At 43.4% G+C, this 65,050-nt stretch overlaps 4 protein-coding genes across 5 annotated transcripts; 3 read left to right on the top strand and 1 right to left on the bottom strand.

Annotated features, from left to right (window-relative positions):
• Window positions 1-5,147: 5,147 nt before the first annotated feature.
• Window positions 5,148-14,959, bottom strand: LOC124649730 (O-fucosyltransferase 13-like). The gene is made up of 11 exons (XM_047189319.1): window positions 14,834-14,959; window positions 13,540-13,600; window positions 12,289-12,490; window positions 12,110-12,201; window positions 11,940-12,007; window positions 11,590-11,678; window positions 11,265-11,486; window positions 9,587-10,321; window positions 9,357-9,435; window positions 6,532-6,676; window positions 5,148-5,773 (listed from the first exon to the last, which is right to left on the bottom strand). Exons 1-11 carry the CDS (start codon window positions 14,957-14,959, stop codon window positions 5,148-5,150), a joined length of 2,445 nt encoding a protein of 814 aa, XP_047045275.1.
• Window positions 14,958-19,212, top strand: LOC124707546 (OVARIAN TUMOR DOMAIN-containing deubiquitinating enzyme 1-like). Its single transcript, XM_047239241.1, has 8 exons — window positions 14,958-15,158; window positions 16,016-16,081; window positions 16,194-16,277; window positions 16,362-16,484; window positions 17,053-17,105; window positions 17,273-17,322; window positions 17,402-17,502; window positions 18,665-19,212. The coding sequence occupies exons 1-8, from the start codon at window positions 14,958-14,960 to the stop codon at window positions 18,935-18,937; spliced, it is 951 nt and encodes a 316-aa protein (XP_047095197.1). The 3' UTR covers window positions 18,938-19,212.
• Window positions 19,213-30,367: 11,155 nt separating this feature from the next.
• On the top strand, window positions 30,368-40,360 carry LOC124707394 (ADP-ribosylation factor GTPase-activating protein AGD3-like). Of its 2 annotated transcripts, none has more exons than XM_047239144.1 (19): window positions 30,368-30,497; window positions 31,445-31,521; window positions 31,813-31,913; window positions 32,365-32,435; window positions 33,011-33,073; window positions 33,159-33,203; window positions 33,639-33,704; window positions 33,795-33,842; window positions 33,941-34,036; window positions 34,119-34,160; window positions 35,405-35,620; window positions 35,716-35,847; window positions 35,966-36,187; window positions 36,273-36,359; window positions 36,449-36,772; window positions 37,886-38,025; window positions 38,106-38,199; window positions 38,952-39,445; window positions 39,583-40,360. In XM_047239144.1, the coding sequence occupies exons 1-19, from the start codon at window positions 30,453-30,455 to the stop codon at window positions 39,695-39,697; spliced, it is 2,478 nt and encodes an 825-aa protein (XP_047095100.1). In that variant the 5' UTR covers window positions 30,368-30,452; the 3' UTR covers window positions 39,698-40,360. The 2 variants fall into 2 exon arrangements, with proteins under 2 accessions (XP_047095100.1, XP_047095036.1); XM_047239080.1 differs by having other exon boundaries at window positions 36,440-36,772.
• Window positions 40,361-52,426: 12,066 nt separating this feature from the next.
• LOC124679077 (transcription factor bHLH137) lies at window positions 52,427-54,543 on the top strand. Its single transcript, XM_047214907.1, has 8 exons — window positions 52,427-52,802; window positions 52,942-53,082; window positions 53,170-53,235; window positions 53,347-53,415; window positions 53,524-53,607; window positions 53,718-53,861; window positions 53,981-54,115; window positions 54,268-54,543. Exons 1-7 carry the CDS (start codon window positions 52,521-52,523, stop codon window positions 54,071-54,073), a joined length of 879 nt encoding a protein of 292 aa, XP_047070863.1. The 5' UTR covers window positions 52,427-52,520; the 3' UTR covers window positions 54,074-54,115; window positions 54,268-54,543.
• The last annotated feature ends 10,507 nt before the right edge of the window (window positions 54,544-65,050 follow it).

Raw genomic sequence — 65,050 nt, 5'->3', positions numbered from 1 at the left:
GCATCCCCTTCTTCAACGACAACATTATCAGGTTCCTCCCCCGAAACTATATTTTTATTCGGCCACATCTTATGTACTTTGCTTGGAGCGTCGGTTTGTTTTTGTTTTTTGTTTTGTTTGAATAAAATGGATCCTAGCATTCACTTTATGGGAGAGAGACACGCTCCGCTCGTTGCATATGGACAAATATGTCCTTAGGCTCTACTCATAGTATTCATGGCGAAGTTTCTTCTTCGTTAAATTGTTATATGGTTGGAATTGGAAAATGCTACATGTAGTAAATTGCTATAATGTCTTGGATAATGTGATACTTGGCAATTGTTGTGCTCATGTTTAAGCTCTTGCATCATATACTTTGCACCCATTAATGAAGAAATACTTAGAGCTTGCTAATTTGGTTTGCATATTTGGTTTCTCTAGAGTCTAGATAACATCTAGTATTGAGTTTTGAACAACAAGGAAGACGGTATGGAGTCTTATAATGTTTACCATATGACTTTTATGTGAGTTTTGCTGTACCGTTCATCCTTGTGTTTATTTCAAATAACCTTGCTAGCCTAAACCTTGTATCGAGAGGGAATACTTCTCATACATCCAAAATACTTGAGCCAACCACTATGCCATTTGTGTCCACCATACCTACCTACTACATGGTATTTATCCGCCATTCCAAAGTAAATTGCTTGAGTGCTACCTTTAAAATTCCATCATTCACCTTTGCAATATATAGCTCATGGGACAAATAGCTTAAAAACTATTGTGGTATTGAATATGTACTTATGCACTTTATCTCTTATTAAGTTGCTTGTTGAGCGATAACCATGTTTCTGGGGACGCCATCAACTATTCTTTGTTGAATATCATGTGAGTTGCTATGCATGTCCGTCTTGTCTGAAGCAAGAGAGATCTACCACCTTCATGGTTGGAGCATGCATATTGTTAGAGAAGAACTTTGGGCCGCTAACTAAAGCCATGATTCATGGTGGAAGTTTCAGCTTTGGACATATATCCTCAATCTCATATGAGAATAATAATTGTTGCCACATGCTTATGCATTAAAGAGGAGTCCATTATCTCGTTGTCCATGTTGTCCCGGTATGGATGTCTAAGTTGAGAATAATCAAAAGCGAGAAATCCAAAATGCGAGCTTTCTCCTTAGACCTTTGTACAGAGCGGCATGGAGGTACCCCATTGTGACACTTGGTCAAAACATGTGCATTCCAAAGATCCGGTAGTCCAAGTTAATTAGGACAAGGTGCGGGCACTATTAGTATACTATGCATGAGACTTGCAACTTGTAAGATATAATGTACATAACTCATATGCTTTATTACTACCGTTCACAAAATTGTTTCATGTTTTCAAAATAAAAGCTCTAGCACAAATATAGCAATCGATGCTTTCCTCTTTGAAGGACCATTCTTTTTACTTTTATGTTGAGTCAGCTTCACCTATCTCTCTCCACCTCAAGAAGCAAACACTTGTGTGAACTCGTGCATTGATTCTTACATACTTGCATATTGTACTTGTTATATTACTCTATGTTGACTATTATCCATGAGATATACATGTTACAAGTTGAAAGCAACCGCTGAAACTTAATCTTCCTTTGTGTTGCTTCAATGCCTTTACTTTGATTTATTGCTTTATGAGTTAACTCTTATGCAAGACTTATTAATGCTTGTCTTGAAGTACTATTCATGAAAAGTCTTTGCTATATGATTCACCTGTTTACTCATGTCATCACCATTGTTTTGATCGCTGCATCCACTACATATGTTTACAAATAGTATGATCAAGGTTATGATGGCATATCACTTCGTAAATTATCTTTGTTATCGTTTTACCTCGCTCGGGACGAGCGTAACTAAGCTTGGGGATGCTTGATACGTCTCCGACGTATCGATAATTTCTTATGTTCTATGCCATATTATTGATGATACCTACATGTTTTATGCACACTTTATGTCATATTCGTGCATTTTCTCGGAACTAACCTATTAACAAGATGCCGAAGTGCCGCTCTCGTTTTCTCGCTCGTTTTTGGTTTCGTAAATCCTAGTAACGAAATATTCTCGAATTGGACGAAACGAAGACCCAGTGGCCCTATTTTTCCACCGGAGCTTCCGTAAGACCGAAGAACACACGAAGTGGGGCCACGAGGTGGCCAAGCTATGGGCGGCGCGGCCCAAGCCCCGGCCGCGCCGACCTATAGTGTGGGCCCCTCGTTAGCCCCCCGACTCGCCCTTCCGCCTACTTAAAGCCTCCGTCGCGAAACCCCCGATGCGAAAAACCACGATACGGAAAACCCATCGAGACGCCGCCGGCGCCGATCCCATCTCGGGGATTCTCGGAGATCTCCTCCGGCACCCTCGCCGGAGAGGGGATTCATCTCCCGGAGGACTCTACACCGCCATGGTCGCTCCGGAGTGATGAGTGAGTAGTTCACCCCCGGACTATGGGTCCATAGCAGTAGCTAGATGGTTGTCTTCTCCTCATTGTGCTTCATTGTTGGATCTTGTGAGCTGCCTAACATGATCAAGATCATCTATCCGTAATTCTATATGTTGTGTTTGTCGGGATCCGATGGATAGAGAATACCATGTCATGTTAATTATCAAGTTATTATACATGTGTTGTTTATGATCTTGCATGCTCTCCGTTTCTAGTAGAGGCTCTGGCCAAGTTTTTACTTTTAACTCCAAGAGGGAGTATTTATGCTCGATAGTGGGTTCATGCCCGCATTGACACCTGGGGAGTGACGTAAACCCCTAAGGTTGTGTTGTGTTGTTGCCACTAGGGATAAAACATTGGCGCTATGTCCGAGGATGTAGTTGTTGATTACATTACGCACCATACTTAATGCAATTATCTCGTTGTTAGCAACTTAATACCGGAGGGGGTTCGGATGATAACCCGAAGGTGGACTTTTTAGGCATAGATGCAGCTTGGATGGCGGTCTATGTACTTTGTCGTAATGCCCAATTAAATCTCACTATACTTATCATGTCATGTATGTGCATTGTTATGCCCTCTCTATTTGTCAATTGCCCGACTGTAATTTGTTCACCCAACATGCTTTTATCTTATGGGAGAGACACCTCTAGTGAACTCGTGGACCCCGGTCCATTCTTTAATACCGAAATACAAATCTGCTGCAATACTTGTTTTACTATTTTCTCTCGCAAACAATCATCTTCCACACAATACGGTTAATCCTTTGTTACAAGCAAGCCGGTGAGATTGACAACCTTACTCGTTTCGTTGGGGCAAAGTACTTTGGTTGTGTTGTGCAGGTTCCACGTTGGCGCCGAATCTCTCGGTGTTGCGCCGCACTACATCCCGCCGCCATCAACCTTCAACGTGCTTCTTGGCTCCTCCTGGTTCGATAAACCTTGGTTTCTTTCTGAGGGAAAACTTGCTGCTGTGCGCATCATACCTTCCTCTTGGGGTTGCCCAACGAACGTGTGAAATACACGCCATCAAGGATCACTTGTGTTCACAGAGTGTTAATACTTTGATTCGGTACTCTATTAAAAGGAGTACCTTAATTACCAGTAGTTTCCCTTGAGGCCCCGCTGCAACGGGCTGGTAGGACAAAAGATGTCGTGCAAGTGTCTCGCTGTGAGCACCCAGGGCTAAATAGGAACACACGCCTATGGTTATCTTATACTAGGATGCGGGAGTGGTGTTTTGGAACATGGGAGCATATGCTCCCTCTATTTTGAAATGCATCTTACACATATTTTGAATTTCAGAAAAAATGAAAAAAAAACCGCATGTAATTCTTCTCGTGCTACGTGCTTACAAAGTTGTTTCATAAAAAATTGACTTATCATGTGACGTGTGTAAAAAGACAAAACTTAGTGCTAAAAATAATGCTTTTCACAAGATAAGTTTTCTCTTTTTTATATAGACTACAAAAAATATTATTTTTTCGCGAAACTTGACGAACAAACATATATTATGAAGATGTACATGTAAAAAGTTTTGTCAAATTTTTTCAATATTTCAAAATATGATTTTTTGGGTGCATACGCACCCGGGAGCCGAATTGAATTTTCGGATGCTTATATCATTTTTACTTGCAATGCCTATGTCTTTCTTGCTATTATATGGATTATCTCATTTATACATCATCCGTTCATTCATTCTTGTGTGTACAATATTTTAATCCCGCTGTCTACTGCAATCATCGCTACTGCTGTTTTTATTTCATTACTGCTGTTACTCCACTAGTACCACTGCTATAAAACTGTTACTACTGATAAACTGTTGCGAGTAAGTCTATTTTCAGGTGCAGGTGAATTGACAGCTCGTCTGTTAAAGCTTATAAATATTCTTTGGCTCCCCTTGTATCGAATCAATAAATTTGGGTTACTTCCGTCGAAGACTGTTGCGACCCCCTATACTTATGAGTCATCAGCGGCCCACTCGCGCGCCACGCGCTCGTCCCGCTCAGCGATGCGCAGCGCTCCCACGGCGGCGACGCTCCTCTCCTCCGTGACGATGTACGAAGACAACGCGAGATCCTCGGTCTACTAGCGTGTCCACACAGTCGTCGAAATTCAACGACGAACGCGCTCGTCTCGTAGGTGCTAAGGCCGATGCGCTCGTCGCCGGTACGTCTCCGCGTAATACATGGTCACGTACGGACACCGCGGTACCTCGAGCTTACCGCGAGCTCGACTCGCGGAACCACGAGCTCAACCCACGACGAGGCATGGCGGCGGTGGAAGCGGTGAGCGGTGCGGCGCTAAGAAAAGCGGTGGGGAATGTTCTGGCGGTTGACGACACGTGCAAGAGCTGGCTTTTAAGAGGCGCTTGAGGCGGCGCGGGAGATTTGACGCCCAAGATGTAGCGCAGGTTTTTTTTTAGCGCGCAATTTTACCGCGCCCGGTGGAGCATGCCGCGGGTCCACCCTAAATGGACAGTTTTTTTTAGCGCGGGACTGTTAGAGATGCTCTAGTTAGCTAGGCTAGCAAGTAGAGTTTGACCAGAATCCTAACCTATACATATATACAGTACAATGACATCATGCAGCGTACCCGCGACGTACTGTCTATCATTTTGGTGAAAAAGAAGGAGAAGAAAAAAAACTTGTTTTCCTTCCACGTACACGATGATCAGAGCTAGTTAGTCAGCGGTTACGGGCCTGCACTTCCCTCGCCTTGTGACCGATCCTCCTGCGGAGGCGGCGGCGACCCCGAGTGGCGCACCGGCGTCGAGGACGACGACTGCCCTGGCGTTAACCTGCCAGCCGCAACAGCCCGCAGGTCCACGTCGCCGCTCTGCAGTATGTGCGCGTACTGAAGGAGGTCCGGGAACTCCTCCCGAGCTGCCGCCGGGGTGTTGCTCTGCGGATGGACGACCACCATGGGTGGCCGCTGCTGCGGGGGCAGCGTCAACGGCAATGCCGCGCCTCGTGCCGGCCCGGGCTGTGCACGTACCAACTGTCCGGTGGTATGGCGGGGTGGTGTGCCGGCGTGTACAGCTACACCACCGGCCCTGGGGAAGTTGAGCTTGGCCTTGGCACCCTTGAAGCGGAGCGCAGCGGCGTCGTAGGCACGGGCGGCGTCCTGGGCCGTGTCGAAGGTGCCCAGCCACACCCGCGCTGCCTTCACGGGGTCGCGGATCTCCGCCGCCCACTTGCCCCACGGCCGCTGGCGCACGCCGCGGTACCGTGGACGCTCGACGGCAATCTGCTGATGCTGCTCGGACGATGTAGACGAAGTCGACGCCCCGTCCTGAGGACCGCTGTGTTGGCGCGCCACTGCATCCATTCATCCAACGATAAGCACGTAAATACGTTGACAGACCAATTTGAAGATCAAACAGAACAGAATTGGCATGTATGGTAGTATTAGAATCGTTGTGAAGTATATTATATGTTCACAGGGTTTGTATTTTCTTAAGTCTTGGTTCAGAGAAAATTGCAACTCGATCGATGTTTATTTTTCTAGCACAAAAGTGCAACCCGAACCAGTATTAATTCTTTAAACAGTGGTTACACTTTTCTTTTAGATTAATAAATTCACAGCAAATCCAATTTCCATATTATATGTTTTTGGTATTATAGATGTTTATATATTTATATATTTTTATTGAACTTTACAAAGTTAATGAAGTATAAAACAGGAAGAGAACAACACTTAAAAGATGATGATGAAGCACTGGTACGCCTATCATTCTATGGCCAAGCTGGAGGACGATTGTAAGATGGTCCAGCCACGTAGGCTGACACATGGTCAGCGCGGACGTAAACATTTGGGATAGTTCCAGAGTTCCAAAGTCTAATCTTCTCCAAAACAAGACTCGACACGTGGCTTCTGTACGTAGGAAATCTCATTTCCACTCCCTTCTTTCCGCCTTATCTAGAGTCGTCTACACAGAATCACATAGTACTGGTACGGATCTCGTGTAGAAGGAGATGGAGAGATCGAAGTAGCTCGCAAGAATAATCTAGATCAGCACGCAAAGATTCCATGGACACCAAAAGAGAAAAGCAGCATGCACACACGTATCTAATACCTGCTTGCTGCCCGGACACGGTTGCACCACCGGTGATGGTCGCCGGCCGCCCGGAGCTGATGACGTGCGTGAGCGCCGCCACCATGACGGCGAACTCATAATCCGCGTAGCTCGTCGTCGCTTGCGCCGCCGCTTCACGGATGACCTCCGGCACGCCATGGTCGTCACCTCGTGGTCGCCCTGGCGGCGGCGACGAAAGAGGAGGAGAAGATGGGCCTCTCTTCTCGCGACGATTTCCCGGAGCCGGAGGAGGGCGAGCGCTTCCGCTGCCGCTCGGATGATCCACGCTTGCTGCCTTGTCAGTTGTCACCGGCGTGTGCGCGCGTCGCCGCCCGAAGAAAGGACAAGTTCCGGTCGATGGATATGGGCCGATGTGTCCTTGGCCTAGTAGCTGCTTACTTATGGTGGTGGACAAGAGAGGAAAGACTAGCTGAGCTATAGGAGCAAGAGAGACGATAAGGATGGGACTGACCTGCTTAAGTGAGTGGGGTACTTCTTCGTGAAGCTTCTTCGATCGGCCTTTATAACCAGCCACCTCGACCTCATAGGATATTGACATACAAGGGCATGCTTAGTTCCTAACTCATTTTTTACCACGATTCCCAATGTTAAACCACGCTAATTATGTGAACTCACAATGTTACTGCCTTGCCGCGCTGCTCATGTTGAATATTTTGACAACATGTGATTGTGGACCGAACTGATGTCCTGGTGAGTTACTTCTGTTCGTGAATGCTTCAATGATTGCCACTATTGACCACTTTATCCGTGCTTATCGCCTTCGTGGCTCCGACCAGGAATGCGCCGATGATTGTCGCCGTTGGTTAAATTTCATGGTTTTCGCCTTTCCACACTGATGAGCTCGCACACACAACAAGAATACAGTGATTTTCGACGTTGATAGAGAAAAATGGCAGTGACTACCTCGGAGATTCTGCATTTGGTAGTCTTGCAAGTATACTACTCTCCTAAGTCCAGTTGTTAACTGAACTGCAAAGTCTTACAAATCACGATGATGAGCCTATAGGAAGTACACGTGCATATGTAGTCGGTTTGCGTGGATACAACGTACCAAGACACTCCATATGGCCCATGGGTGCGCCATGGGGTCTTGGCGCCATTCACATCACTTCAATTGTATGCGTGGACATCATTACTTCCATGCATACAATACTACATGAGGAACGAAATACTCCGCATATAATACCGTAGCTCATTTCGAATTTCTTCACTTCATATGCATATGCTATCAGCTATTATTAGCTAGCTAACTTAGCTCAATTGACCTTGACACCTTTGTTTCCATCAAAATGATTACTGCAATTTGCTCAACTAACACTCCATTAAACGCTCTAGACTTGTTGTATTTCCTTGTTAAGTAGTTTTCTGATTGGAGCAGAGAGACGATTTCGTTAGAGCCTGTGCACAAAAACAAATTCAGAAAGCAACTGCTTTTGACAACATGCAATAAAAAAGTACACAGGAAACTACGAGGAAGTTTCAGCAAGTCTATCTAGGCAAAGTCGTCGACTTGGAGTACAAGACGTTCACACCAGGTCTAGATATCTAATGACTTTCCCTCTTCTGTCCAAAGCCAGAACATATAAAGTACTACCACTGTCCCTTTTAAGATGTTATAGTCAACATTGCAGAAAAAGAACTTGCGGCCACTAGTAGTATGAGCAATATGCTGAAACTAAAATTTTCATCAAACTACTTGCATCTGTCTACAGTATGAAAATGTAAATTTTTCATGAAACTACTTGCATCAAACTAAAATTTTCAGCTACTGTCAATAACTTGTGAAAATGTAAAATTATGGTGAAGGTGGTAATACATTAGACCATATCAATGCACACAACAACAAGTGGAGACCGGAGAAGGAAGGGACACAATACATCTCAAATGTATTCAGTAATCTCCCTCCCAAAGGATAAAGGGAATAGCACGATTCATGCATTGTGACTAACTGAACAAAGAAGGGCTATACTTCCATCTACATCTTTAACTGCCTAACTGAAAAAAAAGGGCAACTGAACTGCCAATTGTCATGTACCCTCCATTCCAGTGGCAGTCTAAAATGCCCACATGTTCAGCACCAAATAATGTAAGCTTACTGGCCATGACGTCAAATATTAAACCACTAGTCACACAGATTACTAACTCAAACGTGGAGCAAAGACGCATATGGCCCATGCAACTGGAAGTCTTGTTTAATGTTTCAATAGCCAGTGGGTGATTGATGCACACACTAGGTACATAATGCGCCATGCCTTCCATTTGGGGGTTTCTTGTTAAACATTGTTCGCATCGACTTAGAGACGATCGACATCTGATTCTCCTTCTAGAAAAAAAATGATCTGGGCATCGAGAACCAAACACCTCCCTAGCTAAAGAACTGAATAAGCAATTAAGCACATAGACATCATGATGCACAATAAGCATCAAGCCTTCTTTAGGTTCTGGACCCCAACTCTACAACCAACTATGTTAATATGATGTACTTCCTAGCAGTGGATGAAATAAATAACAAATCACAACACCACTCGACAGTAGTTAATTTCTGAGCACTGCCGAAATTTTCAAACATTGTACAACATATTTAGCCCTGAATTTTTTTCCCTTGTTGGTTATCCATGAACAAAATTTTCAACTTATCTAAACCCCTCAAATTTTAAGAACTGGGGCCTTTGCTATCCAGTTGTAAAAGGATATTTCAGAGTGATTCTCTAGGTCAACTATTTCTTACATGATCCTCTAAGCAGTCTACGACTAAACTCAAAGGAAGTGTGCGTGTACATGTATGTGCTACCAATTGAACTCACCGAAAAAAGTATCCATGATGCATCCCTGTATGAGTGACAGTAGCGCTTTGAACCAAGACACTCGTCAGCTTGCGAAGTCCTGGATAAAGAATAGTTCTTCCAAAGCCTGGGCATTACTCTCATTGCAGTAGCAACTCAATGAGAACGTGATGCATTAGTTGCTACTGATCCAAAGGTGGCCTTCGTGTTATATGGGCTCAGATGTGCTACAACTTGAACTCACAGGCTACAACTTGAACTCACAGAAGCAATGCTCGGGCAGAGCTGATCCCCTCCCCATGATATAGTCTCGTCGATGAGCATCCCACATGGCATTAGCTAGTTGGTCCTCTGCCAGTCCAGCAGCCGTGTAGTTTGCAAAGGCCCTCCTACTCAATATCAAAGTCTTCTGTAACCCTTGCACTGTTCTCATTGCAGTTACCATCTTATCCATATTTCCAAAGAACGTGGCAACGTAAGCGTCACTGTTGACTGAAACATAGTAGTCGAGAGCAGCTTTTGTATTGCCATGCATCCTCTCAAAATCTTCATGGGTCAGGAGAGACGATTTAGTATACATATTTTTGTAGACCGAAGTGAAGCCATCTAGTTCCATTAGCCCATCGCCAGCAGCTAAATAAATGTTTGTATGTGTAGGAATTCCTAGTGCTTGGAGGATAAAGGCTGTTTCACTTGGTGTTAGAGGGCACTTTCCACGGTTCCTCCACAGACGAGCAGCATCACCAATCAGTACATTCTTATCTTGCCCACGTGCAGCTTCAATTGCTTCCATTGATTTGGAGGAAAGGCCACTGTATTCACATCGACTGTAGGCAACCATATCTGGTTCAAATCTAAGGTGAAGGGATAAGAAAGGTTTTGGTATGGCTTCAAGAAGCTCAATAGCTTTGGCTTCCACCTTCTTGTTCAGCCGGAGTGCATTGTAGCAACCTTGGCAGTAAGAAGCTTTCGCATATGATGGATATCTGAAAAAAAAAAAAACCATATACATCACTATGGGAAAGTGGCCCGCAGTTAAATCATTGAGATATCTGAAAAAAAAATACATGTATAATCCACAAGCTATCAGTATTAGGTAAGCTGAAGTGGTTGCAGTTAGTAAAGAAGTCATGCACCCAACAAATCAGGAACGTGGAGTCTTCATTACATGCATTGAATCTTTAGTTAAACAAAATTATCTCACGAGAACGTATATCAGTTTATTTATTCCAATTATATTAGAACAAGATCAGTGCAATTGTTCAAAGATATTGGGGTGGGGCCGCAATGGCAGGGGCTACAAAGCTATGAAGATAACTTTCACATTATTGTGTACAATTGGGGATAGCAAGCCCACCAATTTCGAAGGTTGATACATATATTCACAGTCAGTATTTGCAATGAGCAACAGAAATACAGATACAAAGAAACAATTGACATGGTCACATCAGACATCTAAATACGTAAATACGGCCAAATACATATGGTTTTCAACGCTGCTTGATGGTAGTACATTGTACATCTCACGTATGCTATTTAAGAATTTTGCAGTCAATGATAAAACAAACCAGCTTCATATAATGAACTCCTACTAATGAAATATAGATATATTGTACTCTTATTACTTGAATATATATTTTTGAAAAGGGTTACTGCAAGACATGTACTTATGAGTTATAATATGAAATATGTGCCTTCCAATTACATAAAAGAATTTAAGTCCTTCACTAGTTCATTGCCAGCCTTATTATCATATACATTGTTTACATTATCCTAAGATCCTCAATAGCAGATATGAGTCAAGGAATTTGACGTGAACAATCAACACAATAATTTGGGAAAGAAACTACTTGAAAGCATGACAACAATAATTTGGCATGATGTAAACAGACAGCATATTTCAGGTATCAACTAGATGAGGGGCAATACCTATCTTTTCTTTGGCTCACGGCAGGTGTCAGAGAAATATAGCGATGCTCCAAAAGAGCCGGGAGCACTGTTTCGACATAATCAAAATGCCCTTTCCGTTTTCGGCAATCAACGTTAACGGGCTCTTTCAGTGATATCTCCTCAGGCATCTCCTTCACCACTTCCACATAACCTCTGGTCTGCTCAATGAAGTAATCAACGTCAAACACATCTGCAAAACCACTGACACATCGTTTCAATAAGCACTGGATCACTCTTCCAAACAGAAGCGGACCACATAGCAACAATTAGTAGAGGCATTCGTTTCCTCGAGTGACTCTAGTACCTAGACTCATTCCAGTATGCAGCAACCTGGAACTTGGGCAGAACCATGGTCGCGTTCAGAAGACGCGCAACCGCAATCCCATCGCATAGCTGCAGAACAATTGCGCCACAGTAATTACAACCGAGGAAATAACATAGTCAGTTGATAGTGTGTACAGCATTCCATACCATGCTACCTATATACTCCTATTTCCTAAAGCTAAATCATATATGAATCCTGCTTATCCACTACACTAGCCTATGCACATCAGTGCATGGCCCAATGATCCAAGTGTAACAGTGCATAAGAAACGGGAATCTTATGCTGCTCAAGGAGGATACAAATCTTAACCGAGGTTTGTTAACACATACGTCGCGCCGCAGCTGGTTGAGCCCGCCGTAGCAATCTATCCGGATGTACCCGTTCCTCGTCGGCAGTGCTGCAGAAGGACAAGCCAATCAGTCACCACCAGTTCACCACAACTCAAGCAAATCCTAGACCCTGACCCCAGAATAGAATGGGAAAGCCCGCGAGGCCTCACCGGGCACTGCCGTCCGCCACCACCCGCACGGCCGCCACTCCGCCACCCGCCGCTGCGCCCATATGAGCCGCGACCCCAGGGGCGAACGCTCCCTGCAGGAAACCCAATGCGGGGGAATCTGTAACTTCCCGGAAGAGTCCAGAAGAGCCTGGTGTGGAAGGTCGGGGAGCGGCGTGTACCTGGAGGCGGGTAGGGCGAAGAAGGACGGGGAGGAGCGCGGGGAGGCGAGGAGGAAGAAGAGGGCGGGGGCGAGGAAGAGAGCCGGGAGAAGGAGGCGTATGTGGTGGCGCGCCCAGCACGACGCCGCCGTCGACCACATGGCCACCGCCGCCGAGGAGAACTGGATCTGATCGCCGGCGCCGTCACCGCCGTCCTCCCGGGCTACGGGATGGGAAGTAGTAGTACTTCGGTCAGAGGGTGGGTCTCACAATTAAATCTGGGCCCATTTGTCGGATTTTGACAGAAATAACCTTTTGGCGAACAAAAGTCTCTATGCCAAAACTATTTCACTGCACTAACTCATGTGAAAGGTGCCACACATCCAGGCCGATGTGGCGCGCCGTTGACCAGCCGATGTGGCAGGGCGTGTGGCGTCGTTCCCATCGACGTCACACATTCTGTTATGTGGGGCCTGAGCCGCCCAGCCCGACCACGCACTCACTCCCCCACCCAAATCTTCTTCCTCCTCCTCCGACCAGCCATCCCATCTCTCTCCCCCACCCAAATCTCTCTTAAATCTTGGTGGTTTTGTTGGATCTGTCTGTGGAGTTCGTTCCCAACCCGTTCATTAGGGTAATCTCCTCTGTTCCCCTTGTTTTCATCCAATGAATTGATGGATTTGGTTGGATCTAGATGCGAAACCCTGGATGTGAAACCCTAACTTGGTTTGGCATGTGAAGTCAATTTTTTTGGAATCTTAGGTTTGTTCAAGTAGGACGAGTGTTAGGGGTAGCCGGGTAGGTTGTATGGGTAGAAACCCTAGTTTGATTTGTTTCGACTATGGCTAACTATTGAACACATATATGTATGTGTTGTTCACATTATGCTAGGGATGGACACAATTGTTCATATTCATCACGTGGACAAGAATGCTTTCTTGAAGGGAAACCTAGAGCCGGACCCAAACGAGGTTGACTTGGTGTTTGACCGTAGCCCTAGCTTTGACGAGGTGGTAGCACAAGCGAGGATTGAATTGAATTGGAATGAGCCAAATGATGGTGTTTAGCTAGAGGGAAGACATAATGTGGGATTTGGAATGCACATCCTGAAGAGTATGGGTCATCTCTTCGGACCTCAAGTGGAAGGTGTGCGTCTTCGGCCTCCACCGGTCGACAAGCATGGTGATTTCCGCGGCGCTCATGTTTGACGGCTCCCGACTTACAAGCGAGATGAACGGGAGAAAATCGGTAGGCTCAATGTGCTCCATGTACGCTCGTCATACGGCATGTCACGCATTTTACCATGGTAACGAATCTTAAAGGGCTCAAGAACCTACAAGCACATACAAACACATAATATTATGCCATATCCAATGGAATAAAACAAGTAGTGCTAACAAAAAAAATATTAGTACCTTCCCTAGGTCCGCGATATGATAGGCCGGTGTTGCCTGTCATAGTAATCATCTAGGAGGCACACCATTCTACATTTTTTCACAAATACAAACAATAAGAACTACCATACTATCACCATACATATTTTAAATTTGGGTTTTCCTAATAAATATGAGGCATACACACATACATTACAATATGAACTTCAACAAATACATGAGAATATATCTAGGCATTTCTATCACCATATATATATATAAGTCATCACACATAATTAATACATCACACATACATGAGAATTCATATCCAAATCTAGGGTTCATGAGAACAAGTGATTGAAAAAAATAAACAATCACATGTAGAGTCTCATATCTAGTGTTCCATGTCTAAAGCAATTTCAAATCCACAAAAAATAAACAATAATATCTAGAATTTCACATCTAGGGTTCATGTCTAAATCTAACAAAATCTATGAAATTAGTGGATGAATCGAAGGGAATCGAAGGAAAATATCTTGAGGAATGAATGGGGATCAATTTGGCTGGCCAGATCTGTCGAATCCGTGGAGGAGGTGGTGGGGGGGGGGGGGCGGAGGAGAGGCGACCGCCGCCGACGGTTCCAGGCAACCAGAGAAGAAAGAAGAGAGAAGAAAAAAAAGGCTTGGGTTGGGGCGGGCTTGAGCGCCAGACATAACAGAATGTGTGGCGCCCTTCCGAACGGCGCCACATTCAAAGTGCGCCGCCACACGTTCTGCCACGTCAGCTGGTCAATGACGCGCAGCGTCGATCACGCCACGTCGGCCTGAATTTGTGGTGCCGTTCGCATAAACATCATACATGGATCCAAAAGATATCACACAAAAGGATTAATTCAGTGAAATAGTTGACCATAGGGTGCTTTTCTTTGCCTAGAGAGTTAAAATCGCTCCATTTGTCACGGATAGTTATCCAGATCGAGAGGTGGCGTGTAGAAAATGGCAGCGGTGGTGGTCCAGCAGGAGCAGCATTTACTAACTTCCAGAGCATGACAGCTGGGTCCCCAACGTCTGGCCCACATGCCAGAGTCACTTACATCACCTGGGCCGAGATCTCGTCTCGCACTGCCCGCAGAAGCGAAAGGTCTCCTCCGTCCGCACCCCGAATCGAAGCCGTCGTCTCGTCTCGTCTCGAACTCCGTCCACAACCCCGCACGCGAAGCTGGCGAGGGAGGCGGCCGACGCGAGCGCCCGCAAGCGCAAGGCGGCGGACGGCGGCGGCGGCGACACCGGCGCGGCCCCGGCCCCCGAGGACGCGGCCATGGGCGACGCGCCCCCGCCGGGCCCCGCGCTGCTCGCCGATGCGGGAGGAGGGGAGGGGTCGGGCTCGGGCTCGGACCCCAACCCGGACCCCGTGTCGGTGGAGCTCTCCATGGGCGGGGACTACTACCACGCCTGCTGCGGCGGCCCCGACCCCGACCCCAAGCCCGAGGGACCCCAGGTGCCGTACGTCGGGAACAAGGTCAGGCACATCTCGACTCCTCTCCCGCTCTCGCTCCGCAATCGCGATATATTTGTTCACGTTCCCGGGATGGATCGTCGCGCTTAGTGCCGCTAACCCGGTGCCCATTTGTGGGCGACAGCCTTCGGGATTCGATCCTATTTCGATCCAGTAGTATGTCAATGTTGCTAGTGGTAACTGCTGTACTGGGATTTCGGTGGGTGTTAGCCAGTTGTCGTTTGAAATGGGCAAGGTAGCATAAGGGATTGGAATTTGGGTTCACAGGGAGCAATTCGTGTCCTGTTCTAGGATAATTAGGGGTTATCATTGGCTGGCTCAGGCGCTCAGCTCTTTGTTTGAACTTCTGGTCTACGATGAAGGAGTTTGCCATCCCCACTTGTCCATGTAAGGATAGCCTATGAAAAGCTAGGGACAATTCATCACTGGAAATGGAGCACACATTTTGTTTGTCATTTAATGAGATGAAATTATCTTGGAAGTTTGGCTGAGTCTACAACTGCGGTTTCTCTACAATGTGCTGTTACACTTGAATTTTGAACTTTAAAAATGAAATGATTATCCATATGAGAAGCTGGGGAGCGACATCCATGATTCCACACAGATCCTAAATGAAATAAGATACTGAGATTGATCTCTTATTCCCTTTATTTGGCTCAATTAGTTGGGTGTCTCAAGTGCATTTGGCGGTACTTGTGAATTCTATTTTCCCACTGGGAAATGGTAACACACTGTTATGACTATCACTATATTTGCAGTTTAGTAAGTAACTTCGTACTCCTGCTTTTACTTTGCCATCCATACTAATCACTGATGTGCCTTATCAATTTATATGACTGGGCATCTTATTGATCTTGCAGGAACCGCTCTCCGCCTTAGCAGCAGAGTTCCAGTCTGGCAGCCCCATTTTACAGGAGAAAATAAAGGTTGTTGTTGGTTTGTTAATTCTAATACACGATAACTATAATTTATGTTGATCCTGTGTGTCATTTTGTGGCCCTTCAGTTTGTTCTTATGTTTTACTCGCTTAACCTTCAGTTGCTTGGTGAACAATATGATGCTTTAAGACGGACACGAGGAGACGGGAACTGCTTTTATCGAAGCTTTATGTTCTCATACCTGGTACTTTTCAAGTACTTTTTGTTGTTGTTTTTCTCGCGAAGTATGTCTATTCATAATTTGACAATCTTACGGGTTGCTTGCTAGGAACATATCCTGGAGACACAAGATAGAGCTGAGGTTGAGCGCATCCAAAAAAACATTGAGCAGTGCAATAAGACACTACAAGGTCTTGGATACATTGAGTTTACTTATGAGGATTTCTTCGCTGTAAGTAAATGCTTATTTGTTTTTTTGCTTCTCTCCCGAGTTCTCCTTTTCTATATTGCCGCGGTTCCAAATTGTCTACTAGACTTCCTTTGACTAGTTTGTAGATCTCTCTCGGTTACAATTTCTTATATGTATCTCTGGGAACTTGCTTAGATGCCTCATTGGTAACCGGGGACTTGTGTTCTTGCTGAAAAGCGTCTAACCGGTGCGCATTGTTGACTATTAACATGGTTGTAATTATACTGCATACCCTTTCTCAATCCCTTGATGAAATGCATTGGTTTGTTGCTCTCTGTGGGTAAAATTGTCTGAGATATGAACAAGTTGTCTTAGATTATTCTTATTCTTATTCTGTTTATGGTTATGTTTTGGGAGTTCTGCTATTGTTATTGAAATGCATAAAAATAATGGGTAGTAAAGCTGCTCGCCCAGAAGAACTTCAACCTTGCTGAGTATGAATATATGAAATGTTTATTTGCTTTGTTAAATGCTCCTTGAGATGTCATAATCTGCTGCTCGCCCAGAAGAACTTTAGCCTTGCTGATTTTTCCTCCCTCATTATCCTCAGATATTCATTGAGCAGCTGCAAAATGTTCTGCAGGGACACGATTTTTCTATGGGGTAAATATTCTAGCGTTCTATTTGTCTCCTTGTAATGCGCAATTGCATATGAACAGAAGAAAACTCTTGATTGAAATGGGATTCCTTAACTGTTTGAATAGTATGGCATGGCCGTTATCAGATTTTTTCTTTTGTAGTGAATCTATTTTGTTTTCTTGTATCTCTAGGCCTGAAGAACTTCTTGAAAAATCCAGGGAGCAAACGATTTCCGATTATGGTTTGTACAACCAGATATATATATATGATATGTCTTTCTTGACTGTGCTGTCATTATCATCTAATTATGTCTACCTTAGTTGTCATGTTCTTTAGGTTTGTTACCTCTGGTGAAATTCAAAGGAGGGCTGAGTTCTTTGAACCATTTATCTCAGGCTTGACAAATTCGACAGTGGCTCAGGTTAGCATATTAGTTTTGTCCTTATATTTCTTTGTAACACACAGAACAAAGACATTCTACAGGGAATCATTTATATACCTCCTGTCCTTAAATAGTACACCCTCTTGTTCGCAGTGCACGTCTATTTTACTAGCAGTTATCAGTCTATTTTCTGGCAGTTATCATTCTACGTTGCATATCAATTGTGGAAATCAAGAGTGCTATTCTCACAATACCCGCACTCTCTGATGCCGAATGTTGTGAAACAGGTTGACTGATGAGACTGTAGTATGCCATTTAATAGGTCTACTAATTATTTGTTGGATTTGGTACCTCCTTGATGTGCGTGTGGCCAGTATTCCTACAGGGCCAGTTTCCTTTAGGCCCCACTTGGAGTAGGTGTAAAATTAGTGTGGTTACTGGTTTATAGTACTACCTCCATCCACAAAAGGATGTCTCAACTTTGTCTAAATTTCTGGTGGCCACACTAATTTTACACCTATTCCAAGCAGCCCCTTAGAAAGATTATGTAAAGCCAAAACTAGATGTAATTCGAGTAGGAGCATAATTAGCAGCTCTGTAAGAAATAGAGTATTCTTCAAGGGATAGGGCTCTTTGATTCTGAGGAACTTCATAGAAATTCCAGAGGATGCTGTGGCTTATGAAAAAATTCTACGTAGCTTGTTTGAATTTGTAGGATTGGAAAAAAGGGTGCACCCAGCGCTGAAAGCTCCCACACATTGTGGGGTCTGGGGAAGGGAATTTCTTGGCAGCCTTTCCCTTGCTTTTTATGCAAAGAGGCTGATTTGACCCAGGACCTCCAGGACACAAGTGAAGGTGGTCTACCACTACGCCAGGCCTGCCCTTCAATTTGTAGGACTGGAAACAATAGGATTTTTTTCTATGGATTACTTGCATGTTATTTCTAAGGAAAAATTACATTGAGTCCAACCTCATGGAAATTTTCCTTTGTTTCTGTGACAACTATGGGAACCATCCTAAGTAAACATGTTAGGACATGAAATGACTTATTTACCTGTCTTTCTGGTGGAGCAATCGATGCATGCTTTAACTTTTTTCTGTTGACAAAATTTTCTGGTGTTATTTTCATCCTTGACCTGGTAACCCATTTCCATAGATATGCAGCCGAGGGACTGACCCTGATTTAAAATTTGCTTTGCAGTTCTGCAAGGCTTCTGTGGAGCCAATGGGCGAGGAAAGTGATCATGTGCACATTATTGCTCTGTCAGATGCATTAGGGGTGCCAATCCGTGTGATGTACCTAGACAGAAGCTCTTGTGATCCTGCCAACCTAAGCGTGAACCACCACGATTTCGTCCCTGCTGCCAATTCCTCTGAGGGTGATGACGCAATGACATCAGCTCCTGCTGATGAGAAACCTTACATTACTCTCCTGTACCGGCCTGGTCACTACGATATCCTCTACCCAAAATGATCACTGTCTGATGGAACAAGGTTGGTTTCTGTCATGAATTCGGACTGAGAAAGCGCTGTCCAGAACTGTGTAGTCGTGTTGATCGTGCATGCTGCCGAAGGCGGCCTTATAAGAGGGATCCTGTGTGTTCTTAGGAAGCTTTCGGGAACATGTTTTTACTTGCCACTGCCCTCTTATCTCAAATTTGTAGTTCTCATTGCTGCAAGTGTACTCTGGTACAACGACCTAACATTGCGATTCGACTTTTGAGAATATCATGTGGACATCATGACTAATCGTGGTTCTTTTTCCCTGGATTATTTACTTCACAGTAGCAGTCTGTTTCTTCTATTGAAAACTGTTGACATGATTCTTGAGGTGTGCTTCTTTTTCCTCAATTGTTTTTACTTCTCTGCATTGGAATGCTCAATGGTAGCGCCATGTTTCTTTTATTTGGAGCTCTTGAGATGATTCTTGATGTGAATGGCATGCCGAAGCCGTCAAACTTTTTAATTTTTTATTTGGTCCTATCCTGAGGAAGATCTGTAGTTTGCAAGATATCCTGCTGCAACAGTTGCAGTCACTCCGCCTCCATTTTAGTACGTTCTCTACACCCAGTCTAGATTCAAACGAGAGATGGTAGGCCAGGTCAGTTTAGGAATTGGAATGTTAGCTCGGTGCCTGTGTCTCCTCTTTTTTTTTTTTTCTGTAATTGGTCTGTTACTAACATCTGTTTCACGGTATAGTCTTCTGTTTTTATTTTATTCTGACCTGATAGGCTTTCTGTTTCTGGTTCGCGGACTGCCATTTTATCCAAACTCTACATTTCAATTAAACCGAAACCTGAGAACCATAGACTTTGGTGATTGGGGGAAGAAGTACCACTCCTACACTAGGCATAGCCTGATGCATGATAAGTGAAGTTCTAGGTCAAAAGCCTTTTCTGGTGGAGAAACAGAGCAAAGTGGAAACAGATTTGCATTTAGTGGCGGTGAAGTATGATATTGGTACCAATCAAGTCAATCAAAGGCATGATGCGGTTGGAGAGGAAAAGGTTGACAAGCCGGCCGAGTTGACTCACTAGAGCTATGCAGGTTGGTCTATCGGTCGGGGGCTGAAACTGAAAGCCATCATGTTTCTTGCACACAACTTGTTACAAATGGTTGGCAACTGAACAAAGTTATTAACAATAGACACTCTGTTTTTATCAAGGGGAACACACCGTGGTTAGTGACAGTGACACGAACAGGATATCATATGTGTCGATTAATCCAATGCTATAGTACTAACCAGTCGCTCTCTCATTTCCTGCACACCAGCCGCCAGGGGGGTCAAAGAAATAATCTCTTCCCATGTATGCCGGCTCTACCTTTTTGTTCCCATGCAAAGGGGTGACTGACCGGTTGTTGCTTGGTGTCTCTCATCTAACGTCAAGAACACACGAAACCCTTAACTTCGTGGATGAGACAATCTTTCATGTGAAGGGATCAGCCCCTGATCCTGCGGAGGTTAGGAGGTCGTCTTAGGGCATGTACAATGGTTCCGACGAAAGGTGTCTGTTCAGTCGCTCCACGTCAGGTATAGACGACCCAACAGACAACGTACACAACAGTGAATTTATTTGGTTGGGTGTAACCACCAGACTTTCACGAGAAAGAGGGGATTCATTTTTCCTAGCGTGAGATCCAACCGACTCCTACTTGCCGCGAACTGATACAACGGGAATTCAGCAGTCTGTAAGCAGCGTATTTTCCGGCTGCAGATCGACTGCAATCTTACCGACGGGCTCAGTTCGTTTCTCCTTTTCTCTCTCCCCACGTCATCAAAGTTCTTGCGTGGCCAGCGTTACAGACTGGTGACTGGATATCATTGTACATGCCCTTATGATCGTTGCGGCATATGGGGAAATGGTCAGTTGCCAGTTTTTCTGCTTAATTCTGCTGGCATCTTGCACTAGTGCTAGAAGCTATCAGTTAGGTTTATTTTTTTGAGAATATAAGCAGCTGTCAGGTAGTGATAGCATCATGAGGCGTATCCTTCTGTCATGCACGGTGGGCTGAAGAATCTCTCAAAGGGCCGGCCGGGCGCACAAGGCGGCACGACAGAAAGCCGAAACTCGAGGTGGAGCGTCTCCTGGCCATGGCCCCTTCTCTGTTAGAAAAGGTTTTCATCATCTGTACTGTTTCTTCGTCTGTAGTTTGCTCTTTTCCAGTTTCCGCTATAGAAAAAAACTGGGACTGCACGTCTTCCGTAAGCTTTTGCGTTGGACTGGAGCGCAGGTGCCATGATCGTTGTTCCATCGGTGGAGTGGCACGACCGCTCTCGGTGAGAGTTACGGCCGGTTTGCAGGAGATCAGAAAGAGATTGTGTGTACCCGTAGTCGCTCGTGGTCGGTGATGCCCATCAAGATCTCAACTGGTTTCCTTAGGGCATCTCCAACGGGGCGACCCATCCCGCGCCCGCGCGTCCGGATGGGTCGATCCGGACAAAATGCCGGCCCAACGCGGCGACGCACCGCAAAAGCGGACGGCCACGGCGTTCGGGAACGACGCAAACCCGGCCCAAATATTGGCTAGGTTTGCGTGGCCGCGGATGGCACGCGCCGTCCGCTCGCGTCCGGCGTCCGTCGCCTCGTTTCCTTTGGGCCCACCCGGCGGTGACCCGGGAGGGTATTAAATGGGGACCGGAGGGGATCCGGAACTCCACCCGGGTCCCCACTCCACTCCGCGTAAACCGCCGCCATGGCCCCGAAGCGCGGTTTCGCTCCCCGAGCCCACGACGACGAGGCGAGCAGCGGCCGCCGGCCTCCGCCGGCGCTGCGGCCATCGGCAGCAAACCGAGGCGGCCTCCACATCGGAGAGGCCGCCCGCGGCGGCGCGGCATTGCCGCAACCGCCGCCGCCGCCGCTCGGAGCCGAAGCCCGAGTCCCCGGAGGAGGACCCGGACATCCGCGCCGCCAAGCTCATCTCGGCGGCGGAGGAGGAGGCCAACCGGCCGGACCTTCGAGATGCCATCCGTACCTCCGAGCCTGGAGGAAGCGGCGCGGGCCGGGCGGAGGAGGAAGCGGAGCTCGGGTGCTCTACGCCCGAGCCCGTCGGGCGCGACGGACGAGGACGAGCGGCGCGGCGGGAGGAGGCCAGGCGCCGCGCCGACGACGGAGCGCCGCGAGGAGCGCCGCGGCGGAGAGGCCGGCGTCGCGCGGAGGAGCGGCGCCGCCAGAGGCCGGCGCCGCGCCCGGCGAGAGAGCGCGCGCGCCTCGGGGAGGAGGCGCCGCTATCCGCGCCGCCGCTACCTCGGGTCGCTCCGGACCCCCACTCGGCCCGGGAGGAGGCCCCGTGGTCTCCGTGGCCGGAGTCCCCGGCGCGGTCGAGCCACAACGCGTGCTCGCCGCCGGGGACGTCGTCGACGACGACGACGACGCCGACTTTGCCCACAGGGGCTAGGCGGCGCACCGGCGGCCACCGCGCCGCCGACCAAACCCTACTAGGGGGTTTTTAGTTTAAATTTAAAAGCCATATAGGGCTTCTTTTGTCAGTTATTTGCCCAAAATAGGGCTATGTATAAATTTTGCCCAAAATAGGGCATATGTTTATGAAATATCGTTTAAAATTTCCGTGTTTCGTTTCTTTTCGTATTTGTCCGATTATGCGGTGCGTCCGCGCGTTGGGCGCAGCGCGCGACCCAAACGGACACGCGGACGTGGGCCGCTGTCCGCGCGTCCGCTCGGCCACGCAAACGGCCCAAAACGGACGCGCTGGGCCATCCGTTTGGGTCGCCCGGTTGGAGATGCCCTTAGCGTCTGGAGAAATGCATCAATGCTTTGTCTCCATCAAAATATCGTGCGAGCTCGAGACCTCCTTGGCGCGTGCACCGCGTGTCACCGTGTTTAATTTGCCCAACAGGGGGATTGGCCACGGTACCACGGTCACTAACTCACTATTACTCCCTAGCTCCATCATCATCAAATAGGTAAACGTTTAGGATCAAACTTTAACTATGAAAGCGTGTATATCTATGTTTCCAATGCATTTCAAAGTTGCGAAATTGCTTCTCTCTTATAGCACGGAAATCAAACTCAATAATATTTAGCACATGTCATCTTTATTTTCTACATGCGCTTAGCTTATTGGAGGTGCAAGAATTAAGCAGGAGATATGTTGATTTGCATCTTTCCAATGTAATTATATTTTCACTTAATAATCTCTCTTGAAAAGCTTGCATGTCCACTTATTATTTGTGGACGGAGGGACTAGACGCTAGAGTACGGGCCAATCATCGTTTGTTTCTGGGTAAAATAGAAACTTTATTATTCCGTTCATCTTAGTATTAAGTATTAACAAAAAAAATCTAAATTTTGGCAAATCCAAGACAAGTTCCATGGGACGAAAGAAGTAGATCGAATGGGTTATACATAGATCAAGATCCAGCATCCAGGCGACATCTTCAGTACCGGAGCCTAACCAGAATTGTGTTCGGGGCTCTACCCGAGGCAAATTAGCTAAGTTGTGTGGCTAACAACAAAATGACTAAGTTTCACTTTTACTTAGACACAAACTTAATATTGCGAAGGTATTGGTTTAATCCTTAAACAAAGTGCAGAAGATGTGATATATTCCTTGTAGTTGTGAGCAGTCCGATTCAACAATGATCGGCAGCTTGCTATGATGGAGTGTAAGCTTCTGGTCACCCTGCGTTCAGCCTGCGGTACACTATCACGTCCATACAAGAGATACCATGAGGACAGAAGCGGAACACCATCATGGTCACGTAAGACCACTCCAGTGCCAGACTGCCAGCAGATTGGTCCTCAAGACTGAAGGACCCATCAATCGACAGCTTAATCCAACCAGTCGGTGGCTTATTCCAAGGCTTGAACGGCATGGCCACTCGTTTTCCGAGGCCTAGAGTATTCCTAGCAAACACCGTTTGTTGCTTTTCCATTGATTAGGCTCTCCATAGAAATGTCTTCTACATAACCGGTCAACTTTAGATAACCACATAAAAATCACCGTGACCCAAAATAGGGGGTACAACCTTGTCATGAGTAGCCTCTTTGCGAGCGTACCAAGCTTGCCATGTAACCACTGGAGTAGCATCAACCATATGAATGGGGAGGTGGCCAACAAAAGACTAGAACCGAAGACCAGAAGACACACCTAAGTTTGTGTCCGAAGGGAGGCTCCAAGACCCTCTCATACACTCCCACAAGTTATTAGCATATGGGCAACACCAAAGGGCATGAGACACATTCTTCTTCTCAGCACCATATATGTTGCAATAGCATGTAACTCGCAAGTTTCTTCTGCGTTTGTTCTCTTTTGTTGTCAATCAATTTACTGCAGCCTTCCAAGCAAACATTTTACCTTGGGAGGAGCCCAAGATTGCCAAATCTTTTCTAACACGGATGATCACCGTTAGGTTGATTGCTAGAGGCTGTAAATTCATGTTGCTTTGGAAATTCACCGAGGCCCAACTTGTATGCAGTGTGTACTGAAAAAACTCCCAATTTTGCTGGCTACTAGGCCAACACATCCTCCTCCAAACGGCGAGAAGGTTTAGTTCGCAAGATTTGTTTTGCATCAACCAGCCAGAAATAGGTGTGGATCAGATCAAACTTCCAATTCCCCTAGTTATTTAACAATTATAAGACTCATCAGACCCGCCAATTCCTTCTTTATGATTAGATGCGTAAATGTACTATTGGAGGAAATAAAGAAACAATCATCTAGCCCTAAATACTTAATATTATGTTTCTAAAAGAAGCATGTTATCCTTAAGCGCTCTATGTGTACTTTCTAACATGGAAATCCGTTTAACTAATGAAAATACGTACAAAAAAATACAATTCGATCTCCCAACAACCTGTTTGAGACCAGTAAAAGAGAAAACATATCAAGATCATATCTTTGCCTGGGGCATATTCTGCTTGAGCTAGATAATGAAAATCGTGTCCACGTCAAGTTACACCATCTTTCTTTGTTCCGCTCGCTTGGTGAATTGTTTACGAATTGCTCCCACATACTTCATTATAGGGAAACCTCACTTAGGAATATCATCACATGTTCATCCTCGCCAAATGGACTACAAGTTCAAGAAAATGATCTCTTCGAGATAGCTCACCTTGAACTTATGCTTCTCAACCTTGTGTCATTTCTTCTTTCTTCATGGCGATGATGTTTCGAGGGTACACATGAGAGCTGATTGAATCTTATTTTTCATGACATAGGGCTCAATTCTTCCATGAACAATCTTCAGACACTCAATGAATAACACATATTGGTCATCACTTAATCTTCTTCACTGTCTTCTTCCAACCTTGAATCCAACATTTGGTCCAAGCATTGCATGTGGACAAACCCTTCAAGTATAAACCAATGAAAAAATTAGTCCATAATAATTATCATTAATCATCAAACTCACATGTGGGGCTCCGTGCTCTTTCAGAAAATCCTTTAACAAAGAGGGGAAGCTCAGATACCAATTGAAAGGATCAAATAGGCAGATTAATGGGGGTCGAGGTTAGTAGGCCATTATAATTTTAATTTTTTCTCAACGATTTAGCGAATGATAAGAATATAGCTTCTTTGTGTACGTGGCTAGGTGAGAGCAACTTATATGGCTAGATATAAATAGCTTACAAGATCAACAAGGCAACAAGCTAGTAACAAGTAAAGGTACGGTTGGCAGATAATGGCACGATGGAGGCAAGGATGCATCCCAAAGTTCACACCATTGGAGGTGCTAATGCTAATCTCCGTTGCAGAGGTGGAGAGACAATTCTCATTGCTCACCTTATTATCATCAAGCCATCCCTCCGAGGGCAACACCCCGATCCACTATTGGTGCCTTTGAAGGCAACAACTGAAGCCTTACAAAATGTTTAGGACCTCTCCAAAACTTAATTGGAGACTCATTAACTTGCCCGAATGATGGGGATATGCCTAAGGGGGTGTACCATCAGTCTCACTCGCCGCAGGAGAGATGGCCCAGGAAGAGATCCAGTCGACCATGGCGACTAGGCCTAAAACCCTGGTGCGACTGGGCCTAAACCTCACGAATGGCGACTGCGCCGGAGGCCCAAGCGACTGAAGACTTAGTTTACTTGAGCTCGAGATAATAGATCCCGGGTTTACAACAACTGATATGATTCAGATTTATCCTCATGTAACCCTAGATCGAGGGTTCCTATATTGATACGTCCCAAACGTATCTATAATTTCTTATGTTCCATGCTACTTTTATGATGATACTCACATGTTTTATACACATTATATGTCATTATTATGCATTTTCCGGCACTAACCTATTGACGAGATGCCGAAGAGCCGCTTGTTGTTTTCTCGCTGTTTTTGGTTTCGAAATCCTAGTAAGGAAATATTCTCGGAATTGGACGAAATCAACGCCCAGGGTCCTATTTTTCCACGAAGCTTCCAGAAGTCCGAAGAGGAAACGAAGTGGGGCCACGAGGTGGCGACACACTAGGGCGGCGCGGCCCAAGCCCTGGCCGCGCCGGCCTAGCGTGTGGGCCCCTCGTGACGCCCCTCGACCTGCCCTTCCGCCTACTTAAAGCTTCGTCGCGAAACCCCCCAGTACCGAGAGCCACGATACGGAAAACCTTCCAGAGACGCCGCCGCCGCCAATCCCATCTCGGGGGATTCAGGAGATCGCCTCCGCACCCCGCGCCGGAGAGGGGAATCATCTCCCGGAGGTCTCTTCATCGCCATGATCGCCTCCGGATCGATGTGTGAGTAGTCCACCCCTGGACTATGGGTCCATAGCAGTAGCTAGATGGTTGTCTTCTCCTCATTGTGCTATCATGTTAGATCTTGTGAGCTGCCTATCATGATCAAGATCATCTATTTGTAATCCTTTATGTTGTGTTTGTTGGGATCCGATGAATATTGAATACTATGTCAAGTTGATTATCAATCTATCATATATGTTATTTATGTTCTTGCATGCTCTCGGTTGCTAGTAGAGGCTCTGGCCAAGTTGATACTTGTGACTCCAAGAGGGGGTATTTATGCTTGATAGTGGGTTCATGCCTCCATTAAATGCAGGACGAGTGACAGTAAAGTTCTAAGGTTGTGGATGTGCTGTTGCCACTAGGGATAAAACATCGATGCTTTGTCTAAGGATATTTGTGTTGATTACATTACGCACCATACTTAATGCAATTGTCTCGTTGTTTACAACTTAATACCGGAAGGGGTTCGGATGATAACCCGAAAGTGGACTTTTTAGTCATAGATGCATGCTCGGATAGCGGTCTATGTACTTTGTCGTAATGCCCTGATTAAATCTCATAGTACTCATCATGATATATGTATGTGCATTGTTATGCCTTCTTTATTTGTCAATTGCCCAACTGTAATTTGTTCACCCAACATCTGTTATTCTTATGGGAGAGACACCACTAGTGAACTGTGGACCCCGGTCCTATTCTTTACATCTGAAATACAATCCATCGCAATCTGTTCTTTATCGTTCTTCGCAAACAATCATCATCATCCACACTATACATTTAATCCTTTGTTTACAAGCAAGCCGGTGAGATTGACAACCTCACCGTTACGTTGGGGCAAAGTATTTTGATTGTGTTGTGCGGGTTCCACGTTGGCGCCGGAATCCCCGGTGTTGCGCCGCACTACACTCCGCCACCATCAACCTTCAACGTGCTTCTTGACTCCTACTGGTTCGATAAACCTTGGTTTCTTACTGAGGGAAAACTTACTGCTGTGCGCATCACACCTTCCTCTTGGGGTTCCCAACGGACGTGTGTCAACTGCACGCATCATATATAAACCCCCGAGTTAGGCCCTAGATGACACACAATCCGAGATCGCATCTCACCTCCATAGCTCTCGGTGCTCCGCCGACTGAGCCCCCCCCCATTGTAATCTCCACCGAGTAATAGATCTAGCAGGACGTAGGCCTTTTACTCTCCGGAGGAGCTGAACCTGGGTAAAACCTTGCATCTTGTGCACCTCGCTCCGCAGATGGCTTCGTCACCTTGCCCCCGCATCAACGAAGTGCTGCACCCTGTAGCACCTGTCGTGGTCATATCCACAACACTGAATCCCTTCTCTGGTATGGATAGTCTTTGTTAAAAATCCTTCCACCCGGGTATCTACACACCCTAACAAGATCCACAAAGAAAAAAATGTGAAATCAATTTTACTTAAATGAAAGTATAGATTTAGATATGCTCTATACTTTCCTAAAAGATCAATAAGATATGAGCATTGCAACAATAGAGGGGAGAGAATGGATTCGTTAGCTTCCTATTGGGGAAGAAGGTGCTTGCATTCAGTGGCTCCGAAAAATCCAACCTTCAATATCACTTTTCTGATTCTTATGTTCTAGGGTGCCCTAGATATTTCCCTAGGCAAGAGGTGCAGAGCTACCTCTGGCCCAACAGAGAGTTCTGCAACACGACGCTAATTGTGGCCACCCTTCTCTTGGGGATTGAAGTTGTCATGGGAGGGCCGAAAGCTCCAAATTCCGGAGGTTCCAAGGTAACTTTTGGGGGCTACCTCTGGGGCATCAAAGAGCTGCACATCAAGTACACAACCTTATGTTGCGACATTCTTGAAGAGAAGGTTCTGAAACCCATAAATAGGTTTTGGGGTCGCGTAGAAGCTACGGGCCTACAAGGCCATGCTTTTAGAGCAACGATCAAGGGTAGGCTCTCTTTCCATGTGAAGGTTTATGCATGAAAATTTGAGTTTGTTTACAGATTTTGACTCTACATGTACAATCCGAAACAAACCCTCTATGAAAGTACGGTTTTCCTAGCCTCAATTAAATAAAATTACCGAGATATTGTATCCTCTTATCTTTCGCTTTCAGGGGTTCTCCAACCATCTAAGGTTTCATCTAGATGTGTCTAGGCACTTTCATGTAGCTCAAGCACATGGATAGTCTGCTAATCATCACGATAACCACTTAGGGAGGGAGTTTCTCTTTCAACATTCTTTCCTATCAATGTTAGGGTGGCACAACCAAGTTCTTGTTTGCGGGTTTGGTATTTTCTCCCTTAACTAATGAACGTTGTGTGGTGCTTTGAGAACCTTCATCGTGCTTTTTCGAAGCATGTCACGTCTTTTTTCCCTCTCTACATGAGTCACACGGGATCTAGCTTTCTCGATGGAGAGGGGGCGACAAGGAATGGAATATTTTCCTTCAACGATATTCATTTGGGGGCGTGTTGCATGGGCCATTTTTCGCGCTCGCGGGGGCAGGATGTGGGAAGCATGCCGCATCCAAAACGAGCTCTGAGCCATGTTTCCACTTTGTTCGAAAGCATGTGAAAGCTTTTTTTTAGCTCATCAGAGACCCATGCACTAGTCTGTTTGGTTGCATACACACAGAGTTTTAGCCTCATAGCTTGTTCACATGGTGATATTACCTTTGACCCATGCCAATCCACCCTAAGCAGCTGTCCACGAAGCTATGCACAAGGCTTACCATAATGGCGCGTGAAAAAAACCACCATGATGCCGCCACCGACGGTGGTTGCGCTGCTTACGTGTAAGACAATGCTCAATATGATAACCGAAGCTTGAGACGTGGTACAACAAGATCAGCGACGATGCTGCCTACACCTAAGGATAATAGTGTAGACCACCGTTACCCAACCACCTCTACTGAAACCACTCTAGTAAGGTAAGGTAATAGCAGGCTTAAGTTTCATGTGTCTCTGCTCTACAAACAGAATTATTTAATATTCAATATTTTCTAGGAATGATACGCCAATTTCAAAAGTTTTCAGAAATGTGACTAGGTCGGTTAGCTGACCAATGGCTACCTGCCAGCCGATCGGCAACCTGACATCCGACGAGGACTGCTGTCTAACCGACGGCCTTATCGCCAATAATCACCAAGCCGATCGGCGGGCTACCTGCCGGCCGATCGGCAGCCTAGTATCCGACAGGGACTGCTATCTGACCAACGGCTTTATCGCCGATAATCACCAGGCCGATCGGGGGCTAGACAGCCGACCTAGTCACATTTCTGAAAACTTTTGAAATCGTGTATCATTCCTGGAAAATATTAAATAATTTTTATTATTAAAAAAATGCCAAACAGAAGAGAGAGAAAAATTAAAAAAGGATAAAATTTAAAAGGAAAAACGCACCGTTAATTCCATGGCTGGCTACACTCACTCCCTTCCTATTCCCTCCCTTCTCGCCGAGCCACCCGACCAATTCCCTTCCCTTCCTCTGCCCCCCTTCCCCTCCCTCCCTCTCTCCCCGCCCAAATCGCCGCCATTTCGCTAATCCCGGCGACTCTCGCGGCGCCCCTCTCCTCCTCCTCTTCCCTCACCAACCCCCCGGGCGGCGACACGGCGGCGGCTCCGGGCGCGCGGTGGCCAGGCGTTGCGCGGCGACGAGGAGGTGGGCGTCAGTGACGGCGAGGCAGAGCTCCGGAGGCCAGGGTTCGAGGCTGCGGCATTGGCGGCGTGGATGAGGAGCTAGCTAGGAGGTGCGCGCGCGGACGGTGGCGGCGGTTGCATGCAGGCAGGCCGGCAGCCATGTATTTCGCCAGGCTCGATGACTCGCCCATGTTCCGGACGCAGGTGAGCGCCCGCCCGCGGATCTAAGTTTCTGCCTTCCCAATGTCTGTACCGTCGCAAGACACTGTTTTTTTCTGCGTGCCGGCATTGACGCATGTCGCTGATTTCAATATGCGCGAGCATCTGTGTGTGGTGTGGTTCTTAAATAATTTCGTGGGGACGTGGGTCTTTAACATCATTCTGGTGGTCATGGGACAAGCAATTTTGTTTTTGTTTTTGTGTCGAACTTTTCATGGTCGCTTCTCAGTTTTTCATTTCTCGTGTAGTGAATGGGTCGCCCGCCTTATTAATTTTTTAGAGGAAACGGTGTCCTTTGTATTGAGGTGCAGATTATTCTTCTCAGAAGGCAAAAGCTTTGCCCTTTCGTATTCAGGTTGAGATTGATCAGTACAGATGGCTCTATTATCGCGCGGAATGTGATTTTTGTCGACCTTGAGTACCTGACATGGCGATGTTATTGCTGGAGCTGCGGCTTTTTATGTAGCCAAATGTGTTTCGTAATTGGTCTCATCCCTATATGAGCTTCACCTGTAGTACATGTTTTTTTTGTTTAATTCCAGGCGTGCAGTCTATGTCAAACCAGATGCTAGTTCGACATATACCACTTCCTATTGTAGAATTGTTTGAAGCCATTTCAAGAATAAACTGATCTCCCATTTAGTTAATGGATTAAGGAACATCCATATACTTCGGATATGCCATTAAAGAGATGCTACGATTCTTTAAAGAATGTGCCGATTTGACTGTCCTCCAGTTCGACAGATATTTGTAGTAGAAAGTGCTTATATGTTTTTCATTGGGTCCAGGTGTTTCATATGAAAGGTAGAATGCCTCAATCAATGCCCTAATGAATGTTTCAGTGGTCACATCTGTGAACGAAACCTTGTTTCTTTTTTACATCCTTCGATTCATGACTAACTTCTTACCTTTTCTCGACCTTTGATAAACAGATACAATCACTTGAAGAAAGTTCTGAAATTCTGAGAGAGAGGTGTTTGAAGTTTCATAAAGGTTGCCGAAAGTACACGTGAGTGTTCATTTGCAGATCATTTATTTTTCTTTTGTTCAATCTACCTGACACATAATATGGTTGAACACTTGAACTGTAATTCACCACATTACACACTGCTATCTTAACCCATTACACCCGCAGTATGTGCTGGCTTTAGATAAATTAATATACACATCCTTCTTGGCGCTTCGGTCTGTACAGTTTTGCACCTTCTTTGTGTTCCTTTTGCAATACAAAAATGACTTGCACTTTGGTGCGTGTCCGAGAGAAAGAAAATATAATGTACACAGCCTTGTTCTGTTTCAGTGAAGGACTAGGGGAAGCATATGATGGAGACATTGCATTTGCAAGCTCACTTGAAACATTTGGAGGAGGCCACAATGACCCAATCAGTGTGGCTTTTGGTGGTTAGTGAGATTTCTCCCTCGATATGTTTAATCATTGTTCATGGAGGTTTTTTTATTTTATCAATTTTTTTCTTAATTCTGAAAGATATGTTTGTATGAGTGATTTTTTTTCTCTACTTGCATACTCGCTTATGTTTTGTTTCTGTATTGCCTTTTGAGTTTCTTCATATGCTCTCAGTTCCTTGGCATGCCATCTTTTTTTTTATCCATCTGATAGTTCTTTTCTTTACTTTACTGAAGTCGTGGTTTGAATGTTGGAAATGTTTTGAACTTTACAAAGAAAAAATGCCAAAGTGGGTATGCTCCAACTAAGCCATTTTGCTTAATCGAACAACTGTTGAGTAAAGAAGCCACTAACCTAGCTTATTTGGCATTCCGGGGTTGCTTTTTTATTCGCATAGGAGTTAAGTCTGGTCACTTGACTAAGAATACATAATTCATGTGATTCCAGGTCCTGTTATGAACAAATTTACAATTGCCCTGAGAGAAATAGGAACATATAAGGAAGTCCTGCGCTCCCAGGTACTGCATCTTGCTTTTGTATTTATATGCATCATGTGAAGCATTCTAACAAATTGCTGTGTTCACTCTTATTTCTTAATGCAGTGCTATAATTTTGACTAGGATTTTGGTTTACATTGGCTGCTTTGTTGTTGTACTGCTAGTCTGTTACATTGCTAGCCTTTTGTCTTTCTCCAATACTGGAGGCGTTTTGGTCAGTGAACAGCATGAACTGCACTTATAATACTTCGAATATTTTTTTTAATGAAGAGCTTCTGTTTCTGCTACAATAAAAAGATCACTTCGTCGCATGCACTTGATGAAGTTCATGGACAAGAACTACTATGTTGTCTGCCTTAACTGAGTGACTACATTTATTCTTCTCCGCTCCTTTCTTTTACCCGTCTTAATGCATTTGATGTTAGAACTAGCTTTCCCAAACACTATCTCATTCACAAGCTTCTACTAAATAGTCCTTTGTTTGGAAGTCCGTATTGATTTTGATGTCATCACTGAAAATACACCCGCTCTCATTTCATGGTGCAACTCACTTTGATTACCTAAGGTGGTATATTTCTGATTCAGTTTCCTTGCAGGTTGAGCACATGCTAAATGACAGATTACTGAATTTTGTAGATGTTGATTTGCATGACGTTAAGGTACCAGTATTGTTTGAACCGAACCTTGAAAGTCTATAGCAAGAATAAATTTTAAAATAGTTTCCTGCTTCATACATTTACTCAGGATGCCCGGAAGCGTTTCGACAAGGCTAGCCTCGTGTATGACCAGGTAAGTTCGTTCACATATATATTACCCAAAGATATGAAAAGAGAGGGATAATGCTTTGCGTTTTTTCGAGAGCTAACTTCGGCACCTTTTTTAAAATATAATTATGATGCCTCCATACTCCTAAGGCAATTCTAATTCTCTTTTGCCTCCTGGTGGTCAAATGAGAAGGGTTTTCTTTCTGTTTTGCTGGGACTTTATTTCTCTCATCAATATTTGTGCTGGGATATACCAAGTTTCCACCAGCCAATAATATGTTTCTGCTGGTTCTTTTTTGATTTGTTATAGTCAATTAATCAATGCTGGAATGGTTTCTATGCTCTTCTCGCAGTTTACTGCTGTTTTTCTTGATTTATCTGCCACACTCGAACCTTTGCAGTAGTTTGCTGCTTATATCTGAGAGAAAATATGTAATTAACTTGCTAATCTGCTGGTTAGGTTCGTGAGAGATACTTATCTTTGAAGAAAGGTACAAGAGCAGACATAACAATTGCCATTGAAGAAGTAAAAACCTCCCCCTTCATTAGCAAATGATGTCTGTTAAGAGGCAATTCAATATTTCCACTCAAACTGACTTACGCTTGGCCTGTCCAGGAGCTCCACAGTGCAAGATCTTCATTCGAGCAAGCTCGTTTCAACCTGGTATGTGAACTGTTGACCCTAACTTTGCTATTGGAATTTCTTATGTATGTTTATATGGGTGTCATGGTATCTCTTACTGTACCTGTGTGAATTTTCAGGTCACCGCGATTTCACATATTGAGGCAAAGAAGAGATTTGAATTTTTGGAAGCTGTTAGTGCGACGATGGATTCACATCTCCGATATTTCAAACAAGTAGCGCCTTGTATATTTTATCTCTTGGTGATGTTATATTATGCCACGGGATGAGATTAATCTTATTTGTTGCTTCATTCAGGGATATGAACTATTGCATCAGATGGAACCATATATTAATCAGGTTACTCTTAAACCATGGCCTCTTCTTCATACAATTTCTGTGGTCTGTTTATGTAATATAATTTGTGGCCACAGTTATGTAATCTTGACACACAAAATGTGCGATTTTTTCCACTGGTTACACCATTTGGTGCACTTCTTATTCTGTGCGCTACATCCACACATGTAGTATTCCAGTTTATATGTAGGATTTTCTTTGGGGAGTTCTTGGAACTTGGTCAGTATTACCATATAATTTTCATACGGAGGCACATGCTACCAGATGAATGTGTTTTGATTTGGTGACACATCCATAAATCCATTCTTTTTTTTTGAATCGATAAATCCGTTCCATATCCAGCCCCTGCTGGTTTCTTCATGCAAACATTTTGAAACAGTTAAACATCGGTGGGGTGCTGTAGGTAGACTGTTAGAGGCGCATGTATATGTACAGCTGCATTGTCGGTGCAGATAATACTGTCTTGAATTCTGTTTTAAATTCACCTGATCGATACTGGAATTATTCGGAGTCAATCAATACGCCAAAAAGTGTCTTGTGCTATATGGGGCACAGGTGCAGTCACATTCATCTTCGCGATGCAATATTGCAGTCCCCGTTCTTTTGTGCTCTGTGCACCTTTTTGGTAGATTGTTCAGATTGCTATTCCTGCTGGTTATGAGAAATCGTGATGACTATTGAATATAAGTTGGTTATGTTGTGGCTAGTTAAGACTAGTCATTTCATCTCAAGAAAAATGTTCGTTGGCTACTTGAAACATTATTTAGTGCCATTAATTGGTCACGCTGATTGGCAACGTAGGACTTTCATCTTACCATAGATCTGTTCATCCACGATATGTCATGATGGGACTTGGTTAACCATTTTTTGTTCCGAACTTGAACATATTCAACCATATCGTGGGAAAGGTAAAAATGGTGAACCATTAGTTCATTAGGGTTAGAAATGGTTAACCAAGGTTAAAAATGGTTATTAAGGTTTGAACCACTTTTAACATTTGCAATAGCAGGCTGACCCAACTTGTTAGAAAATGAGAACATGTTCTAGCATATGGCAAATACTCGCTGTGAAAGATGAGAGAAAGGGAGTGATCCAACACAAGTATTAATTCAGGGATTATCACCGATCTGCTTAGTTTGAGTTATCTTGCTTTGTTTACTTGGTTATTCAATTCTCTTGCAAACTGCTGATATTATGAAGCCAACAAACTGTTTTAGCTTTTAACTTGCGGCCGGATAGTCCTGCAGGTTCTTGCTTATTCGCAGCAATCGAGAGAAAGGGCAAACAAGGAACAAGCTTCTCTTGTAGAGAGGATGCATGAGTACAAAAAGCAGATAGATCGTGAAAGTCGCTCATCTGCAAATTGTTTGAATGATTCCCATAATGTTGATGGCATACAAACAATCGGCAGAAGTTCACATAAAATGATTGAAGCAGTGATGCAGTCATCCTCAAAAGGCAAGGTAACACATTTTGCTCGACTAGAAATTTTATCTTCATGCATGCATGCAGGTCCTATAGCTTTAAGAAGGGGGTTTATATGATGTACTATTTTCAGGTTCAGACCATTCGTCAAGGTTATCTCTCAAAGAGATCATCAAACTTAAGAGGCGACTGGAAAAGAAGGTTTTTTGTTCTTGATAGTCGTGGAATGCTGTACTATTATCGCAAGCAAATTACTAGGCCACCTGTAGGTTCCCCTCATAACATTTTCCATTGAAATCCTCATACGGCCAACATGACATTGTACATGTATGATATGGTACAGTCCGTCTCATTTCTTTCATCTTTCACTTTTGATCTTACAGGGTGTTTGTCCGCCCCAAAGACCCAACAACACCCCTGAACATGGTTCTGGGCTGCTGAGCAGATTGTTCTCTTCTCATTACCATGGTATTGTACATGATGAGAAATCTGTTGCACGGCATACAGTAAATTTGCTGACATCAACCATTAAAGTCGACGCAGAACAATCAGATCTGAGGTTCTGCTTCAGAATTATTTCACCCATGAAGATCTACACGTTGCAGGTAGAATTACAAGAATGCAGATTATGATCTTCATGTTGAATATACGAGTTTGCTACTTTATTTACACCATCTGATATTTATACAGGCAGAGAGTGCTATGGATCAGATGGATTGGATCGAAAAAATTACTGGTGTCATTGCATCTTTGCTGAGCTCACAATCCCCCGAACAGGTTAATAATGGTCTAGACTAGAGGATTCTAGTTGGAATATTTATGTATTCAATTCGGCTTATTGTGATGTTCTGTTTCAGTGTATGCAGAGCCCTAGGAGCTGTGGCCATGATCGGAGCGCGAGTGAGAGTAGCTCCTATAGTAGTTCAGCAGAACTTGAAACTTCCACAAGTGAAGATTTAACACTGGAAAAGAACACTGGAAATGGGCATCATGATGTCAGAAGCGCACATCATCACAGGACCAATATCAAACCTGAAAAACCAATTGACTTGCTCAGGAGGGTTGATGGTAATACTATTTGTGCTGATTGTGGTGCTTCGGAACCTGATTGGGCGTCGTTAAACCTTGGTGCTCTTCTGTGCATAGAGTGTTCTGGGGTACACAGAAATCTTGGAGTGCATATATCAAAGGTATCTAATAGAATTTATTTATGTAGTCATGCTTATAGAAAACCCCTATCTCTTGATGGGGCCATTGCACATAGATTGTTGCTGCATCTGCGTTTTACTTGAAGTCTAGAACCACATTTTTGCCTGTCCGGGAACATACTCTTACAGCTGCAACTGTTACACATCGGCTATTTGATGCCAAACCATGATTTACCCATAAGATTGTTAAATGTAACAGTGTAACACTCTTAAATATAAACCCTAAGCCCATACACTTGGAATCTGAAGCCTGTAGTTATGCCATTTGTTCTCAACATTTTTTTTCACCTTAAATGTTACTGCCGCCAATAATTTATGAAGTTACCACTGCATTGGTCTAGAGTTACCACCGCATTGGTCTAGCATTACCACCTTCAGTTTACCTAAGTTAAGACATTAGTGGTGTGTGTTTTGGTTCTAGATGCACTAACCATAGTCTTCATCACTTGTTTGCAAGTGTAAGCACCAAGCTATAGGGAAGCAATACAGCATGGACTCCTGCAGTTAGTGTCCCTCAAAGTCACCACCATGGCTCTGATTTATTTACTATACAGTTTGATAAAAAGTTAGCACCATGTTTGTGATGTAGTTACGACACTGGTTAGTACTCCCTCCATTCAGCTTTCCAAAACGTCTTATATTAGGGAACAGAGGAAGTATTAGTTATCACTGTGGTGGTGATGTACTTACCAGTCTATCTGGTAACACAGTTACCACGAAGGTGATAATGCACTTATCAGACTGCATGGTAACTTCCTGCAAATAATAGGATGATTACTACCTGCCATGGTGTTCAGATAATCTTAGCACTTGCGCACCTAGCATTTCTTGCTTTATGCATGCAACATCTTTGCATCAGCCTGTAGTGCTGCAAGACTCAATTTCAAACGTTTAAAAGTTGATTTTTTTTTGCTTAAACTATTTCCGTTGGTCATCCCTGTATTTCAGCAACTGTCTGCAATTTTTGTGTATCAATGGATATTTTGCAGTCAAATTTGATTGCTTATTTAGCAATTTATGTTCAATGGTACTATTAGTGTCACTAAGGACTAATAAACTGAACAAATCTTCAAAATAAGTACATCATATGTGCAGGTAAGATCGCTGACTCTCGATGTCAGAGTCTGGGAGCCATCTGTAATCAATCTCTTTCAATCATTAGGCAACATGTTTGTCAACAGAGTTTGGGAAGAAACATTAAATTCATCAAGCATTGCCTATTCTGGTGAATTAAGGTAATAAGAATCTAAATTTAGAGCTCGAGAGTCTCTTTTTGTGTTTCTAGAAATTAATTTGCAACCTCATTGTCTTGCAGTATTAATGGACCGCATACAGCACAATACTTCACTGTCAGCAAGCCTAAACACTCAGATCCTTTCTCTGCCAAAGAGAAGTTTATTCATGCCAAGGTGCTTACGGCTTAACCTGGTGCAATTGATTCTCTGCATTTGTCCTGTTAGAAATAAGTAAGGACCAAGTGGTCTCCAGCTATCTCCCTGAAAAAATGAACATGATTCATGGTAGATAATTACTTGGGCACTTCTTTGTCTAAACACAACCATCACCCATCATTATTTCTTGCCGAATAGAACTTTGTGAACTATAATGTGTGATCCACTGTTAATTACACCCTTGTCAAATATTTTTGTTACTTCACAGTTGCATCCTCAGAGTTCCTGAAAAATTGCCTCTGAGTTGTATCGACATTGACAAAGTTGTCTCAAGGGCTTTTAATTAGTTTTCGTGGCCTATACATCACATCTCCTTTTTCTTGTTCTGTAAAGTCACCTCATGCAGTTCTTCTGCATTACAGATGCTATATGTGAACTACCAAAGTTGTTTTGCATAGTGCTATCCATGTAGAATAATACAATTACCGGAATTTGTATGGGTATATTAATTTATACAATGAAAATTATGCTTATGGTTTCATCAATTGTGAATCTGCAAATAAGTTATTTATGCACTATCAATCTCTTACCACTGATCTTAGGTTTGAGATGCCCATGAAGCTAACTAGACGTTACACTGCATGAACTTAAATTTAAATAGCTTGTCAGGTGGTTCAGAATGTGTTCTCTCACGCTAATGGAAGCCAAAAACTATCCTCCAGTTTCATATATTGTCTTATATTGAGTTCTTTATGGTGCTATTGTTGCAGTATGCTGACAAGGAATTTGTACGGAGGCATAGCATCGATGAGATTCACGTTGCTCAGCAGATGTGGGATAATGTAACTGTAAATGACAAGAAAGGTGTATACAGTCTCATCGTGGCATCACACGCCAATGTAAATCTAGTTTACGGACAGATGGCTTCTGGTTTGTTTCTGAATCTCGGAAAGGCTCTTCTACAAGAGCAGCCAGCTTCACCACCTGATGGAAGCCCTAGATTTTTCGACTGTGATTCACAAGAGAAGGCTTCTCCTAAAGAGCTGATTTCTCGTGCCACAAGTTCACATGTAGATGACATGGATGATAGATATGAAGGTTTCTCCTTGCTTCATCTTGCATGCCGTGTTGCAGATGTAGGGATGGTTGAACTACTTTTGCAGTATGGTGCTAGTGTAAATGCGTCTGATTCAAGAGGGCGGACACCCCTTCATCACTGTATTCTAAGGGGAAGACATCTGCAGGCTAAGCTTCTGCTTTCCAGGTATGTTGGTGCCTATAACTAGAATCATTTAATCTTGTTCCATATATTTGGTTTGTCAATATTGGGGATGATCTCGCGCGCTGCACGAGTGCAGAAACAGATGTCTCACCTTTTATTTCCAATCTATTTCTCTGCAGGGGAGCAAACTCACATGCCACAGACAGAGATGGCAGATCAGCATTGCAGTATGCAATGGACCGTTCCACGAGCGATGAAGACATGCTTATGTTGTTAGAGGAGCACTTCAGATAGTCCAGCAGGCACGCTTTCGCTTAAGGAGTATGTCGCCCAGCAAAAGAACTCATATTACGCTGTGGTGTCGTCGAGTAACTCAGCTCTCCAGGCCCTTACAGTTCCCTGGATTGTCTTGCTGACAGTCCGAAGCTTGTGGCATGAAAGGAACCTATTATTCTGGAGACCCTGCAACATGACTGATGTGCCCGCTCCATGTTAATGCTCTTCTCCGGGATTTATCTATCCATCTCGCAAACAGTCTGGTCAATGTTTGCAGATGGTGCGTAGTAATTTTTGTAGAGTTGCTTCTCTTTATTTCCTTCATCTTTCCAGGTAGAGGACCATTTGATGAGCCCTGTGATGAAAGATGATTGTACATATCTCCATGTGCCATTGTGATTTATGGAACATGAACTGCTCGACACGCTCTAGTTAGTTGTCACACTCATTTGACACTTCCTGAGGTTGCTGAAGAATTGGCCTTAAGCCAACAGCTAGCACTTGTGCGTATCATGTATGTTGCTCTTTCTTCTAGGCAGTTAGCCGAAAAGTAACATTTCTGTGTAAAAAGCTCATGTGCCATTCTTGCAATCACTGTATAAAAATCTATAGATGGGAGAGTGATCTTCTGTAAACCTGTAAAAGTTTTCAATATTATGTTCGTTTTGATGACGAATTTTACACCGGTTCCTGATTAATACTAGGTCTATCGTATGAATGTCCCTCCTTATACTGGTTGTTAATGGATCATGATTCTGTTCGTTACTATGGATTACAAAGGATATTGATCCGAGGTTGAACGGCTGCCCGATTAACCGCTAGGAGCTGGCAGGCGAATAAACTCAGCTAGGACGACGTGATATTCCTGCTCGGTACATGATACATCATACTATACAGTCGTAAATCAATATGAGAACATTGGGTTCTGTTTTGTGGAACTTCTTGTTCTTCTCGTTGTGGCATTATTTCTCATGGCTTCGCAGGTAATGTGTCTAGCCTAGTACGCGAATCCCCTCCCTGGCAATCGCTCGCTCGAGCGATCGGTTTCTGTCGGCGCGGAGCGCTCGCACGAAAGCGCGACTCAATTCCCTTTTTATCACATAGTGTTTTAATTGCGTTCACACGTGTTCACACTAACAGCTTTGTATTATTACTTTGCAAGTTGCATGCAGCTAAAAGCGTTCACACTGCATGCATGCACATGCACACAGCATCTCATGGATTTGCATTTAATGAGCCAACTTTTCAGCACTCTTTCATAAGTTGTTGCATGCATACACATAGCATCTCACTCTTTTTCTTCAGCACGAGGCAGACTCTCAATTCTCTTTTTGCAATTCCCTTTTGGATTTTATTTACGTACGGTAATTCATATTTAATGGGGTCCTTTTGCAATTCCCTTTTTCAGGCCAATGGTTTTTAAGGGGAAAAATAACGGGTGGGAAGATCCACTTGCAACTCAAATGAACTACCACTTGCTACTCAAATTAAGTACTGTTTTAAGTTATAAGCTAACAAAAGTTGCTAAAATATTTCTAAATGATATTTACTTTTTAGGGTTGCTAGGTATATATATTTACCGTTGATAAATAACGGCGCACCGGGTTGATAACTTGTAAACAAAAAAAGAGTCGCTACATATTTTAAATTAAATTAAAAAATTTAGGGTTGATTTTTATTTATATTTACCATTGATAAATAGCTGGTCACCGGGTTAGTAGCTTGTAAACTAAAAGAGAGTCGCTAAAATATTCTAAATGAAATACTTTTTAGGGTTATTATTTATTTATATTTACCGTTGATAAATAACGAGGCACCAGGTTGATAGCTTGTAAAATAAAAAAATGTTCGCTAAAATATTCTAAATGGAATACTTTTTAGGGTTTGTAGTTATTTATAATTACCATTGATAAATAACGGGGCACCGGGTTGATAACTTGTAAACTAAAAAGAGTCGCCAAAATATTCGAAATAAAATTAGATTTTTAGGGTTGTAGTTATTTATATTTACTGTTGATAAATAACAGGACACCTGGTTGATAGCTTCTAAACAAAAAAAAATCGCTAAACTGTTTCGAATGAAATTAACTTTGGGATTGATAATTTTATATATTTACCGTTGATCACTTAAATACGGAGGGGTTGATTATTCAGATACAGAGGGTTGATAACTTTTAGCCCGAAAAAAAGTTTCTCGAAACATATCAACATGGGTGCTAGTTTTGAAGATCTCGTCGAGACGGATTTATTGGTGAAAGCGAATCTTAATTTGGAGTTGTCGTTTAAAAGTTAAAACGTTTTGAATTTACAAATTTGGAAAAGATTCCGCTGACATCAGCATATTCGTTTATTTGTGCATGCATGCAGAACTTTCCCTCAATAGCCTGCACTATACATTTACCGTTGATCACTCAAGTACGGAGGGGTTGATTATTCAGATAGAGAGGGTTGATAATTTTTAGCCCGAAAAAAAGTTTCTCGAAACATATCAACATGGGTGCTAGTTTTGAAGATCTCGTCAAGATGGATTTATTGGTGAAAGCGGATCTTAATTTGGAGTTGTCGTTTGAAAGTTAAAACATTTTGAATTTTCAAATTTGAAAAAGATTCCGCTGAAATCAGCAGATTCGTCTATTTGTGTTTGCATGCAGAACTTTCCCTCAATAGTCTGCACCAGGTTGATAATTTTATACATTTGCCGTTGATCACTCAAGTACGGAGGGGTTGATTATTCAAATAGAGAGGGTTGATAACTTTTAGCCAGAAAAAAAGTTTGTTGAAACATATTAACATGGGTGCTAGTTTTGAAGATCTCGTCGAGATGGATTTATTGGTGAAAGCGAATCTTAAATCGGAGTTGTTGTTTAAAAGTTAAAACGTTTTAAACTTTCAAATTTGGAAGGATTGTTTCTTTTTACATGCATGCAAACGTACGGCAAGGAAAAATACGTTTACTTCTAATCCAGTCGGAAACCGATCGCTCGCTAATCTCCTGGCGATCGAGCGCCAGCTACGGCAGTTTCCTAGTACGCCCCATTGGCCTATTCCTTAACCCAGTGATTCTTCCGTGCACGGAGAACATGTTAAAATTCAACGAAACTTGACAATACAGTGTGCACGAATTTAAGAGCACGAAATCAACAACACATACGTGCACGGGACCTCATGTCCCCGTAAGAAAATCATTTCTCTCCTTTATTCATCGCATGCATGGCTAGCAGGACATGCAAATTTCCCCTAAAAAAAGCAAAGCATATACAACATGCTCTGACTTTTGCTGGCGTAGGGAGGTACAGTCGTACAGATGACCTACGATGTCACAGTCCTAGTACTGACCCTGAAAATCTTTGAACCATTAGGCTTATCACAGTGCGTCGTAGTATTATATAGAAGTATCATATGTACGGTACGGCTATAAAACACTACCTCTATAATGCAGCGTATCATGTACCGGTATCACAATCTTTTTATAGTCATGGATTTGTATCATGTATCAGACTAGCATGATATTACCTATGCAATGCAGCGTATCATATTCTTTTGGCAAGGGGACAACGATAAAAATAAATATCGACCGGTTAAATGGAGTATAATTTGTAGTCCCAAAGATCAAGGAGGGCTTGGAGTTCATGACTTGAAAGTTAAGAATTCAGTCCTGCTAGGTAAATGACTGTTTAAGCTCCTTACCGAGGACTGGATTTGGCAAAGTATTCTTCCGAGAAAATATATCGGTTCGAAGACGTTATCCCAAGTGGTTTATAAACCTGGGGATTCGCACTTCTGGGCTGGTCTCATCGCGACAAAAATATCTTTTTTCGCCATGGTACTTTCTCGATTAAGAATGGAGCACAAATACGGTTCTGGGAAGACAATTGGTTAGACAATGCACCCTTAAGTGAAGGGTATCCTGCTTTGTATAGTATTGTTCGTCGCAAAGGTGATACCATTGCCACGGTAATGGCTACCTCACCTCCGAATGTGACATTCAGACGGGTCTTGCTTGGGCAAAGGCTATTGGCATGGAATTCCCTAATTCACCGGCTAGGAGATATACAACTATCGGCTGAACCAGACGAATTTAGATGGAATCTTCATGTAGATGACACTTTCTCGGTAAAATCATTATACAATGCGATCCTTCATTATGACATACCAGTTAATAATAATAAGAAAATTTGGAGGATGAAAATACCATTAAAAATTAATTTTTTTGGATGGTATCTTCGTCGAGGAGTTATCCTCACCAAAGATAATCTTGTTAAGCGGAATTGGCATGAAAGTACACGGTGTGTTTTCTGTCATCATGACAAAACTATTAAACACATGTTCTTCCAGTGCCAATTTGCAAAATCTGTATGATCAGTCATCCAAGTAGCGTCTAGCCTGTATCTTCCGACAATGTCTTTGGCAATTGGTTTCATGGTATCGATTCAAGGTTCAAGTTGCTTCTTAGGGTGGGGGCGCTAGTAGTTATCTGGGCGCTTTGGCTATGTAGAAATGACAAGATTTTTAATGATAAAAATTGCTCCATTTTGCAGGTCATCTACAGATGTACAGGTATTCTCTGTTTGTGGTTACCTCTTCAGCGAGTGGAGAACCGAGACCTGTTTACGGAGGTCTGTACACGGTTGGAGACTACAGCGAAGGATACTTTTTCCCTACATGGGTGACAGCATAGTCTACGAATTGAAGCCCCAACCACACCGTAGGCGTCATATGATTCATCGGTTCGATATGTATTTCGCCTAATTTTTTTTCCGACTTTTAACTTGAGACATATAAATGGCTGTGTGCATCCTGGTTATGCAGAGGCATATGCAATTGCTTTTCAAAGTAATAAAGCATCCTTTATCGAATTTTTTTAATTACAGTCTCCTTATATTTATTGATTTTACAATCTCCTTATATTTATTGCTTTTTTCAAATCTTAATATAAAATTAGGAGTGAAATCTATTTGACATTAATTTTTTATAGTTACACGTGCTATAATAGCGTATTTATCAATGACACCACTATAATCCCTCCCATCATTAGTTATAGTGATACATTTTTTTATCATGCATGAAATATATGGTACTACCTATAACGGCTCTGTTGTTGATAGTCATGCGAGAGGTTTTCATGGAAAATTTTCCAGAGATAATATCATGCGTATGTGAGATGGATTGATGAACACGCCATGTCACCATCCCTGTCAAATCAGAAACATAGTACGTACAACCTGCATGTAAAGCTCCAATCCAAGAAGACGTCAAAGTATATGACTGCTCCAAAGACACCATATACAAACCATCTATACGCACGTACATAATATTATTGTAGGTATGGCATTAAAGTGAATATACCGGAAACTTATAAGGATTAAGGAGCACATTAGAAAAGTGTGTATAGGTTACAGTACTATGTTTAGTCTACACCTAACAAGCTAGCTAGCCCATATACAAGCTTGTAACTTTTCTGTACATGTACAAAGCCACAAACCTAGACGAGCTCCATTGCTCGATCCAGCTTTTCACCTCTCGATGATCCAATCAGCCAGCCACATGGATGGCATCCATGCATCCGGTAATTGGTCTAATCCATCTATTCATGCTACCTATAAGAGTAAGAATAATAGAAGAGCCAGCTGGCTATAAGAAAATGTCATGTCCTCTATAATTAGTTTATAGTTAATATGTACAATAGTGAGCTATAATATTGTACTACTTTATTGATATATGCAATGGCGGAGCTGTGTGTTGTTCATGTGGTCAATTAAAATCACAAAAAAGGTAATCCTTATGGATACTAGTTATAAATACACAATTTGACCCCATAAGCAGTAGATAATGACATCACAAGCCTCGTAGTTGGTCTTTTGACATTGCTGGGTGCCAACCAGCTCCGCCACTGGGTATATGACCCACCTCTCACTCTCACAAAATGTCTAGGAGCACGTGCTGGAGCTGGCTCTTGCATGAGAGTCCAGTCGCCACACTTTTTCATGTCTCTCCTTCACACATGCAAATGTGCCTTGTAAGCGGTCTATAATCCCACTATTGTGTACTTTCTATAAGGTGATCATGCTTTGTGGTTAGACTGGAAATTAACCCAGACTTCCATGCATTGTAGGCTTAAACATGGAAACAACAGAAAAGGCCTCTCGGTATCTATCAGCCATGGACACGACCTTTCTAGCTAGCTATACCTAGCTAGATATGCCACCGTAACCGAGGACAAACCTCAACACAATAACTACTAATATTAAGAATCAAAGGCAACATATGTCCTTTAGTAGCCATTGAGAGATGATCATACTCTAAGCTCGCTGCCACATTGTCCAGACTCATGAAAATCGATGATGAAAATAACTCGGTCATGCCCCGTTGACATAGGAGACATACTTATAACATCTTCAGCGAAGCATTTAAATCAACTCTCGACCGGTAAAAATTGCCACCACTCCCTAAAAACGTAAAAAAATGGTTCCCAGAAAACCCGTTGGTGTAGCTCAATTTTTGTGTGAAATTATTCCAATTCTGTATAATTTAGACACTGTATCATAGGAATCGACGTCCGGATCTGGTGTCTAGGGTTTAAAAACCTAATGGAATCATGTTCTCGAAGAAAAAAAATCTTGGAAGATCTTGATTTCCCCGTTGACGAAAAGAAGGTCAAAGAAAACCTAGAGCTAGCTCACGAGGCAATCTAAAAAATGGAGGATACAAAGGAGAAGACTTAAGAAGATTCAAATAAACTTGAATAAGATAAATAGATAATTGAAGAAGAGAAGACACAAATAGAGTTGCATATACCCGATGATATCGTCCATGACCATAAGACCAAGGTGGATTCAACTCGGCTGAAGATGAAAAAAATAAAAATTCCATTGAGAAGGAAATATGCCCACAATATGTTGTATGGTTGTACACGAAAAAAAGATGGTTGTACACGAGAAAAAGATTTTAGGGAGCAAGTTTTAGAAAAGCTGCTCGAGAAGAGCACCCTTATCTGCTTTTCTATCTTGTTTGGAAACTGATTTTAGAAAGTCAACATATAAATGATCTGCTGGAGATGCTCTTATGCAGAACCGGTGCTTTAACGGTAAAAGCATCGCTAATGTTAGGGAAGCCTACCACTACATGGAAGACACCATGGGCGTCTCTCACCTCACAACCAATTCACATGCGTTCGCCTTTTTAAGAAAGCAACACATAGATAGCATGTGGCAATAGGGTCTCAGCAGCAGACGTGTGACGATGGATGTGTGTAAGACGATGCTGTTGTTTGGCACCGTGGAGGCGTCGACGATAGGTCTAGCGGGGATTATGTGGATCTCTCCCCTGAAGATGAGTTGGTGGTACGTCGGCGATGCAGCTTTCTGAAGCGTGTACATGCGATGCGTGTTGAGAGTCTATTGGACATCATGTGTGCTACCGACTCGCCATATGGTGACTCGGTGATGCCCCTGGATCTAACTGGTGGGTCGTTGTTGCGAGCTTGAGGCACAAGGCCAAGATAACACGATTTTCTATCCATTAATGAGTTTGTAGGTAGTGGTGGCTTCGGTTTGTTTTAAGATACTCCCTCCGTCCCAGTTCACAGAGCTTATGTGTATCCCTAGGGTGCCTATTTGACCAACATAATATCAATTGTATAATACAAAAATTATATCATTAGAAAGTAGAACATCTAAGCTTTCTAATGATATATATTTTATAATATATATTTTGTATTATGTTGATAAAATTTACGACCTAGAAATACGTCCAAGTCCTATGAACCTGGACGGATGTAGTATGTTTATTGTTAGACCTATTAAATATATTAATAATAAATGTCGTATGCATCTATTCGATGCAGATCAAAGCCCTGGGTTCTCAGACTCTTTTTTTCGAAAATATTACCAAATCTGTTAGATATTATAAGATGTTTCAGATAGGCTTATTAGTTATTAATATACAGTATCCAAACACTTGCATTAGCCTTGTGTTGACTGCTGAGAGAAGGGAACCAACAAGACCGTTGCTCTTCGGATAACATTGGCCTCACCGAAAATGTGTTCGCGCAGCTGATCTCGGGCGTTGTGGATATCTGGGCCCTTGCATGCCATAGGGATGTCCATCCCTGGGTCCCACGATTTTGACTACCCACTTTACAAGATTCCCTTCTCTAAATACACTACCAATTGAAAAACTAGCACAACTTTCACGCAATAAATTCAAATGAATTTTTATTTTCATATTCGACTTCCTCGCGACGAGCTCTTCAAAATGAGTCTAATATTCAATATTTTAAAAGTTATTTTGTAAACTGCATCTATAGAGTTCTCTATTACTGGAGCATACAGTCCGGACACTACGTCCATGTAGTCCTGCGAAATATAGTACTGATTTTATCAAGTCCTTCCAAATTTGTTTGAATGGTACATGTAGTATTTGTGAAAAGTACTTCTATTTTTGTACATATGACAGCTGCAGATTCCCTTTTCACGTGGGAACCATTGGCACGAATCTCGAAAAAGGCTGAATAGAGATAGTGGCTATGATATCAGCTTCGCCCGAGATCAGCTGCGGAATCTGCGCGTCGTGGCCTCACGGGGTACAACCTTACATGAAGCAGCTAGCCTTATCGAGTGCATGCATGCGTTGCCTGTTAGCGAGCCCAGAGTGGAGCAACAAGGTTAACAAAACTTGTAAAGTTCTTGCTAACCTTTCTTCGCAGATATGCCTGCCGGGCACTGGCGGAATCGAGAAAATGAACACCGCCTAATCAGCCACACCAAATAGGGTAATGGCACCCTGCAGACAAACGACCTTGAATCCGGGAGAGATCGGAGAACCCTAGCCATGCATGGATAGCCACCATAGATCATGCATGCATTGCACCACTCACGCTATACCCAACACGCAGACACAGGCCGGTCCCGGCCGCCGGCCGGTCCTCCGATCAAATCAAAAGGAAGCTAGGCCTTGCCTTTTCTCTCTCTCGCAGCATGCATGCCTGCTGCTAAAGATCAACCTATTTTCATCTCGAAAAGAGATCGACCTATCTTGCGTACGCATGCATGGGCTGAAGGCCCTGTTACAGATTTGGGTGAAAACTGGCTCGACTGACAGATACTAGCTACTACTACATACTAGTCACCTAAAAAAAGGCTATATTCTAGTAGTACAGCATCTACAGTAGCATTTTGACTTACAGAAGATTGCACTAATTATACCTAGCTAACACATATTCATCCGATGATCGATCTGATAGTACTTTATATGTAGGAATGTAGGATTGGGTAGAAACTAGAAAGGCTGCAGTGCCCAGCCTGCTCTTAGAGCAATCCCTATTTATGCTCCTTTTCGTCTGCAAATGACACTATTTTTAAAGTTTTAAAGGCATCAAGACCGTCCAAAATACCCCGCTCTCTGGAACAACGCGGCGTCAAGAGTCTACTGAGATCCCATGCATGACTGCACATAACCAATCTATTACAAAAGGAAAATAACCAAATTATTACAACAACAGAAAATAATCATGAGTGGTGAGTATCAGCAAGCAACAACAACGAGGGGTGGAAAATAACCGTGGATAGCACCCGGACTGCGATGAGTAACTTCATGAAACCGAGGGGTCAATGAGGCTTTTATTATGGAGGATTGACTTGGGAGTGTGTTTTCCTATATTTTCTGAATATAAACAAATAAAATTTGAACCGAGTGTCTAAATGGTAAATAATTTTTACCATTATATATTTTTGGCGAGATTTTTAAGCTAGATCAAGCATCTATGTATTCACTTACTTTGTTGGATGTACTTTTTGCAACATAGGAACTATTACCCAACACATGAGATAGCTGGGTGCTACACCCAATGTTGATTTTGAGTTATGCACTCTTTGATGTTTGTCCTCCTTTGATTGTCAAACTGAAACTGAAGCAACAAAGTGGCCTTGAAACGGCGCAACTAGCCCGCACTATGTTTGAACAAATTGGGAAAAAGAAAATGCAATCCACAAGGAAGTTGGAAAATCTCTCCTCAGTATATGAGGAGAAAATGGGCTTAAAACTAATTTAAAGCACACAAGGAAATAGAACTGGGGCAGTGTTTTGGCTCCTAGGAGCATATGATACAAGGTAAGGATGAAGACAGAACGAAATACTCGGAGCTGAGTAATACCACATTTTTTATTTTCTTTGCGGAAGCCGAAACAAATACATAAACCATGAAAATGTATACCCACGGAACACAAACATTGCTATGTCTAATTTGTTTTAGACATCTCTTTTTAAATTTGGGAACATCATGGTTCATCCTATGCTATTGGGAGTCGATTTGAACATCCTACATCCCAAACATAACCAAGCCCGCGAAACAAGCTGTTGGGAGCTCGATGGAGGAAACCCTCGTAGTCTCGTATTACTAGTCCATTATTTTACCTATTAGAAAATTAATCTACCAACATTTCTCTCATAAATCATATCATCATACACGTCTCTCCCTCCTTCTCTTTATATTGAACAAAATCAAATCCTATATATGGTTTGATCCTATCTAGCTAGCTAGCTCCAGCCTCCATGGTTGGTTGGTGGCTTGGTGGTGAGGAAGTTATTGATTAGGTGAGCACACATTGTCTACCATCCTACCACATCTCTAGTACATGTACAGTTGCTCTTGTCTCAAAGTCTTGGTGCATGTAGTGTGCTACCACCAGCCGTTTTAGTTAAAAAAAACATAAACTGAATACATGTACTTTATTCTAGAAATCAATTCATAAACCATGCATCCTTAATTTCCTGTGTGCGCTGCTGTAAGTTCACTAGAGATGTGGTTTGACCGGTCTCAGAGCCTTGCTAACTTCAAGCACCAATTCTGCAAAAGAGTTGCATAATTAAGTGCATATACACACACTATATGGTGATGCATGGTTCAGAAAGGTTCAGACTTCAGAGGCCTAGCTAGGGAGCTAGCTCTTGGATCCTTCCATCTGTGTGGTTCTCTCAGTCTACTAACTAATCACCTGTGGTTGCAATTACTTCCAGGATCTACACTCACTTGTCCTTCAGAAGAAGTATGCAGTTAATGCTATAGGATGATTCTAACCATGCATTTTTTTTCTTCTGAAATGGCGAAACCAAACCATGCATATCCTGTCAATTTCTTGCTCTACCCTGAAGCACAAGGCTGACATGCCTGGCCCCCTTTTTCCTGCTAAGCTGGCTGCTGGCATGGTAGGGCCTGACCAGACTAGTGACCACTGACATAAAATTTGTGAGCATTTGGATACTTGTGACTTAATCTCTGTAGTGATTATCCACTCTCAGAAAAAAGGCCTTTAATTAATTTGCAGTTAATGCGTCGGAGCCCTCTTAAATTAATTCTCATTTAACCTCTCTTCAGTGGGAGGTACTAGTACTCTACCTTGTGTTGGACATGGAACTTTTTTTGCATCATTGCATTGAGGAAATTATTCCATATTACACCGTGCAGTGATTCAGTGGCCGGAGAGCGTGGTAAGTGCTCCACATGGTATACTTGCTTGCGAAATAAAATGTGGCTAGCCAGAGAGGGAATGTACTGTAGCAGAGACATTTTTCCGGTGGTACCACGAAGAAATTTGGTTCCTGGTCTTGAAAGTTCAGTTAATGCATGCCACATGTAGAGATTTTCTACTGTTACATTGCACTGTTTTTAAGGGTGAATATTTACTTCTGAATAAAGTTGTGTACATAAAAAGATAGAGAAAAATCCCAATTTGGACTATGAAGTTGTCCCGGACGTGCATTTTGGTCGCGAACTTGCAAATCGTGAATTCTGGGCCACGAAGTTGCTCCGCACGAGTGTTTTGGTCATTCCGTCACAGCGACCGTTAGTTTGCTGACGTGACCAGTTGATTTTTTTTTCAAATTGCCCTCTAAAATTTTGTTTTCCCTAATTTTCTAGTCCTCAGTTTGAATTTTTAGGGGGTAATTTGCAAAAAAAAATAAACTGGCCAAGTCAGCAAACTAACAGTCACCATGACGGAATGATCGAAACGCTCACGCGGGGCAACTTCTTGATCCATAATTTAAGATTTGTAAGTTCGTGACCAAATCGCACACCCGGGGCAACTTCATACACCAAATTGGAGATTTCTCAAAAAGATATTTAGAAGTTGGTATATTTCCAGCACTAAGTTGGCAAAGACTTCAGAAATAAACTAAACTTGTTTAAAAAAGTTGGCAAAGACTTGGTTCATTTTTGCATTGCTAGTTTTCTAAGGAGTGTCCGACATATTATTAACCATGGAAAATGGTTACTAACCATTAGATAACTGTAGTTTTTTTTATAAAAAATATTAATATCGCGAAGATACCAATTACATCTAGCCTCTGCAACAAAATCATACCTTAATGGCAATACAAATCTATAGTGTTCTAGTTCTTACAGCAGCACAAACACCACCATAACAACATCTAAGTTCCAAAAATGGTGCCCCAAAAAGATAAACGATGCACAGCCACCATCGTAGCCTGATCATAGACTTAGATCATAGACAACTAGTTGAATTCTGCATATATTGAAAAACTGTTACCAGAAACTGTCCCAAGACACAGGGCCCCTCTCTTAACACTGCCCACTGCAAACATATCCATGAATAGAGATTAAATGATTTGGTCTTATCACCTCTCTTTTTTCTCAACCTCCTTTCTCTCTCCCTTTTCTTCTAGCCTCCTGAGTTTTTATATAAGACGGCATGAGCATCCACAGGGAGCAAGCCAACTTCGTTTCTCCGCTCTACTCTCGGCCAACCAGTGGTGGTAGTCCTCTCCCCTGAACAAACCACCACTCGCACATCACAAAGATTCAGGCACGGAGCCCAATCCAACAATGGCAGACTTCTCCTCATCCCACCACCACTCTCTCCTCAAGATCCCTGCGGCCTTCACCACCGTTGATAGCTCCACCCCTAACCTCTCAAGCTTCTTGCTTTACAACCAGACCAGCCATGGCCAATCTCCATCAACTCCAAATACAAGTGCAGTCATGCAGGAGGATGCCTCACTGGAGAGCTCCTCTGCTGTTCTTGACTCTCAGCAGGGCAGCGCATCTGTGGAGAGGAAGAGGAAGGCCACAGATGAAAGTGCCACACTTAGCTCTGCTCACTCCAAGGTATAGACTAATTAACTTACAACCAGTTGCGACGCATTCTGTTATTTTTTTTTTCGAAATGGGGAGCCTAGCCCTTCGCATTCTGTTTGTAATAAACATTGCAATTAAGAACTTTGTTATCTTATTTGCCGATTTCTAGGACTGCAAGGATGGCAAGAGTAGGAGAGGGAAGAGGGAGAAAAGCAGCAGTGACCAGGACCAGGAGGAGGCACCCAAGGGGTACATCCATGTGAGGGCAAGGAGAGGGCAGGCAACAGATAGCCACAGCCTTGCAGAGCGGGTACGCACAGCGAACGCCACACACACACATACGCACACATTTTCTCCTGGCATCTTATTGATCTTGGTGGCATTTCTCTTTCTCTAGGTGAGGAGGGAGAGGATCAGTGAGAGGATGAGGTTGCTGCAAACACTGGTCCCTGGCTGTGACAAGGTCAAAATTAGTCTGTTTCTAGTTCAGTTGCTTGTCATCTACATGTCTTCTGCTTCATGCACGCATGCAGGGTTCTAACTTTGAGAGGAAACAAATGCTGCTTTTGTGCAGGTCACTGGAAAGGCACTCGTTTTGGATGAGATCATCAATTATGTGCAGTCCCTACAAAACCAAGTTGAGGTAAATAGACCATATGTGAAAAAAGAAGAAAAGAAGATCAAATGAACATTGATGCTTAATTGTGACATTTTCTTTTGTGGGTAGTTGACTTCTTTACTTGTAATGCAGTTCCTTTCTATGAGGATTGCCTCCATGAGCCCAGTGCTGTATGGCTTTGGACTGGACGGTGATGGCCTCCATGACCAGACACAAGTATGTGGCAGTATATAAAACCATTACTTGCAAAACAATAAATACATTAATTGGTCTACATTGATCTCAAGGTGTTCAAAAATGTATTCTGAAAAATGTTGCTTCTGCAGAAGATTGGAGGCATGTTCCAGGAAGCCCTCCCAGTGCCTGCTCCAGTGATGAACCAAGCTAGCCCTGCTGCATCTCAAGCAGTCATTGACACCACGTCCTACCCACTGCAAAGCCATGGGGGCATCTCTTTCTCCCAGTCTCAGGTCGGCATGCATGCCCATCAATGCCTCTCTTTAGCTAAACCATATATGCATGCAAAGCCCCAAATTGGTATCCATGGCCTAACCATTTTACCCCAACTGTGTGCATACAATTTTTTCAGGACAATGGAAGTTACCTGATGCAATCAGTGGGGGAGCAAAGACAGGAGCTGCTCAATCAATTGGTGTTCAGCAACATGTGCTCTTTCCAGTAGAGGAAGAGAGAAAACAAGAGAAGGAGCCCACATTGACAATAGGTACAACATATATGCATGCAAAATCCATTAAATTTTATGTCTGTTAGGCCGAGTTACCAGTTTACCACTAGCTTATGTAATCGTGGAGTATCTAGAAAATAATATTATTTACTTATCCTAACAAACAATTTTTTTATTTCTTACCTGAACAGGCGGAAATAATGCTGCAAGATTGGTAGGAGCAGCAGATGAGTTTGTGATGTTGGATCTAGTGATCCATCCCCTTGTCTGGATGCAGCAGTCTACAGCAAGTAGAGTTTGCTTGCTATGCTACACATTTTCAGAGACCAGTAATATCTGTAGCAAGCAGCACCTTAATTGATTAGACATTGTCTCTGAGTATTTAATTATTTCATCAATGGATTCACTGTCACCACCATATATAAATATGTTGTGAACTTTGAGCAATCAGTGTTGTTAATATAAAAGGGAGCTCTTTGCACTGTTCAAACACAGTGGATGTTTCATTCAGACTATGAATCTCAAGATCTGCTTATATTTCTGTTTTCACGATGAGATCTGCTTATCTTTACAGCGTGAGGATAAAGATTCTTCAACTGTTCCAGTTTAACAATTTAATTTCAAAGGGCAAAGAGAAATGACAGTTTTAGTGGATGCTTAGTTCATCTGTTCCCTGGTTCTCCTGCATCGGAACAACCTGTGGATTGACTTCATGTCAGCCAGCCCTCTTTGACCAATTGGATATAGCCTCTAAACCCTTTCCACCTAGAAATCCACCTAACGTATATGAACATTGTATTATTATCAATACAACATGCATGTTCAATTTTTTCGTAAGTTATGTTGCATAAAATAAATAAACTAAAACAAGATTGAAACAAACTATCATATATTCAGAACGGGGGCAGATCTAGAGCATAATAATAGGACCAAGCGACTCCGACATCTTGGCATCCAGTGTAAGTATGGCTCCGTGAATGTAGTTGTTTGCACTTAGGTAAGGTGTATTGCCGTCCAATGAAAATGATATAGTCGGGATAGTTTTTAATAATATTTTAAGATTATTTTCACTTTTCTAATAATTTTGCAGAATTATAATAACTCAATTACATAGATACTTCATTAATTTAGAAAATCATAATGAAAGTTTTAGCCATCCAAAATTCTTTACATTTTGTATGATATGCCAAGGTATTTTTGTAAGTTTTTTTAAGAATATTTATTTGCACATTTATTTTTATATATGTATTTTACATTGCGTTTAATCAATGTTTTAGAATTTTTCTGGACACATAAAATAGAAAAATCAACATTCTCAGGATACATCACATACAACATAATATTTAATACATCTCATAGGAAACAATGTCTATGGCTGTTGTAGACAACGAACAACGAGATATTACTGGGTGCCTCAAGTAAAATGGCTAATGAAACGTTATTTATTGTAATTAAACAACATAAAGTAGGGGTATCTCAAGAAACTGGTTGCCGGGAAAGTAATAACTTGTAGGGGTGTGTACGACAACCTTATTACAGAAGGTCATCGTACACTAAGATTAAATTGACACACAAATGTTTTTTTGAATAGATTCGGCCGCTAAGTCGGGGTGCATCTTAGTTATATGTTCATAGAGCATCGTAAATAGTAGATGCCCTTCGTACGAGACTTGGGCCATAGCGAACTTTTTAATGTTGACTCTATGCACTCCTCTCGATGATGGCCAGACCGCCATGAACTCTACATTCCCAACACTAGATATCCCTGCCATGAACTTGCAACTCGATCCCTCTCCCCTTGAGTTGTATTTTATAACACCCCATGGGTATTATTTATAGGCTAGAGAGGCCTTACAAATGACTAAGGATGTCCCCCCACCTTCCATGTAGAAGGGTAGTTGCGATCATTTGTGAGCCGCTAGTCAATTGTAGTGTAGGGATGTGAGAGTGGTGCATCGACCATGGTAAACAAGGACACCTATATCTCCATCATATTTGCCTTCTTTATCCAGGGACTTCGTTTTTAGGGATGTAAAAGGAGTAGAAAGTTTCCAACTTTTTCGTAGAAATATGGAAACAGGTCATATACATGGAAATGGAAACAAAATTTTGTGGAATGGAACGGAATTTCCACTTTAGGGTTTATTGTGCATGACCTAATCTAGAAAGTCCAATAGCTGACCTTGCCACCGTCAAATCGACACATCCAAAAACAGTCCATATAACCATTTCGTTAGTTCGAGGAAGCTTTCATGGTTAGACCCTTCCTCTATTCCCAGCATATTGAGCATCCGTTCTAGGGTTAGGGATTAGGTTTTTTGGTTTCTTGTGGTTTCTTGATTTTTTTCTTCACGATTCAAGAGGTATCTTGGTCTTTCCGCTCCCACTACAACACGGTAAGCGGGCCCTGGCATTTTAAACGCTGAGACACACCCGTATTCGCCGCGCTAGCTCGACCAAAAAAATACGCCACAAAAAACTATGTCAGGGAAAGTGCAGACCTGACGCTATTAGTCGCGTCCTCACGTACATGGCACAACAACTGAAACGTCCTAATATGTTAACAGATGGCGAATAATTCACAGATAGGAAGGAAACGGCCGGATCTGCTGCCTGTGTCGCGCTCGCAGCTCTGGGCAGCTGCCGTGGGCGACTTCTCCGCGCCGGAGTTCGAGGACGACGACTTCGGCTTGTCAAGATCTGGATCCAGCTCGTGTTGAAGCAAGCGTGCGTTGTGGCCGGAGGAGGAGGATGGAGGCTCCCCGGAGTTTGAGTTCCGACGACTTCCTGTCCGCCTGGGGACATCTGCTGTTCCAAGGATTGTGTGGTGATGCGGCGGCGGCGCGCCGTCGGTGGCTTCGCTTTACAGAAGAAGGACTTGGTTGTAATTTTGTGTTTCGTGGAGGTCCTTTCTGTAATTGTCTTGCTTTAATGATATGGCTGTTTCCTCGCAAAAAAAAAATCTACATCCTATCATCTAAAGGCTAGTTGATGACATCATCATCACCGCACATATGTGCGCCATATTGCGCATGCCTAGGGTGACGACCTCGCCGCGGAACTGAGAGAGGAACATCAATGACTAATAAGGAGGCAGAAGAACAAGCATACAAATCCATATGAACAACATGAAACGAGATGTGTAGATAGGATGGAGAGCAAACCTACATATAAGAAGACACAATAACAAGCATACGGACCCAGATCACTTGAAGATCTAGTGCGGCTTCAAGAGTGGCGCAAAATCCGGTGTGGCTTCGAGAGTTGTGTAGGATCTGACACGGTAAGTCAAGATCCGGTGCAACTTTGGGAGCTGATGTAAGGGTACATTTCCCATATGTGTGGTTTTGGTAATTAATTACAATCTTTATGGACTAATGTTTTCATTGAGTTTATATAAAAGGAATATTCCATAGGTAGTTCTTGTATGTCATTTGTTGGATTCATGTGTGGATGCCATGAAGATAAAGATATACCTAGGGCATTGATACCAAGATCATCGATTTCAAGGGAAGAATATTATATGATTAAGATCTTAAGTCTTTGATTTTAAGAGAATAATTCTAGATATGGCTCTAAGCCGGTGCCATGATAGTCTCATTAGGTTACCTATGGTTGACTAAGGTTTAGAGCATGCAATCAAATCAAGAGTTCTCTATGTACCTCAAGATATAGGAGATACAAGAGCTTGACCAAGACTAAGAGTGAAGATTGAAGTCAAGGTGGTCAACACATGAAGCATAAGATTGTACCACTTTGAATCATGTGGTAGGGCAAGCCTTGTAAATTATGCTTCATGAGCTAAACCATCATATATATGTGTTTGTGTTTTTGATATGAGTTAGGTATCTCGAGAACTTATGCTTGAAACTCGTCGTCCATTCGGTGATAATGGACGTGTGAAGATGTGCTTCAATGAAGCTTTCCCATAGTGGTGTGTGTGTGTGTGGGGGGGGGGGGGGGGCAATTACGAGTCTTCACGAAGCAACAATGATTAAGTGAGGCATTCTGGCTTGAATGTGTCTTGAAGTGTTTTCATCAAGACCAAGTGGGATGTGCAAGGAAAAAGTATGGTCTTGCTAGGTTTTCCTTTTATCGGTATCAAGGTGGTTGTTGAGAGACCGGGTTATAGGATAGATAGCCGCACTATCAAGAGGGGTTTTCGGTTGGGTAACTTGATTGCATCGTCTTAGAGAGATCAATAGTTTGTATACTTTGCATCCCTCTATTCTTGTTGCTTCTTGGTGTTTTTGCATGTGAGATTTCTTGAGCTTGTTTCTAGCTTTTTCACAAGCCCAAGTTCATCGAAAATGGAATTTGTATGCATGTTCAATCGCGTTTTCGAGTTTGGACGTCTTCACCATTTCTTGACATTGAGTAGTTTCACTTCTAAAATTGTGTAAAACCATTCCTTGTTGATTCCTAATATTTTCATTTTGTGGGGTTCTATTCTTCGTTATCTTTCTAACAAAATTTGTTTCATCTCAATCGGAGTTTGAGAACAACGCGAGAGGATTTTTTTTAGTTCTCGGAGAAAAGTGGACGTTTGAATTGTTTCCGCCAAACTGGTGCCTCGTCCGGTGCACCGGCCTCCACCGGAGTGAGTAGTAGTTGTCACTCGTTGAGGCCCGGTGCGTGACCCGGTCGTCACTGCAGCTTCCGGTGCTAGGCCCAGTTTTGCTCCGATCCACCGGCTCGCTCGGCCGCTCCGCTCCAAACCGGTCTGTGGCCCGGTCGACCAGATGGTGTGCCGGATGGTCCAATGCCTGGTCCTATTTCACTGACTTAGCACCTGCTCGGCGCGGGCAGAAACTTCTAAAACGTCTTCCTCCTTTAGGAGGTAAGGTCAACCATTCAGTTTGCTCTCTATCTCTCTCTCTCTCTCATACTCCACTATTGAACCTCAAAAGCTCGCTTCCTCTCTATTCCCTCCTATGTTTATTGCATCTTCTTGAGGGATTTGGAAGAGGAGATCTAGATCTACAATCTCCACCAATCACTTTCTCCTCTAAGTGAGGGAAATCCATTAAAGCATCTCTAGCATATCCCCTAAAATTTAGAGGAGGTAACGGCGCCGCAAAATAGAGGAGGATAAATTTGCTCCTCTAAATGGTGGTCGCTAGATCCGATCCCCTATATTTAAAGGAGATTTGTTTTGACATGGTTTTGCAAATACCTAAAACATACAAACTTTAAAAATGCATACATATTATCCAAAAGCAACATATTGATCAAGTTTGATCCAAAAGCACAACATAGCATGTATATGTTGTGGACCCCACCACCACCTCTCGGCCTCTTCTTCTTCGGCCAACATCACCTCGGCAAGCTCAAACACCACCACCAACACTCTCTCGGGCCAAGATCTTTGCCCGGGTGATCTCCCAATATGCCCTAGATTTGTCATCCATTGAGCTAGAGTTCATGAACATGATGGTGCGGTCGACATCCTCCCTCTCCTTGGACAACTTCTCCGCCTCAAGTGCAAGCCTTTGCTCTTCTATCATCTTCTCCTTGTCCATTCTTTCTTCATCTAGTGCTATCCTTCTTTGCTCCACCGCCAACTTGGACCGCCACTTCTCATCCTCAAGAGCTTGTTCTTCATAACACCCGAACATAGGTTTCTCCATCATGGAGGTTTCTGAAGTGGTTGTGGAGATTCCCATCTCTGGAGTGGAGGAAAATATAGCCATAAGCAAAAAGACTTTGTCCTTTGTGGAATTGGCTTGGAGAAGACGGTGAGCCTTCGTGACTTTCAGGAGACCTTCGTGGTGGGCCGCATCTCTCCAATGTGATGTACCTCAGTTCGTGTGAGGGAACAGGGGAATACATCATCGTCTCCGCGCGTGCCTGAGTTATCTCTATTACCCGAGTTTATTTTCCTTGTGATAGTCATCGAGCTTGAATTACTTATACCTAGCTATCACTTGTTGTTGCACGTTGTTGCCCCTAGCATATTTAAGTTTTATGCTTGTAAAATAAAAGTTAGTTTAATTCCGCATTCTTACAACAGAAATCCGTAGTAGTTTTTAAAGCACCTATTCACCCCCCCTCTAGGCGACATCTCTTCCTTGCAGCCACGCATGATCCGAGGCGTGGAGTTCGCCTATTAATTAACATGGGAGATGAGTGTTAAGAACTTGGGTTGGTGAAGAATGGGAGTCCAATGAGGTGGGGATAGGTTGTGGGAGTGGAGTGGGGCTAGGTTTCCTTTTGTGTTATATAGAGAGAGGAAATGGAGAGTGGTAAAGGTGTAGGGTTTCGTTGTATAAAACAAAAAAATTCTATGATATAATAACATAACCAAGATCTATTCTATGGAGATGCAAAGTAACAGAGGGATTCAATGTTCATACTCTTGAAGACCGAAAGCGTTATGTTCACGATGAACATTGACGATGAAGGTGTACTTCGATGTCGGCCTCAAGGTCGTGAAGAATTCAAAGCGTTGAAGCGCCCCAAGTGTTGTGCCTCCGTAGTTCTACGCATGTACGGTGTATAGACGTCTCCAAGGCTCCGGTCCAGCAAAGCAGCGGAAGTAGAAGATTCAGACCGGTGTTTCAACGACACGACGATGTCCGTATGGTGGAGAATACCCCAACCCTATGTACGTTCCAAACTTCGGGAACACACGTGAGGGAGAGGAGATGGAGAGAGAACTCAATGGGATGAATGAGGAGAGCCCCAATGGGGCTCTTTATATAGGGGGGTGGGAGAGGAGGTGGGGCCACCTAGGGAAGCCTCCGCCCCTCCATGCGCCACCAGCCCCCCTTGGGTTAGATCTTCGGTATCTGGTGTACCTTGTTCGGTCTCTAACGAGGCGGTTCCTCGGCAATGCCCACCATGAGGGGCTTAGGGTTGACAGAAGGTGACGATGGAGATTCCGGGAGCGAGAGAAGGCACGACGTACCCAGGTTCACGTCCCCGCGGTGGAGGATCGCTACATGCTGCTAGCAATCCACTATATTAATATATGTGTACAGGGGACCGCCATGGAGCTGTTGTATCTAGTATAGTTCTAATCTGCGGGTTGCGATGTCTAGGCATATCGCCTCTATGTTTTTCTATGTCTGAATATGTCATAAGGGGTGCACCTGCCTGGCTTTATATATCAACCAAGCTAGGGTTTACAAGAGTCCTAGTAGAATTCGTATTGGAGTCTTCCTTCTTGTAATCCAAGTTGATATTCTTTGGGTATAGCTTGTCGAGTCCTTGCGCTGGTCCATCTTCATAATCTGTACCGGGTATAGCAATGTCGGGTACTCATAGGGTAATGCCCACATCAGTAGCCCCCGAGTGTCTGGCCGAAGTAAAGCTTCAGGCATAGACTAAAGTTGTCTTCATCCAAATGTCTTGATCATCCGAAGAATGTTGAATCTTGTGCTTGATGTAGAATCGAAGTTGTTTTTTATCGGGTGCGCGGCCAGCGCTCCCGATGGGAGTAGCCCCCGAGTCTATGGACGGGTGCTTGCAACCGTGCGTAGACTCAAGTTGTACTACTCGAAGAGCTTGATGTTGATGTCGACGTCTTCAAATTATCCCATCATCTGATACTTTTAAATCTATCGGGTCTTCAAAACGGTGCAAGCTTCAAGAGATGCCGAAGAGATGGATTATTAGAATCTTCGGGTCCGTTCTTCTTCTTTATCAACGAGGCTTCCATCTTTTTATCGGGTGCGCGGCCAACGCTCCTGATGGGAGTAGCCCCCGAGCTTGTAGATGAATATGAAGTAGTCATGTATAGGATGTAAAATGCTAAGTCAAATACCGTAGATTTCTTAGGGTTCCGAGAACATTTGGATGCTTTTGATGATGTCGATGATTTTGATGATGTCATAGAGGAGTTGATGATTTTGATGAGGTTACAGATGAGTCAATGATTTTGATGATGTCACGGAGGGGTCGATGATTTTGATGATGTCCTGGAGGACTCGATGGTTTGGATGATGTTATGGAAGAGTCGATGGACTTTAAGCCCAGGCGATGATTTGGATGATGATATGGAAGAGTCGATGATTTTGATCCGCGGCAACACCCGAACATAGGGTGCACTGCAGGCCCGATGGACTCATTACATCTTACTGAGTCATGTATCTTCGTAAATCACCGGCGGTAACACCGAACATAGGGCGCACTGCAGGCCCGACAGACTCATTTCATCTTACTGAGCCGTGTATCTTCGTAAATCGTCGGCGGTCACACCCAAACATAGGGCGCACTGCAGGCCCACGGACTCATTCCATCTTACTGAGCCGTGTATTTGTTTGTATGGTGGTCATCAACAAGTTGTGAGTGATCAGTTCACGTTGCAGGCCCGATGGATCCTTAGTAATCGCAACATATCTTGCTGAGCCGTATTTATTTTGCGTAATTTCCATCGATTGCAGCACTCTCATGTTCCTGCGGCTTTCGATGAAAATTACAAGGTAAAAACTTCGCAGCCCCCCGAGTATTGCCGGGTATGATTTGATATGTCGACAAAGCCCCCCAAGTATTGCTGGGTATGCTTTGATGCGTCGATGAAGCCCCCGAGTATTACCGAGTATGCTTTGATGAAATCATTGATAGTATAAGTTTTCTTCATATTTTCTTGAATTCCAGCGAACCAACGCTCCTGATGGGAGTAATAGCCGAAGATATTTCAGGAGCCCCCAAATGATTCCAGCGCTTCCAATGGGAGTGCATCGGGTCAATATTATATAAGATGATATCTGTTGAATATTACAGTCGATAAATCCACTGGCCCGAGAATGTATCGAGTCAATACTATATAGCCATAGAATGATAAATCCATTGATAACCACAGATGATGAAGCCATTGACCCGGGAGTGCATCGGGAGAAGATATTTATATAACCATAGAATGATAAATCCATTGATAACCATAGATGATGAAGCCATTGACCCGGGAGTGCGTCGGGAGAAATATTTATATAACCATATAATGATAAATCTATTGATAACCATAGATGATGAAGCCATTGACCCGGGAGTGCATCGGGAGAAGATATATCCAGAGCCGGAGAAGATAAATCCATTGATACCATAGATGATGAAGCCATTAGTTCGGCTGCAACGATGCCAATATGGAAGCAGGTTCATGGTGGACGCAATCGAAGTAATCAATAATTGATGTGGCGGGCGCAGTTTGAAGTAATCCCCCGGCCAGAAAATAGTAGATGTAGCCGTGCGGCGACTGGCCGGCGTGGCCGATGAAGAAGACATAGTTGATATGGAGGACCCGCGACTAGTGAGCACCCGAATATATCGAGTCCGCGATGTTGGGTCCAAGACATGCGAGCCCCCGAGTACGACGAGTGCGCAACGACGGGCGCGGTCGACCGGGCAGAGTAGTCAGAGCTTTTTTCAGTCAGCTGTTATATTACGGCACAAAAAACTGTGCGCAAATAATAGTGCGAGCTGAAAATATTTGGCGAAATAAATTTTGCAAGTAGTAATTAATTGGAAATATAGCACCTAGTATTTTTGTATAGGTTGTTTGTTGCTGATGAACTTGATGGATGGGACGGAATATCATATCCTCGTGACCTAGTCACATGCTTGAAAGCGTTGTTGCCATAATATCACTGAGTGGATCCATGGTATCTTTCCGTACACGCGGATGTACAAAGCTTGCTATTGACACGAATGCCTCAACCCATACCATTGGAATACCCATAATATCACTGAGTGGATCCATGGTATCTTTCCGTACACGCGGATGTACAAAGCTTGCTATTGACACGAATGCCTCAACCCATACCATTGGAATACCTGAGAAGCACCTTTATGACCACCCTGTTACAGAGTGAGGATTGATAATGTCTAAGAAGCTACTGGATATGGTCTCACGGTCTAAGGATTAGGTTACAACATTTCATTCCTAGTATTGCAATGCTGAAATTTGTGACATGATCACATTGCAATACCTTATATGGGTGTGTGTCCAACATGTTATTGATCCAACAACATGACTCCATTATTAATGACGTTGGTGTCCATGATGAGGAAATCTTGATCGATCATCTTATTAATCAAGGGACTATTTTACTAGGGACAAGGTTTTTGTCTAATACCACATGTACATTAATGTTTTCTCTTAATACAGTTATAGCATGACATAAAACTTATTATGAGCAATGTATATGTGACAATATAACTCTTTTTATTTATTCTCCTCTAGGGCACAAATCCAACAATAAAATGTAGACACATGTTTGTTAGTTGGGCATTTTGGGCAAGTGAGGTCCAGCTATACATGCCATATTTGCTAAAAGGACCCATAATGGGTAGCCGACCATGGATTGGTTGAGTTCCACCTCTATAGTTGAAAGCTCAAAGTGATTTGGACCCACACGGATTTGATGCACATGGCTTCCCCTAAAAAAAATTGGTGCACATGGTTGCCATAATGGGTATGTTTTGAAACTTGCCCGTGTAAATTGTCCATGTAACATGCCACATTATTATTTTGGATACAACTAACATTATTAGTTACATATAGCTATCAACAACATGCATGGAAAAGTCGAGGGTACTCCTCGGCAATGCCCTCCGATTGGGGCTTAGGGTTGATGGAATCATGTAGGCTGACACGAGACATCGGTGAACAGACAAGGGGGGAGAGCAATTTACCCAGGTTCAGGACCCTCGATGAGGTAAAACCCTTACGTCCTGCCTGTCTGATCTTGATTATGAGAATATTGGGTTACAATGGGGTGCCGAAGGTTTCGGCTGTAATCTCGTCGAGAGGCTAAGTGCTACGGCGACCTAGCTCTAGACTTCTGGTGGCTAAAGTTGCTATGATTGATTCCATCCCTCGGCATCCCCTCTCCTGGCCTTTATATAGGAGGCCAGGTCTCAAGAGATCTGTCCGGGTACGACTAGGTTTACAAAAGACCTAGCTCTAAACTTTCCTTGTTCGGCTTCCCTCTTGCCTTGTTCTTCAAGGGATCTTCTCCTGCACCGTCCCAG

Source organism: Lolium rigidum, chromosome 1, assembly GCF_022539505.1.
Source record: "Lolium rigidum isolate FL_2022 chromosome 1, APGP_CSIRO_Lrig_0.1, whole genome shotgun sequence".
NCBI classification, from domain to species: Eukaryota; Viridiplantae; Streptophyta; class Magnoliopsida; order Poales; family Poaceae; genus Lolium; species Lolium rigidum.
This window is presented reverse-complemented; position numbering and strand designations above follow the sequence as displayed.

Coding starts and splice junctions, on each gene's coding strand:
- LOC124679077 (XM_047214907.1), top strand. CDS start 52,521: ATGGCAGACTTCTCCTCATCCCACCACCACTCTCTCCTCAAGATCCCT. Junction 52,803..52,941: donor TTAGCTCTGCTCACTCCAAG/GTATAGACTAAT, acceptor GCCGATTTCTAG/GACTGCAAGGATGGCAAGAG. Junction 53,608..53,717: donor GCCTCCATGACCAGACACAA/GTATGTGGCAGT, acceptor TTGCTTCTGCAG/AAGATTGGAGGCATGTTCCA.
- LOC124707546 (XM_047239241.1), top strand. CDS start 14,958: ATGGGCGACGCGCCCCCGCCGGGCCCCGCGCTGCTCGCCGATGCGGGA. Junction 16,485..17,052: donor CTTATGAGGATTTCTTCGCT/GTAAGTAAATGC, acceptor CATTATCCTCAG/ATATTCATTGAGCAGCTGCA. Junction 17,503..18,664: donor CAAATTCGACAGTGGCTCAG/GTTAGCATATTA, acceptor TTTGCTTTGCAG/TTCTGCAAGGCTTCTGTGGA.
- LOC124707394 (XM_047239080.1), top strand. CDS start 30,453: ATGTATTTCGCCAGGCTCGATGACTCGCCCATGTTCCGGACGCAG. Junction 31,914..32,364: donor AATCAGTGTGGCTTTTGGTG/GTTAGTGAGATT, acceptor ATGTGATTCCAG/GTCCTGTTATGAACAAATTT. Junction 36,360..36,439: donor GCTCACAATCCCCCGAACAG/GTTAATAATGGT, acceptor GTTCTGTTTCAG/TGTATGCAGAGCCCTAGGAG.
- LOC124649730 (XM_047189319.1), bottom strand. CDS start 14,959: ATGGCCGCGTCCTCGGGGGCCGGGGCCGCGCCGGTGTCGCCGCCGCCG. Junction 13,601..14,833: donor CGTGCGGGGTTGTGGACGGA/GTTCGAGACGAG, acceptor ATGTGCTTGTAG/GTTCTTGAGCCCTTTAAGAT. Junction 11,487..11,589: donor GCATACTGGAATGAGTCTAG/GTACTAGAGTCA, acceptor ACGATGTGTCAG/TGGTTTTGCAGATGTGTTTG.